This window comes from Glycine soja, chromosome 13, assembly GCF_004193775.1.
Source record: "Glycine soja cultivar W05 chromosome 13, ASM419377v2, whole genome shotgun sequence".
NCBI lineage: Eukaryota > Viridiplantae > Streptophyta > Magnoliopsida > Fabales > Fabaceae > Glycine > Glycine soja.
In genome coordinates, this window is record NC_041014.1 from 851917 (window position 1) to 924005 (window position 72089).

The 72089-nt window shown below is 35.9% G+C and overlaps 1 protein-coding gene and 1 long non-coding RNA gene across 2 annotated transcripts in view; one reads left to right on the forward strand and one right to left on the reverse strand.

Moving 5' to 3' along the window:
* LOC114380992 (triacylglycerol lipase 2-like) overlaps positions 1 to 733 on the reverse strand; it is a 9650-nt gene extending 8917 nt beyond the window's left edge. The window contains exons 1-3 of the mRNA XM_028340151.1: positions 521 to 733; positions 342 to 449; positions 49 to 189 (exon numbers count right to left, since the gene is read on the reverse strand). Of these exons, the coding sequence (XP_028195952.1) occupies positions 49 to 189; positions 342 to 449; positions 521 to 697 (426 nt within the window). The 5' untranslated portion in view covers positions 698 to 733. The remainder of the gene's footprint in view (positions 1 to 48; positions 190 to 341; positions 450 to 520) is intronic.
* A 29162-nt stretch (positions 734 to 29895) lies between these two features.
* LOC114382081 lies at positions 29896 to 46577 on the forward strand. Its single transcript, XR_003660170.1, has 3 exons — positions 29896 to 30402; positions 31404 to 32779; positions 45855 to 46577. It is a non-coding gene; the product is annotated as an uncharacterized LOC114382081 (long non-coding RNA).
* Positions 46578 to 72089: the final 25512 nt, after the last annotated feature.

Genomic DNA, 72089 nt, shown 5'->3' on the forward strand with positions numbered 1-72089 from the left:
TGGTTTATTCAGTTAAAATGCATGTATCTCAAAAGTAATTAAAAGAACCATGTCATTAGGATGAAGTGATATGTGCCCGCGGCTATATTTTGTGCCACGAACATTGGCAAGCCACACATCATATCCATTGTCTGCCAAGATAAATCCCAATGATTCATCTGGAGGATTGACCACCCATACTATGGCATCCTGAAACCACACAAACACAAATTAATTAATTATCTTGGTTCAATCAATACTCACACTTCTTCCACACAACATGTTTGCTTCTCCGATGTATCTCTGTCTTAACAAACACAAATTTTGTTTTGCTGATAAAAAAAAAAAAAAAAAAAACTTACACAAAAGAGACCATGTTGTAATAGCACCGGTGGCTTGTGGGCTTTCTTACCAGACTGTCCCGCGGGCAACCTCTGCAAACTCAGGATGTAGCCATCCTCTGTTGTAGCCTGGTCCCAACAAAAAAATAATTCCCTAAAATGCGTTCATAATCAATGGGAGGTAGATGAAACACGATTACCTTATGTTCTTCACATGTGTAACCTTGTGTCTCTGCCACTTTGCAGATACCATCAGTATCACGAATAACTGAAAAAGATTTTGGCCATTCACTGTTTGAGTGAAGCTGTTCTTTCCCTTGTGCTGCTGTAATGCAAAGCAAGACTACTGAAAACAACCTAATCAGTGCGTCGGCCATTGGCAATGTGATTATGATCCTTGTTTCAACATAAAATGTTAACATTTTATAGCCTTTTATTTTGCAGTGTAAGGACAAATTAAGAAAGATGAAGACGTTAGTGGATGTTAATCTTTGCGATGTAATCTTTTATATATATGGTAGTGTTTCAACTAATTTTCAACAAAAAAAAATATGGATAGGTTAACTACTACGTACACGTTATTCCATATATCCCTAATCGCATTAAATGTGTTTTTAGTTACTTTAGTATGGTACGAGGTAACTGACAGGTTCCCACGCTTAGCAATTTGCATAGTTTCATTTGATTGTGTAAATACTTTTTGAGTTTTGACGTTAACTAATACGTTAGTTGAAAATTCTACTGGATAAATATTTATTTTCATATAATTATTATAATTATAAATTATAATAAAATTATATTATAATTATAATTTAAATTAAATAAATACTTTTAAATATATAAATTATATTTTAATTTATAATAAACCATTCTAATTTTGATATAATGTTGGACAGATAACAAGAAACCCCTTAGAGTGTTATATCTAAAAGGCTCATTTCATGGTGTACTTTGTCACCATTAGATACACTCTAGTGTTCTTATTTGTCCCAAAGATGTATTTATTATAAGATTGAGAGAGGACACAACTTCTGTATAATTATTCCCACGATCGGTAAGATGACAATTACTCAAAATATTAACAATCATGTTTTCAGGAAAAAAAATTAAAGAAAACATCTATCTATTAATATATATATATATATATATATATATATATATATATATATATATCAATATTGACAATTTATTTCATAATTTACTAAAAAAGGAAATTGTGCAAACCGATTAATATTAATATGTTAATTATTTGAATTCAATATATACTATCAAATATATTTTATATAGGAAAAATCACATAATTAAAACATTTTTATTTATGAATGAAAATTCGATTTTATAATGCTAAAATTTAATATTAGCGTTAAAACATGATATCTTCTGTAAAAAAATAATAATTAATCATCTGTTTTAAACGCTATTTTCTTAATTAATAAATCATAGACAATAAAAGTTTTAAAAATGATAGACAAATTAAAAAATCACGAACAATATATTATTAAAATAATCAGACAATTGAATTAACACAAGAGAAACTGTGCAATAAAATTAGTACAACAGTCATTTCTATACCATATATATATATATATATAATCGATTTTTTCACCCCAATAATACAAAAAATAAATATTTAGCCAAATAATACTAACGCAAAAAATGGTGAGAAATCAGTCGCCTCAAAATCGATTTCTCACCTGCAGTTTTCTTTACCTGTCACCAAGAAAAAAAATGATTAGCGACCAAAATATTTAGTCGCAAATGGTTAACCTTGGTCGCTAAAAATAGTAAACAATTGAATTAGCGACCGAATTCAATGCATTGCAAAACCTCTAGTCTCTAAGTCCTTAGCCACCGAATATTGACTCGGCCGCAAAGACATAAATTTCGGTCGCTACGTTTTTCGTTGCTATTTTGTTTGGGACCAAATCAGCGACCGAATTATTCGGTCACCAAAAAATAATTAAATTTCAAATAAAATTAAATAATAGATAACTTTTTGTCGCTATTGGATGATTAATTATAAATAAAAATTAATAATAAATACATTCAGTTTCCAATTTAGTCGCTAATTTTATCATATAAAATAAATTAAAATAAAATTTGGTTGCTATTGAATAATTAATTTTTAAATGAAACTAAAAATAAATAGATGAAGTCACTATTTAAATTAAGGTTAATTACAAAATTTGTCTATCTATTTTGCCTATGTCACCAAATCAATCACCTTATTTTTAATTTACTTTTTTGAGTCCCTCTATATTCCAAAATTCATTATGAGTTTATATGATCCAACAAGGGTCCAATGACTTCAAATATCTTTTGCAATGGATGAAAGACCCAATGACTAAAGCAAGACCAAAAAAATTTAAGAAGTCTTTCCAAAGCTTAGTCATGCAAGTGCCCAAACCAAGAATTGTCTTAGTTGTACAACTTGAAGATAAATTCAATAAACTTAAAGACAACAATTATTTTGAAGAGAACAATGAGTCCAATAGTTTATGCTCAAGATGCAACTATGGGCTGAAGTTTATTTGGATGGATTACATAGCTTTCGGTTTAAAGAACTAATTGAGGCCTAGCTATTTTCTCATTTTCTTATTTTATTTTCATGTAATAAGTTTAGATGGTTGTTGACATCTTTTAGGTCAATTTTTATGTTTTTAGGCTTCCCAAATTATTATGGTCATTAGTGGGGTTTTGTTGTTAGTGGATATTTAATGTTAACGGGAATTTAATTCTAAGTGGAAATGATGTTTAGAAGGAAGCCTAGCCTATAAGTAGTAGGAACTTTGTAACATTGAGGCAGATTTGAGTCTGAATGAAAATTTGACTTTTCTTCCTTTTGTGAGAGCTTCCCTTAGTTCTTGGGTAAAGAATTGAATTTGATCTTATCCAGACAACTTGGGACGATCAAATCTATGACTTATCACTCACCTTCTCACCTATTTCTTGAGTGTGGCATCAATATCATTTTCTAAAAGAAAACCAAGTCAATTTCTAAGTTTAAAAACTTCAAGGCAATCTGTCCCATTTCCGTGTTCATATCATGAGTCCCCTTATTTTAATTGTTGACTAACTGTTAACTATTGAGGAAGGACTAGAATCATGGTCCTTGGAGTGAGAAGCAGACTCCTTTACCACTATACCCACATGTCCATTTGGATATTTGGTGTAAAATATAATATTAATATAAGTTTTATACGAAGATAGTTCAAAATTCAAACTTTATTCTTTTTTAATTAATTATATTTTTATAATGTATAAGATTAAATTCTATTTCACATAAATTAGAATATTTATACTTATCTAAGCTTTATTTTTATTATATATATTATATAGGGAGACTAATTAAAAAATAAGGGAACCAATTTCATAAAATAAGCAAAATAGGGGAATAGATTTTACAATTAAGCCTTAAATTAAAGTCAATTCGGGATTTTAGTAAATACATAAGTTACACATTGCATCTTATTGAGCCTTGCTTAGTGCACATGTTGTACTAAAGTAGTGCACATGTTTAACTAAAGTCAAAATGGATTTTCATCAATCCATAAATTCCACTTACACCATATTGAACTTCAATGAATCATTAGTGTTACACGTATGCCTTATATTTTAAAATACTTAATTTGATAAAATTTGACTATGACATATATTCATAATATAAATGGTATTTATTTATTATAATTTTTAAATAATTATATAAAATAAACAATTATTTTTACAAAACACAAATTAAAAGACTAATGATAAGCGTGATTTATTTATCTTAATCAAATAATGTAAATATTGGTTTATTAATTTAAAAATATTACTAATATATTAATTTCAATACTTTTCAATTATAAAATGTAATTGAGTATATTATATATTTATTAAGATTTATAATAAATTAAAATTTTAGTTTCTTAATTTTTTTTCAAGAAAAAACACATGTGGTCGCTAATCTCAAAATATTATTTAGTCTTACAACGACCGAAATAAGTTCGGTCACAATCATCATAACATAGTGACCAAATCTTATTTGGTCATTATCTTCAAGTCCATTTCGGTCACTATAATACTTTTACAATTAGATATATAGCGATCCAAGTAACAATCATTTTTTTTAGTGACACTTCATTTCAGTCGCAAGTTAGCCAGCATGATTAAATGCAGTCACAAAATCATTTACAATTAGTGACATAAACTTTTCACCGCTAAATTGTATTTTTCTAGGGAACCAATTTCATAAGGTATTTTTTTATAATAAAAAAACAGTTCAGAATTAGAACAAAGTTCTTTTTCTGTAGTTGCATTTTTTTCGAAAATTTTGTAACTATTTTTTAAAAAAGTTTAAACCTTTTTTTTTTTTTTAAAAAAATATTTAAATACTCAATATATATATATATATATATATATATATATATATATATATATATATATATATATATATATAATTTAGTTAAATATTTATAAAAAAATACATATATTTAAGTGATCTAATTCTTTTACCCAAACAAATTAAATAAATAAAACATGTTCAATTTTAATAGTATGCATTAATGTGAAACTATGAGTACTTAAATATAATTTATCTAAAATAGTATTTTAAAAAAATAATTAATCCTTAAATGAATCTAGACAATTTTACTGTTTTGTCATCGCTCTCAATTTTAATGTTGTGTCATTCCTCTCTATTTTTGACTTGAGTCGATTTAGAAAGGCTTTAAAATTGTGTTTGGAAATGGTAAAAATTAGACTTTGGACTTAGTAAACTCCTTTTATAATATAATTAGCTAATTATGAGTTAATATATCATATTAAATAATAAAACTTAATGTAAACTCAAATTGCTACTATTATTAAAAAGACATTGCAATTGAACCTAAATGATAATCCATAAAATAAAATAAGATTACACATAAAAAGAAGATTACACGTAAAATTCCTAAAACATACATAATCAGGACCATAAAAACAAACATAAACGATAAAGTCATTGATGAAACACACTTCATAACATGTTGCCCGCATGAAATACATACTTCTTAACAATAGGTCAGTTCTCTTTTGGAAACACTTGTGTCAAATATTAACAAGATATGGACATACAATGCAAATTTGTGAATACCAAAATTATTGGTAACCTAAAATGCAAAAACATTACCTTGACAACATTGTGCAGTGTAATATTCAAATAACATTAAAAGTGAGGAGGAAAGGGACAAAGCACAGTCGCCTACAGAGTATACCATTCAATTCAATAAAAAAAAAACTCTATACGACACAGAAAGTAAGAAATTAACAAGAGTAAGAAACTTACCTCTCGCATAACTAAGACAAAACCAATAACTATATATTGGCCAAAATCTTTATCTTGTATGATTGTCTGTTGCAAAGTGCCATCAATAGTCCCTGTAGGATCCTAAAATTAAAATTCTCATGAATCAATATCCCAAAAATAGCAATGTAATCGTTAGAGACTAAATTAAACTTGACTACCTTAAGTGTAACTCTCATGTCGCCAAAACCGTTGGGGGTACAAGTTTTGACAATGATGACTATTAAAGGTACACGATAAAAAATATGATCAATAGACCCTAACAGTGTCCTATGAGGTGTGCCATCAGCATTTACCAATCTTACAGTTATACAAATTCAACAATCAATTGAAGGTTTATGTGTAACAAATACAATAAATGTTTTATGGTAGCTAACCTTGTGATCGAACGAAATCTATAAAGAACATAACCATGGATTCCTATTAAATTCACGATGTGTTTCTTGGTGGGCACACATTATGAATTCTTGAGTTGGGAGTGACTCCCTAGATTATTGATTCATCATGACAACTTGTACGACCCCTGTGGGACTAGGAATAAGTGTTGTTAAACTAGAGGACTAGAAGGGCGAACAAAGGATGGGAGGTCTAAGTCATCAATGTCCAAAAACTCCCATGGATTATTGTTCACGATGAATGAAATTTGTGAAAAAAAATGCTTTGAAGATGATTAGATATTGAATTTTACATCCATATATTACCCATATTTATACAAATAAATGAGTTGAGCTTTGAATGAAAGAGATAGCATAGTTATGGGTCGTTGATTGTTGTCGGTGCTATCTCGGCCACTCCTTTTCCAGCACAAAGGACAAAGCTCTGCAGGATTCTTGACGGGTGAATAGTAACCTTATTTACATTAATGTGTTATGGGTTGTTGATTGTCATTGATGTTATCTCGACTACTCCTTTTTTGGTACAAAAGACAAAGCTCTATATGATTCCTAACGGGTGAAAAATAACCTTGTTTATGTCAATGCTTGGAGGTGTAGGGCATTATACATCCTTGCAAATGAGCAGTGGGAAATAAGAAAGCTCTATGAACCCCATACATGTTCAAATTCATCAATCTCACAAGATCATGCAAAGCTGTTGCATTTGCTTATCAGTAAAAGCATCCATAACTTGATTGAAAATGATCCATCAAATTCAATGCCAACCTTGATAGCACACATCAAAAGCACCAAAGGATACACCACCACGAACCACAAAGCATGGTTGGCAAAGTCAAAGGCTATTGAAAACATCTATGATAATTGAGAAAGATTGCACTATGATTTACCGAGATTGTTGCAAGATATGCAGTATTTTCTTCCTAATGTGATCGTGGAGAAGGAAACACTGCCAATACCACCACAGGGAGGTCAATCAGTAGAGGGTTTCGTGATGTTCCGTCATCCTTGTTGGAGTTTCAGATCATGTATCAATAGCTTTCAATATTTACATAAATAGTATACTAAACTCACATAGCAATTATCTAACTTTTCTCCATTTTTACTACTTATTTTGTGTAAAACAATAGGAACTTAGCTTCTTCTGGATTTCATTTAGAAGATGCTAAAATTAAGTAAATAACATTAATTTTGGTTGTAATTTTGTTGTAGAGAGTAACAAAGAAATGGAAGAGCTTCTAAAGAACTGACAACCTCACTTAGCGAGTTGGATTCGCTCAACGTGAAAGAAGCCGCTTAGCGTGTATCTGTGACATCCTGGAAATTTCTACCCGGGATTTTGTAAATGATGCATTTTGAATGATTATATATAAGTATTATTCAGTGTATATATATATATACTTCTGGTAGAAGTAGGTATATTAGGGGAAAGATACGTGGGTTAGGCTAATTAAGGAAGAGAAATCCATAACTGGATAGTTATAGATTAATTCTCAATTAATTAGTCTACAAAAATTATCGTTTTGCGTGCAACTTAAAATTTAACAAAACCAACCTCTGAACCACGCTCGGGGTTTCATTCTGAGCGTTTTGATATATATATATTACTTACTTTCGAAAACTGACCCCAACGGGTGCAAAAAAACGCGAGGGACTGGAACCAGAGAAACGACATGCAAACCGAGACAGGATTTTAGCATTTCAAAAAAAGTCATATTTTTCTCTTCTTGTGACTAAGTATGAGTCACATCAAGAGAAAAAGTGGACCCCTTTTTGCTCCACTCAAAAGGAGACATGTGGCATACCTTTAAAAAAAAAGAAAAAAGAAAAGAGGAAGCCTTTTTAAACTAAAAAGCCATGTTCTCTCTCCTCACTCAGCTAAAAGAATTCAGAAGCTTTTCTCCCTCATTCTCACATTTCTTTTCCCCCTTTCTCCTCCACCATTGAAGCTCCATCAAAGCTCTAACCTTAGCTCACCATTTCTGCTACAAATCGCAAAAGGAAGCCATTTTTGGAGTCGTGAAGCGCACCTCTACGTTGTGGGACTTCAAATTTCAGGTTTGGGTAGACTTCTTTCTCACATGATTTTGTGGGTATTGGGTGTTTGGGAGATATGATGGGTAGTTTGACTAGGTTTATGCCTTATGGTAGTTATTTGTGAAGAAATTTGTTGAAAGCATGCTAATTGTAACATCCCAATTTTTGTAATCTAGATTAAAAAAGATTGTTATTTATAAATAAATAGAGTTTTAAAAAAAATGATGAGATTTTACGAATAAATAAATAAGGAGATATAATTATAAATTAAAATAATGATTTGAGAGAAAATAAAAAGGGTATTTTATTTATTTGTTTGATAGAGAATAAAGTAAAGTTTATTTTTATTAAATAATAAATAAATAAATAGAGTACATAATAGGTCATAAATGCCCCTAGCTATAAATAGCAACCTGCTAGGTCAGTTTTCAGACTGACTCCTCAGCCTCCTCTGTCTCACAATTTCGTTTTTTTTTTCTCTTCTCCCAAAACCCTCTCTTTTTCCCGTAGGCCACCTAACCTGTCTCAGAAAAATGACGATCTCGGACTCATTCACCGTTGGATCGTTGTGAAATTTTATTACCGTGTTCGCAACCCAATTTCAAACATTATCACCGTTTGGAATTTCAAAATCATATCTGAGCTTAGAGGAAAACCCTTCGCATTGTAGCATTTTAATTTCCCGCAGAAACCCAAAACTGTCTTGGTAAAACTACGATCCCGGTTTCGTTAACCGTTGGATTTTCATGAAATTTGGATATGTTGTTCGAAATTAAATTGCACACACTTCCACTGTTGGGATTATTGAGATAATATTCGTGGAGGGAGAAAATGGAATCGCATGAAGATAGTACAAGTGGAGGTTTCAATCTCTTCTCCGTCTCTTTGACGTTTGGGAACTCTATCGGATTTTTAGTTCGAGAAAGTGATTGTGAACCTTTTATCCCTTTGAAAGGCTTGTATTTAAAAATGTTTTAAAAAATAATTTTAATTAATATTTGAATTTTTATTCCTTTGTTAGTATATAGGTGAGGGGTAGAGGGTGTCACATTTAGTGGTATCAGAGCAGGTCGAACCTTTCGGCGTGTGTTATGTGCTTATCATATTCTGGTGTGCACTATGTGTGGTTACTTATGACTACTTTTGTTGAATATGCTTGAATTATTATTTTTATTTTCTCCTACATGATTAAATGAGACTTAATAATAATGCTTGTATGTGTCTTGCATCCTTAATGTTTGCTATACCATAAATCCACTGTTGAGTCATGAGTTATGAGACTGGCCATCTCTATAATTTATGAAGTGTGGTTCGACATTATGACAAGCCGTTAGGTGATGCAAGAAGCCTTGATATTGATGGATAATGCCTTAATGAGCCCTTATCTTCCTGAGTGTATGTTGTTAATAAACTTATTTCTATCTTGATGTGTAAACGCATGACTACTTAACTCCCTTTATTTTGTGCGTAGTCGTGAATGTAGTAGTTGAAGTTTGTGATTCCTTAATACATCTTTATCAACTATTTAATTCTTACTTCTTATATGTATGTTGTATACTTATTATAAGAACCTTATAATTCTAGGTATGTTTGTAGTATGGTGTTTTGCCTTGATTGTATAGATAGAATGGTTGTTCGTGATTTCTTGTTCTTAGTAATGTTGATACTCTATAGTTCGAGAAATCGTATCGAGATATATTTCATATAGAATACTCTTTTGATCGTACCTTCTGATTCTAGTGCAAACTATTCTTTGTGTTGCGTGCTTAAGTCAAGTAATTTGATTTCACTTGCAAACTTGAGTATAATTCATTATGTGTTATGAGCCTACATCAAACAATTGGATTATTGATGTTTCTATCACAATCAAGCGATAGTTGATGTCTCCATATGTGCATACACTGTGGTTATGTTTTCATTTCTAGAATTCATTTGGAGTATCTACTGTTGATTCTGGATGAGTGATCCTTCTTGATTTAAAATTATTGTCTCCTAATCAATCCAGTGTTCATCTTGTTATTAGTTGTTCATCTTCCAATCATGTCTAGTTAAACTGCTTGATAATCTTTCTTGTTGTTACTTCTATTACGAATAAAGAGAGACTTCGCCCTTGACAATCACGTTAAGATGTTTTGAGAGGAAACACTTGAGTATGCATTATCCTTGTTATCCATAGATGAAAGTCAAACTTAGTAAGTCATGTATTTGTGTTCCTTGAGGATATGCTTAGTTACCACCTAAGTGCAAGATTGAGAATCTTATAAGTGCAGTACCTATAGAAACTTGTAACCGTAGTTCGTGAGAAATATCTAGTATAGAGTTGTTTGAGAACATAGTGTAGTTGGAAAAGTTATAAAGTATAGTTAAGAGATTTAATGTGGAACCTTAAGAAGAGTGTAAGGTAGTTAGTAAGACATTAATTGTTAAGCATAGAAGGATTCAAGAGTGAGTGTTCTTGCAAAGGGTAGGTGACCTAAAAGATTATTGATGATAGTCGTATGATTAGCGAGATAAATATTAGTTCTTTTTACCTTAATATGGAAAAAGTTTGTGGATGCTTTAAGAAATACCTTAGTACCTATTGTGACCTCTATGTGTACCTGGTCATGTCATAATATGATTGATGCCCATGTGTGTTCGTGGAATGCGTGACAGGATCTCTCACCCTGAGTTAGCTCTTGTTGTGGTTTTGATGATTAGTGTTTAGTATGTTTCCAGTTAAGTTGAATTATGATGTGTATTATAAGGTTGTTATAGACCCTTGGGCATCATGTTTCGAGCTAAGAGTTTTGTTATGCATTTTAGTTAGATGAAGATTACCCTTAGAGTATGCTACGTCTAGGTGAAAGATAACTACAAATCCTTCTTGGGCAGAAGTTGTTTTGAGATGAAAGGAAACCTAAGATTAAGATGAAATGCTCTTAACTAGTAGTCGAACTAAAATGTCATTTTAGGACTCATTAGATTAACCTTAATGCTTGTTGGAGATGACTCAAGTAAGTTTAAGTTTTTGAGTGAGATCCTTGTAAGGAGTAAGCCATAAGTTCACAGAGAATTCGACCACTGTAAACCGTTGAGTGCTATCTTAGCCGCGTAGGTCCTTATTGGAGTAGTAAAATATTTGAAATAATTTTTAAGTTTAGAAAAGTGCTTGTAGGAAGACAAATAGTGATCAATGTTTGCTTGACAACTTAAGACTTATGAAAAGATTTATCCTATGTGTGATTTAGAATAAGTAACCATGGTGTTCACCATAATGTTTTGAGAGACATTATCGTTAGTTTGATACAGCGTGAGGACCTTTGGAGTTGAATCCGAGATAAAAGAGACGGGTAAAATTCTCAAGAATCTTGTTGTGAGTTTAGTTTTAAACGTTAGAACTAGCTTAGTAGTTAGAGCTTGAATAGGAAACCGATGATATGACTAGTGTCCTAGTTATAGAGTTAGATATTGTAAACAACAATCGAAACCTCAAGTTCAAGTGCAAAGTTATAGGGTGACATGAGTATATATGTGTGAAGATTACCTTAAGGTGAACAAACTTACAAAAGTAGGGAGTAATCTGTATTGCTTATCTAATTAGCACCCAATTAGTATCAGGTAGGCAAACTTAGAGTTGAATCGTTACAATTCTTGGACCTAAGTGAGAGTTATGAGTCAAGTATACCTAAGTAAGGAAGATCGTGCTCAGGGAAGAGGGATAGATTTGAGGGTAGTTAAAAGAGTCGAAACTCATTATTTTTCTTGAAACGTCCGATGTTCGAAAAAGAGTCGACCATGTGATCAGTCGTGTCTTCTTGTGTTTGTTAGTTCATTTCAAATTGTCATTAGCGTCTCCTATGTTATTATTATACTCCAAATAGTATGTCATTCACATTCTATTATCGTTGAGATGTTACTCTTGCGACACAACTTAACTCATGAAAAACTATCATTGAGGGAACGAGGATCACCAGATTTATCGTCAAGTGTAGAAAAATCTTATGATCGAAGTCACAGATAAGTGTTTCAACATAGCACACAACTTGATATTGAAAACTATATGTGTAATATCTTTTTCTCGATCTTTTGGCAAAATTTCGAGGACGAAACTTCTTTTAAGAGGGGTGGAATTGTAGCATCCCAATTTTTGTAATCTAGATTAAAAAGGATTGTTATTTATAAATAAATAGAGTTTTAAAAAAATGATGAGATTTTACAAATAAATAAATAAGGAGATATAATTATTAATTAAAATAATGATTTGAGAGAAAATAAAAAGGGTATTTTATTTATTTGTTTGATAGAGAATAAAGTAAAGTTTATTTTTATTAAATAATAAATAAATAAATAGAGTAAATAATAGGTCGTAAATGCCCCTAGCTATAAATAGCAATCTGCTAGGTCAGTTTTCAGACTAACTCCTCAGTCTCCTCTACCTCACAATTTCGTTTTTTTTTCTCTTCTCCCAAAACCCTCTCTTTTTCCCGCAGGCTACCTAACCTGTCTCAGAAAAATAATGATCTCGGACTTATTCACCGTTGGAGCATCGTGAAATTTGAGTACCGCGTTCGCAACCTAATTCTAAACATTATCACCGTTCGGAATTTCAAAATCATATCTGAGCTTAGAGGAAAACTCTTCGCATTGTAGCATTTTAATTTCCCGCAGAAACCCAAAACTGTCTCGGTAAAACTACGATCCTGGTTTCGTTAACTGTTGGATTTTCATGAAATTTGGATATGTTGTTCAAATTTCAATTGCTCACACTTCCACCGTTGGGATTATCGAGATAATATTCGTGGAGGAAGAAAAAGGAATCGCATGAAGACAGTACAAGTGGAGGTTTCAATCTCTTCTCCGTCTCTCTGACGTTTGGGAACTCTATCGGAGCAGTCGGAGGAATAACTGAAGGAATCTCAGGGAATCGCTAGAAATGTTCCTATCGCTGGTTGAAGATACGTGAGCCCGCTCAGAGGTAAGGGATGAGTTTATCACAATTAGGGGTTAGAATGAACATGTGTAGGGATCCTTAGAGAACTAAATTTGGGTTTATTTTGGGCTGTTTATTGAATTATAATTTTTCTTTATGATTATGAATACAATATTATTGTGTTCTATGTACCAATTGATGTCTTGATGAGAATTGATTGATAAACTTGAGTGCTCTTGATGTCTTTGTGTTAACCCATGATTTTGATTAATTGATTTTGATACAATTGTGAGAAACTATTTCAGAGGTTTTACATTCCATGTTGTGATAAAATCTTTTGTATAAATTGTTATGTTGAGGTTATGAAATGATGATTCAAACTGTGAGTATGTGATAAATTGAACATGTGACGGATGATGAAATACATGTGTATTGAGATGAGACGTGTGTATTGAGTTGTGAACTATGAACTGTGCAATCACACAATTGTAAGACCCTTTAAGGGCGACGAGTATTGTGATGGGATCCACTGTGGGAACCCGACGAGTTAAAATGATTTTGAAAACAATTGAGTAGATGTGTGTATTGCATAGTTCATAGGTAAAGTGTATATGATTCATGAGGTGTGATAACATGTTAAATTGAGATTATACCATTGTGATTGGGATTAAGTGTATGTGATAAATTGAGTATGTATATGATTGAGATATATATGTGCATTGAGTTGTGAACTATGAATTGTACAATCACACGATCATAAGTCCCTTCAAGGGCGACGAGTTAATGTTAAGTCCCTTTAAGGGCGACGAGTTAATGATAAAACCCTTAAAGGGCGACGAGTTAAAATTATTTTGAGAACAATTGAGGAGTCGTGTGTTTTGTACAGTTCATAGATAGATTCTGCGTGCTAAAATATTTTTTGGGTTGGACCTGAATCAGGAGGGAGAGGCCCTGACGGACTCTTCGGAGTGTAGGCCTTGGGGGTCACACGATTTGAGTGCTCCTTTAAGCCTATGTTGATCCCATATGGTTGGAACATTCTTGCAAAACACTGTGACCCTGACTGGTCTCCCTATGATATTACCTAGTGAGAGTGACTTGACTTACTAGTGTGTGGTTTGTCTTGTCATGTACTCCTAGGCGCCCGACGAGGTTTTTCACTGACATGGTACCACATTGCATATAGGCTTGAGTCTTAGCATAACTGTTGCATACGCTTGCTAATTGTTTATTATGAAATTTATGTGTTATTATGTCTTGATCGAAGCGTGTGATTCCTATGTATTGTGATTGATGATTGAAAAGTGTGATTGATGAATGACAAAGTGATGAAATAGTGTGAGATGTGCTAAGTAAATTGTATTTGGCTACTATATGTTGTGTTGTTTCTCTCTAGTAGTTAGAAATGTGATAAGTCACTCTCGGTTTGCTGTTTGTGTTTGGATCATGTGATGATCTTGAACTTTGTGTTCGGGGGAGCAGATGAATAGGTGGATGACTATGAAGAACCTCATGCTAGAGGACACGGGAACACCACGCTCTGATAGGATGTGACATTAGGATATAAGTTCTATATTAATTGTATGAAACTTAGATGGCCTTCTTTGAGCCGAGATGACTTTATTATTTATTTGGACAAGTTTGAATATGATGTAGAAGAAAGTGAATGTGAGCCTTTTACCCATTTGAAAGGCTTGTATTTAAAAATGTTTTAAAAATACTTTTAATTAATATTTGAATTTTTATTCCTTTATTAATATATATGTGAGGGGTAGAGGGTGTCACACTAAACTTGTCATGTTTGGTGTGAGTCAAGCTTACACATTCTGTTTTAGGGTTTTATGATGATGCTTGTGATGTTTGTATGCTGAAATTGCTGATGGAAAATTGACAGAGATGAAGGGTAGAGTTAACCTAGGGTTAAAAAGTGAGAATGTAGTGATATGAGTGGAAAAGTGTGAGGCCTTGATGGTTTGAAAAGCTAAATATGGATTTAGTGGTAATTGGAGGTTAAAGTGAGTTAATCCTAGTTTGAAATGTCATTTAGGACTTGTGGGAAAGCTTGGGCTATGCAAAGGAGGAAAATGAGTGACCAAAGTGAAGGCGAGAGCCATTTCTAGGGTAAATTGGGTGTTGAGGAGTCAAATTTTGATTCGGTGGAGTTTTCATCGTAAAACCTGTTTGAGCGAGTTTAGATTAATGTTATAGACTTGTTTGAGATGAGAGTTTGCTCCAAAATTACCCCATTCTCATTTTCACTTCTCAAACCTTGAGAATCCACTAAATTGAGGGGTTTTAGATACCTAGATTTTGAGTTGCTTTGGTCTGAAGCTTGTCTTTGGTTTAGATATGATTTATACTTGATTTAGGACTTGTAGGATCCAATTTGGGCAAAATAGGATGAGGGCAAGAGTGATTTCGAAAATCTGCACTATTGTGCAGAATTTTGCTGTTAAAATGTGTAGCAGAATTTTGTGCTTGTGCAGAAAATGCTTATGCATGGCTGGTTGTGGAAAAGGTTGTACATATTGGGTTCTGGACGTTTTCTAGCAGATCCCAACGGTCAAAATGTAGAATTATGTACTAGGGACCTCCAGTAAAATTTTTGAGTCGATCCAATGGTGAACGAATTGGAACGAAGAGAATGTTGCTGGGGTATTTGAGTAAGGAAAGCTGTGGTATTGGTATGTGTTTTGGGCAGAGTTTTCTGCCTCTGCCCTGTTTTCTTGGTTTTGGATAGTTCATGATGTTTGGATGTTGAATTGCTTGGATGTTGTGGAAGCTTGGAGGGATTGATGGGGACCCAGTGTTGAGAGGAACGAGGATAAAGGCTACGTGGGAGTACGTGAGCTCAGTTGAAGGTGGGCAACTGGGGATGGTGGATTTATGTGTGATTTATGGATGTGGAGAGTCGACTTGCACCATCGCCCGATCGCCACCTAGTACCACATATGACGGGTACCCCATAATCCTACAAGCTTGAAGTGAGAAAGTGTGGAAGAGTCAATCTTCCTACTTTTATTCGTTGACCACAGAGTGGTACCTAGAGATATGTCGCGGGGGTCAGGAGACCTTAGGGACGTCAGGTGGGGTGCTATTTCCCAAAACCAAGCTTGACCAATCCCGACCCAATCCGGGCATAGTCAGTCAGTGAGAACCTGTGACGTACCTAAACAGACGAGCTCCTGGCAGTCAACCGATAAAAGAACAAAGACCACAAAGCAAGGAGGCTTGTGTGGTGGCTGGCCAGCTATGGATCTTGAGTGATATTTGGAATATGGCCTCTGGTAATCGATTACAAAGGGTGTGTAATCGATTACAAGGCTTAAAAATGGGGTCAGGAAGTTGAGATGGCCTCTGGTAATCGATTACCAAGGGGTGTAATTGATTACCAAGCTTAGAAATAGAGACAGTATGTTGAGGAGGTCTCTGGTAATCGATTACCAATACTGTGTAATCGATTACATAGAGTAACAGGTCACTGGTAATCGATTACCAGTTACGTGTAATCGATTACACAGTGCATATTGCAGGTTTCCATGTTCTGAAGTTGTGTAACTCGAGTTTGGCCTCTGGTAATCGATTACCAATGCTGTGTAATCGATTACCAGAGATGAAAAGCCTTGAGGCACACCTTTTAATTACATGTAGTGGTTATGGGACGCATTGTGTTGCTACTGTAGTTAGATCTCTCGTGAAAGAGTCTACCCCCCTTTCTTTTATTTCTTGTAGATCGTGATGGCAGCGCAATTAATCCATGACCGAGTGGAGATGGAGTGCCTAGAGGGAGTTTGGGAGACCCTCGAAGGCAATGCAAGGTGCCGATTCCGGGGCACGATTCGATTCACGGCTACTTCATTGGTACATCCAGAGGAATCAGCACGCACGCTTCAGCGCACTGTGGAGTGGATATCACCTACACCTACTCCATATCGACTAGTGGAGCCAGTCCAAGTGATAGAGGTGACGTTATCTGAGGAAGACCATGAGGAGGACCCAGAGGAGCTACCTCCTGAGCCTGCTGTGGATGCTCTTGACTTTCCAGAGGGTGATGAGGACCCACTCCCTGAGGTGGATTCTCCCGAGGACGTCATGTCGGCATCTGAGGCAGACTCTACGGAGGAGAGCAGTCCTGGAGGGATAGCGACTAGTGGAGGTTCTTCATCATAGCAGACGGCTCCTTAGACTCGGTTTATATACTTTTTGGGGGTGGGTGTATCTAGTACAGACAGTTAGGTTTACTCTTTTGGTTTTTGTATGGGTAGACCTATTGTATAGGAATTTGATGATTGTATACATGTGGCTGAAGCCACCACAGTGGATACCTTTGCTCTAGATGTCACTATGTATTTTGCAAAACTCCCATATTTTGGACAACTTTAAATGATGAATGTACTTATGTTTAATCTTGTTATTTGAAAAGAAAGTGTTAACAAACTTTATTTGAAAGAGAGTTCATCGACCGCATTTTATTTTATTATTTTACACGTGACGACCTAAAATGATGGCTGGTACACTTTTATTTTTGAAAGAGCAAAATATTTTAGAGGTTATGTGTGATCAGAAAGAAATGACTCCGAATAGAGTTGTGAACTGGCCATTCAGGACTCTATAGTGATGATTTTCCTTCTGAACTTAATTACTGTGAAAAAGAGAAAGAAACGAAAAAGAAAAAAAAATTTCCCATGGTTTTTGTTATTTAAATCATCACTACTAAACCAGTCATTATTTAGGGACGCCACAGTATCCACTTGCAATCTAGTTGGACATGCGTGCTCAACACGAGCATCGCGCTAAGAGCATAGACACACTCTGATTGGCTAACAAGGAGGCACATTCCCTATATAAGAAAGAAACTTTAGAAGTAAGAGAGAGGTCTTAACAACAAAGAATACTTAGAGAAGAAGCAAGCCATATATTTCCGGTGCAAGGAAATCCATTTCTAGAGCTTTGGCCGATCCATTTAACTTCATTTTTCTTCCATTAAATCCCTTATATCTTATCCATCTATCTATAAGCCTCTCATGATAATAAGAGGCTAAAAATCCACCATGTTGGGTGCGTTGTATTCCCAAACTCTTTATGATGTAATAATTCTAAACTATTTTTTAATATAATGTTATTATTATTCATCCTTGTGCTTATTCACATATTTATGGTTTGATCATCCATCTTTATGTACTATTTTAGTATATGAATATTGGGAAATGTTTGTATGTTAAGAACTTGGGAAGGGTATCTAAGGTGAGTCACATCTAGGAATAGAGTGGTCTTCTTAGCTTGTTCATGCATCTCTATTCTTAATGCAAGTCATTGAGTAATCAATCACCAAGGGATTGGGGGCGATATTAAGTGATTTAGGTTCTTTTAGCCAAGGAATCTTAGTTAGAATAAACTATTAGATGCAGGTGATAATCATATTCATTTTAAATGAGAAAAATCGATAAAAGATTACATCAAGTTATGAAAGCATACATGTCCACGCTTATCATCAACATCACCTTCCAAGCATTTGTCTCCTCTCTTTATATACTTTGCTATTAAGTCTCACATTTATTATGTTAAATACCAATTGCTTAATCATTATATATATATATATATATAACTTTGAGTACAAGCACAGTCTTTGTGTGGAATATGATACTCGGTCTTACTATTTTATACTACTTGTGCAACTTGGTATGCTTGCCAAGGAGTCAGTAAGTGTTTGGCGTTGTTGTTGGGGACTGTGTTCCTTGAACTTTGTAATTAAGTATATTCTGATTTTAAGCAATTATTCTTTATTCTTTGATTCTTTGTCCTAAAAAAAAAGAGAGAAGTATATTTTTCTTGTGAGTCTATGCTTGCAAGGTGGAACCTTTGGAGAACTTAATCCATGGAAGATATTTGGAATAGTATGCTTAGACAATGAAGGCTTCTTAGTAATCAATTTGAGATGTTGTTTTAGCATCTTGAAATCATGCAATTCGGGATTAGTCACCCATAACCTATCAATTGTGATTTTTGTGGAGGAAAGCATTTTAATGATAGTTGTCATCTTTGCTCCATGGGAAATTCTTGGTGGGAGAAAGAGTTACATCCATACAATTAATATGAAGAAGATACACTCTCTAATCTTGAGAATGTGTTGATGCAATTCATGGAAACTTTCCAAGCTAGATTCAAAGCCAATCAAAACTTAATTCAAAATCTAGAGATTCAGGTAGGTAAGCTAGTAAAAGCAGTGGTTGAAATACCTTTTTTGGTCACAAGGGAAAAAAACTTAGTAGAGGTTGAAGCACATGAGGAGAGTCTTGTAAAAAAGCAAGATTCAGGAGAAAAAGAGAAAAATGAGGAGAGAACACAACAACAATGGGAGAAGTGCTTGCAAGTAGAAATTCAACAAGAAAGCCTTCTCCAAGTCAAGATTTCGAACCCTTTCTATTTTTTTGTTTTAAATATACTATTTTAGATAATGCATAGTTTTTGTACAATAATTTTTTGTGATATTATGCTTGCTGTGTTATGCCTTGATGATTTGAACTTGCTGACTTATAACATGTTATTTTGATAATTTGATCAAGTGCAAAATCTAAGTGTAAGTATGTTGGTTGTTGTTGAAATAGGCTATGTTTCAATTCTGCTGTTGTGCACTAAGCGCGTCTTGTCACGTTAAGCGGGCACAGATCATTTTTGTCTATGCACTAAGTGTAGGAGGTACGTGCTAAGCCCAAATATCTCACTGTCAGAAGTTTTTGCTAATTGTGCTTAGCGTGAGATTACTTGCTAAGCACACCCCTCATGTCTTGTATACCTGCTAAGCGAGCACGTCTCGCTAAGCCCACAAAATTTTGTTTGAATTTCACTTGTATTGGGCTTAGCGCACATGTGCAAGCTTAGAGCATACACATTCACTTGCTAAGCATGAACAACTCGCTAAGCCACACTTCAACTCTAGAACTTCAGTAGATTAATCGGCTTAGCAAGCCACCATAGGCTAAGCGAGTACCAATTACTCGCTAAGCGCATCATGCACGCTTAATGGATCTTGTAGGACAAAATAACCTATAAATCATGCTAAGCCGGGTCAACTTGCGCTCATCCCAAAACTCTCTTAGGTTTGCACTTACCCAAATTGGGCTTAGTGCACATTTACGGGCTAAGCGCGAGTTAAAAATATTAAAATAAAAATAATGATGAGGGAGTCAAGAAGGCGAGAATACCAAAGGTCACCACCAATGCACACTAAGTGGGAAAAGCACCTACTAAGCGCAACAAATGGTTACTATCCAAACTTGCTAAGCAGACACTCTCGCTAAGCGCAATAAGAGTTGTGCGCTAAGCGCGTCACTCATAAATGTAAACTCTTTTTCTTTCCTCTTTCTCTTTTCTTCCCTCCCACGCTTCCATTTTTGCTCATTGACTCATCCACTCTCACTCTCACATTGCTTGCTGCATTTACTCGCATTCATCCAACATTTATCGCTCCCAAGTACATTCTTCAACCTTTATTTCTTTAAATTAAAATTTTGATTATATATTATTGTTAATTTTGAAATGTTAGATTTTTTTTCAATGCATGATAAGATAATTTGGCGGTGATACTTACGTATATGTGGTATTAGAATTCAAAAGAAAACGTATGTATTAGGTTAATTTTGGTATGATTGAATACATCGTAAGATTTTTTTTTTCTAGAAATCGACAAATTCACTAAGCTGGATTTCCGTGCTTAGCAAGTTCATATGGTTCTTCATGTATGAAACATGAACTCACTAAGTTGGCTTGTCACACTAAGCAAGTTCATGGTTCTAGTTTATGTATGACTTTCTGGAAATTTTTATGAACTCTCTAAGCCGATATGCTGCACTAAGCGAGTTCATGGGTTTGTTGAATTACATAGGCATTTATGGGATGATGTTCTTAAACCCTTATGAATGTTCTTCAACATTCATATAAATCTGGGAATTTTCCAAAATCTAGGCTTTCTATTTTGATGTTACCGATACTCGGGCTTAGCACTGGCTATGTGCTAAGCCCCAAACACCTTTTTTTTTTCATAAGTGGCTTAGCGTTGGCTACCCGCTAAGCCCAAGAGACCTTTTGAATTCTGAATGCAGGCTTAACGCGCATTCTCGTGCTAAGTGCAACTAATTTTTGGTGTCCTTTGACATTTGGCTTAGCGCTTATTGCCACGCACTAAGCCCAAGAGTCTTTTCATATTCAATACTAGGCTTAACACGCCCTACGCGCTAAGCCACCAAGACTCTTAGTGGATGGTGTATCCTGCTAAGCACACCCAATGCGTTAAGCTAGAGCATAATAAATGAATACACTAGGGCTTAGCACGCCCTACACTCTAAGCCCACCTTTTGATTCTGAAGTAAACCTTACGCTAAGTGCACACCCTCGCGCTAAGTAGGCTAGGCCATGGGATAATTCTTGCAATTGCCTGGGCTAAGTGCCTCTCTTGTGCTAAGCCCAAATATGTCACTACCTAAAGTCTGATATTAATTGGGGTAAGCGTGCCCTCCGCGCTATGCACAACCTTGATTTTTTTGGTGTGTTGGGCTAAGCACATCTTGTTGTGCTAAACCCAAATATCGCTTCGACTGCTTTATTTTCTTAATTAGACTTAGCACACAGACTTGCACTAAGCCCAACCTCATTTTTAGAGTGTTGTGTTATAGGTTGCACTAAGCGCCCATCTGTGGGCTTAGCACATAACCATTGCATGGTTAAATTATTTTGTTTACTTTACTATGTTTAAACTTTTAACTTATGTTCTTTTTATGATTTTTGCAAATTGCTTCTAAGAGAAGATGACCCTCCAAATCATAGGCTAGGCCACAGGAGCCCAAGCATGAATGGAAGTCCACTAGGTTCACATCTGAGGTGGCCTAGCACAGGTACACAGAGAACATTCATCTTTAGAACATCCTACTGGAGAGGAACGTTGAGCTTGCCTTTTCCCACTATGATGAATTCTTGGAAGAGCTCCAGAGACGCCATTGGGACCAGAAGCTCACCATACTCCCAAAAAAGTAGATTGATGTGGCTCTGGTGAAAGAGTTATACTCCAATATCTATGATCTTGAGGACGGCCCACCTAAGCAATGCAAGGTCCGAGGGAAGGTCATTAAGTTTGACGCTTACGCTGAACAGTTTCCTAGAGACACCTGTAGTCCTTCTTGAGGGAGAGAGCTACCCTAAATACTCCCAGTTTCTTCACACCTATCCTAACCACCAGGTCATAGAGGCTAAGCTCTGCCTACCAGGAGGCCACTTCATCCTGAACGTTGAGGGGGCTCCTTAGAAGATCCTCAAGAAGGACATTGGCTTAGGCGTGGAGTGTCTTGTCCTATTTAAACCTTGCTCTTGCCTCCCACACCTCTTATCTCAACATGGATCAGGCCCACCTCATTTATGGCATTATTATGAAGATGGACATGAACTTGGGCAACATGATATCCTCTCAGGTCACCTAGATAGCCCAGCCCAACACGTCCAGGCTCAACTTCCCAGTTCTCATCATGGCCCTCTACGATGCCAAGGGGGTCTAGTCAGATACCTTGACCTTTGAGTCCTTGAGTCCCGTCATCAACTTAGCATATATACGAAAGAATTGTTGGAACCCAACAGATACTTTTGTGGCATTCCCGAGGACCAAGAAGACTCGAGGGCGAGCCACACAGGAGGTACCACCAACACCTCAACTAGCCCCTACACACCTGTTGCTACTACTTTTACATCCACTCCTCCTCCACTGCTGCCACCATCTCAGGAGCTTTCACAGCCTAGGTTGCAGAGCATTCATCACGGCTAGTTCCTAATCATGCCGACATTGTAGTTAATCGGGATAGCACTCCACCTGCCCATTATGACACCAGAGGAATTTCTCCAGTAGGTGGCTTGGCCTGGAGATTGGCTCTCTTCAGCTGAGGGGGTGAGCCTATTGCTACTGCTACTATAGAGGAGGCAGAGACTGCCATTGCTGAGGAGTCTCCTAATGTTGCTACTATTGAGGGGCCCATTACTGCCATTGCTGAGATGGACCCTGTACCTGTCTTTGACCCTCTTATTGATGTTGTAGAGCCTGAAGTGGACCAGGATTATGTTGCAAATGTCTTCGCAGCTCAAAGAGCTTGGGATCCATGGCCTACATAGGACTGAGGCCATCTAAATTTTTGAACTCTTATAAATTATTTATTGCTTTGTATATTTTTGTGAACTGCAATACTAGTTTATTTATCATAGTACATTGCCAAAACACTTGTGCAAAGAGAGATGCATTAACCTTGTAAGGAATGAAGCATGGTTGATTTGTTTTTAATACCTGTCATACTTGCTAACTTGTTTAAATATTTTAATGCATTACTTGCATCAACTCATCGTGAAACTATGACAAGTGTAAACTTGAAAAAATTGGAAAACTAAACTTTTTGGAAAAAGTTGCAATTATTCCCCGTTGTTGTGATTGATGACATCTAAAAATATTGCCATAAAAATATTAGGATATATTTTTTTTGTTACTTTAGCTAGAGGACAAGCACAATGGTAAATTTGGGGGAGTTTGATAAGTGATATACATATGTAAATAGTATACTAAAATCGCATGACAATTATCTAACTTCTCTCTATTTTTACTACTTATTTTGTGAAAAACAATAGGAGCTTAGCCTCTTTTTGAATTTCATCCAGAAGATGCTAAAATTAAGTAAATAACACTAATTTTGGTTGTATTTTTGTTGTAGAAAGTAATGTAGAAATGAAAGAGCTTTTGAAGAACTGACAACCTCACTTAGCGCGACAACCTCACTCAACGAGTTGGAGTGGCTCAGCGCGAAAAAAGCCACTTAGCGCAAGGAAGCTTCATTGGAAGAAAACTATCATAGGCAAGCGTGCTAAGCACACAAACTTGTAGCTTAGCACGAATCCACTTGATCCACTTGCAATCCAGCAAGACATGCACGCTCAGTGTAAGCATCGTGCTAAGCATATAGGCATGCTCTGATTGGCTAGCAAGGAGGCACATATAAGAAAGAAACTTCAAAAGCAAGAGAGAGGTCTTGACAACAAAGAATACTTAGAGGAGAAGCAAGTTGTCCACTGCCGGTGCAAGGAAATCCATTTTCGGAGCTTTGGCTGATCCATTTTACTTCACGATTCTTCCATTAAATCCCATATATCTTATCCATCTATCTGTAGCATGAAAGGCTAAAACTCCACCATGTTGGGTGCTCTGTATTCCTAAACTCTCTATGATGTAATGATTCTAAACTATATTTTGATATAATGTTGTTATTATTATCCATCTCTGTACTTATTCACATATTTATGGTTTGATCATCCATCTTTATGTACCTTTTTAGTATATGAATATTGGGAAATGTTTGTATGCTAAGAACTTGGGAAAGGTATCTAAAGTGAGTCACATCTAGGAATAGAGTGGTCTTCTTAGTCTGTTTGTGCATCTCTATTCTTAATGCAAGTCATTTAGTAATCAATCGCCAAGGGATTGAGAGTGATATTAAGTGATTTAGGTTCTTTCAGTTGAGGGATCTTGGTTAGAATAAACTAGTAGATGCGGGTGATAATTATATTCATCTTAAATGAGAAAAATAAATAAAAGATTACATCAAGAGAAGTTATGGAAGCAAAGTCCTCAGCATGTCCACGCTCGTCATTAACCTCACCTTCTGAGTGTGTCTTCTCTCCTTATATACTTTTTTTTATTAAGTCTCGTATTTATTCTGTTAAATACTATTTCTTATGCACAAAATTCTTTTCCATTCATTGATTGCTTAATCATTACATATATATATATATATATATATATATATATATATATATATATATATATATATATATATATATATATAATAACTCTGAGTACAAGCACAATCTCTGTGAAATACGATACTCGGTCTTACCACTTTATACTACTTGTGCAACTTGGTACGCTTACCAATGAGTAGTTGCACAATATGAGTACAAAGGGACCCTCCTTAATGTAGTTGCACAAGATGACAACAATAAAATCCTTCCAATAGCCTTTGCTATCGTCAAGAGTGAATCAGCGAGAGCATGGCCCTTCTTCCTCCAAAATTTAAAAAGGCATGTCACCCCACAACATGGTCTGTGTTTGATTTTAGACAGACATGAGTCAATAAAAAGTGCCTACCTAAGACGTGATAGTGGGTGAACGACACAAAATTTTGTGCATGTGTTTTGCATATGACATATTGCACATAATTACATAAGGAAGTACAAGAACAATGCCATAAAAAACTAATTATCAATATGGATGAATGCCAAACTTCTTTCTTTTCATATTGAATATCACTTCATTTTGTATTGTTCACAATATTGAAATTGTATGTTTATAACTACTCAGCATATGCAATGACAAAGCCTACGTTCAATCACTACTACAACATTCTGAGGGAGGAAATAGATGTTGACCGAGCAATTAATTGGCTCAACAAAATTCTGGGAGAAAAATGAACTTTCACATGGGATGGTGGTTGATGATGGGGGCACATGACCACCAATCTTGCTGAGTTGATTAATTCAGTACTAAAGAAATCAAGAAATCTTCCAATAGATGCGCTAGTAAAATCAACATATCTAAGGTGTAATGCATTGTTCAATAAAAGAGTGAGAGAAGCCACAATAATACTTGCATCTGGCCAAGTTTATATGCAAGTACTAAACATGGTCATCGAAGACGCACGAAGAAAGGAAAACATTCATATTGTTCTTGAGTTCGATCAACTTGACACATGATTCTTGGTCCAAGAGACAATAATACCGAGATAGGTTTGGCCCGCTAAAGATTTCATGGTCAAGCTGGATGAAAGGTGGTGTGACTGTTGTAAATTCCAAAAATTGCATATGCCTTGTTCTCATGTTGTTTCTGCTTGTAAGCATGCTCACCATGAGTACAAGAACTACATACATCCTGTGTATACGTTGGAAAATGTCTTCAATATATATAGAGGATTGTTTGGAGAATTGCATAATGAAGTGTATTGGTCATCGTGTTACGAGCCAATGATCTACCCTGACCCAGATAAGAAAAGAAATTATAAGGGTCATCTTGTCTCCTCTCGTATCCATACCAAAATGGATATCTAAGAACCAAAGCGATGTTTTGTGTGTCGCATCCAAGGTCATTCAAAGAAAAATTGTTCCACCGTGTAGGCTCAAGCCAACAATGTTGAATTTATGTCATGTTCTTTGTATTTTAAAAATTTTGTTGTTTTGTTTCAAATTTAAATATTTTGTTTTTTTGTTGGTAATTTTAAAATATTTTAGTTCAATTTAACTTGTTGGTTATATATGGTTTTTTTTAATTTCAAATATGTATTTTAATAATCAAATAAAATAAAAATACGAAGGAATAAAAACATTCCCGTGGTTAGTGTGTTGTGTTGAGGGAGAAATTCATTTGTGATCCCTATTTGACTTGAAGTTGTAGTTGTAGGAGCTATTACTATATGCTTTAGGGGGGGGGGGGGGGGGGGAGGCCAAGCTACTATTACCAACCTTCAATTCCAATGAAACTAGTTAATGCTTATGGACTTATTAGAATAACAAAATCTAGAAGCACTGCACGTGTCTAATCCCATCCCACATGCTAGCATGTGTGAGCATACTTTCGTGTCCCTTGCATTGATTGAACACACCTCCCAGCCTTTCTAAAGCGAGGGCTTCCTGGGCAAACTAAGCCAAAAAAAAACTTTTAGAAAAATTCACTTCAACTTTTGTTGAAAAATGTTAGTTGTACTCTAATTAGTTAAATGAGGTTAATAGTAAAAGGAAAAATGCTGCTAACATTGTCAATACATGAACTATTTTCTTTTATTCAATACTAATAATGAGCAATTGAGCATGCTAGTTTAAATTTTTTATCTTCTTTAGCTCATTTGCTAGGTTCCTTTTTTCTTTTTATTATCATTTCTGGTTTTCTTCACTTATTTTTAATAAGCTAAATGTTTTTATTTAATTTAAAATGATAATAAATAAATATTTTAATAATTCATAGTAAACAAACATATATTTAAATAAATAAATTATATTTTGATTTTATAATGAATAATTAAAATTGTGATATAAATTTATTTTTAACTATAAATATCAAAATCTAATTTAAAGATGAAAATAAAAATAAACAAGTGATTTAAAAGAGAGAGATGTACAATAAAATTATGAATATGCAAGAAATTACTTTAAAAAGTTATATTATCTGTTATAGACTTTATTTTTAAGTTTCATTTAATCTATTTACAAGTTTAATTTGATCTATTAATCTATTTACATATCTATTTTATATTAAATTTTTTATATAAGTCTAATTTTTCTTTATATTGGACAATATACTCATAAATCATTGAAAAAAATATGTAAAATAAACTATAATCTATAAAAATCAAAATTATCATTACTCAACATGATAAAGTTGAAAATACATAAGAATACATAATAAAATAATATAGTAGAAGTATCATCTTAATTTTTTTAACAACACTTTCTTTTAAATCAACTTTATTTCATTTTCACTACAAATTAAAAAATAACAAAAATAATACAAAGTATTCTTAAATTACAAATTATTTTTCAATTTAAACATAAATATAGATAATTAAAGAGAAAAAAAATAAAAACAATAAATTAAAAAAGGAATAACAAAAAAAACCTACCTTATGAAATTGGTTATTGGGAATACGATTTCATAACGTATAACGCTTGTTGTAAAAAAAACTTTAGTTTAGAAGGGACGGGAATCGAATTCTAAACAAACACACAAAAAAAAGTTGTTCACCTTGAGAAATTAGTTCCTCGCTAACCGATCTACTTCCTGATCATACACTTTTTGCAGTTTTGTCTCAAAAAAATAAGTTGTGCTTTAAAAGTTTTTTTAATATTCTATATATATCAGGGATATTTTAATTTTTTTTTATTTTTACTTCTTCTTAGTAATTATTAAGCAGTTTTAGTGGCAGAATTAGAATTTTTTTTCTTTAGGGACAAAAATAGTCTAATAATTCCTCGAAGGAAAAATAATATAAACTTTTACATTAGAGAAATTAGAAATAGTAAAAATTAAAAAGATAAAGTGAGTAAAATTAATATTAATTTATTTTCTCTTTTATCTTAAAAAAATTGTCTTATAGGGATAATACTTATTTTTTATGAAATAAAAAAATATTTATTTAATATATCCAAGTAAAAATAATTATTTTGTAGGAGCAATTGTCTCATTATTCTACAAGTAGATCCGCTCGTGGGTATTTTATTTAATTTTATTTTTCTCATTCTTCTTTTTATTCTTTTTTATTAGGATGGCATTTGCTGAGATAAAAGATGGATACAAAATCCTCAATCACCAACATAAACTTAATAGTAGATATAGATTAAATAAATATTAAAATTTCATAATTTTTTCCCAGAAAAATTTCATAAATTCTTTCAGTTGTGTGTGTGTGTATATATATATATATATATATTGAAATTGAAACATAAAGAGTTGACACAATGATGGAAGGTCTAGTTGCCTTCACATGTGAAAAACAATTTATTTAGTAGGATAACCTGTATTTGATTCTTTTTGTTTATAAAATTCTCTTAAACTGACAGTAATCACGCGCGAAAAGTGAGAAGGATAATCTCTGTAGACTCATGAATTAAAAGACACTCGTGGTCTCATTGATAGTTATAAGGGAGTGTTCTTAACACTTATAACGAAAAAATATGATCTATTTTAACATTTCAAAATATACTACAACAATAATAGTTAAATGAATTTAGAATTATGTACCTGGATGTGCAGTCTCAAACCAATAAAAATTTTCTTCAATTCTATAAAGACTTTATCCATATTCACACAAGAATTGTCTCAATTATCAACTCTTTAATGAGTATAACTCTAAGGAGAACAAACTATCTCTACTCTTCTGGTTTAAGCACTATACACTTATTGAATTTTTCTAGTTTGTGTCTAGTGCTAGCAAAAAATATAATAATATTCTACTAAAATATTTATTTGATTAAATTAAATTCTTTAATTCAATTATCAAATAAATTATTTTCTTATAAAAAAATTAAAACACTTGTTTGTTTGAGATCTCATAGGTTTAATACTAAATTGATAATAAATTAATAATAATTAATTTATTAATTAAGGTAGCGTCTAGCAACACCCCTTAACGTGCGGATAATATGAAGTGACATCTTTTATGTTTAAGAAACAAAAGAAGAATAATGTAATATTTTTCCATCATTTATAGTTCTAAGTTAACTCTAGAGTGTGATGTTATTGTTAAATTCTAATAAGTTAACATATGACTTAAAAAACGATTTTGTTTCATTCAATTGTATTGACTAAGGTTTTACTAGAGCTTAAACTCCTTACCTAGAGTCGATAGATTCCTTCTTGATTAATAATTGATACTATAAGTATTTAATCATATTGAATGTCCATTCAACTAGTGCCCTATGATATTAGGTGTCTGAAATTAAAATACAATATGTATTACTTGATTTCGACAAGCCTCCGTACTTGGTGACCAACCGAGTAGGCTACTCGGATATAGAGAATCTGACAAACATAATTAAGGTAAGAGAGAAACTCTATCTTCTATAAAAAAAAGATAGAGATATTCCCTAAAATCAAATATTATTTATTATTAGAGGAAAGATAAGATAAAATGACTACCACAAAAACAACCTTTTATGATGCTAAAATAAAGCCGGTTCTATTGAAACTGTCTTTAAAAAAATATCGGTGGTATTTTCTTAAATATATGGTGTAAACACACTCAAATTTAAGACGGTTTTACTTAAAACCGTCGTTGTTGACATGTGAAATTTTTATATATCGAGTGAAGCACTCCAACTCTCACGTTTCTGAAACTCTTTCATCTCGTGCCAAAATCCCTAAATCCTTAAACCCTTTCTCCACCAGCCCTACATGGTTTTTGACCGCATGGTCGATGGTGCCATCTTGAAGTCATAGACCGCCTCCCTCATGAAGAGTATTCTGGAAGCCGTCGCACACTACAAACTCTCCCTCATTCTCTGGCCCACACACACCTCTCTTCCCTTTTCTCTTTCTCTCTCTCTCTCTTTCTCTCATTTTCAACAAACCATTTTTATTTCTTCTAAATCCTAATCACTTTGCGTAGTTGTGTTGTGTGTGCTCCCTTCAACTCACTCACTCAAATGGAGCGGAAGCAAGGGTTCTTCATTGTGCTCAAAGACGAGGTGGTTTGTGGCCTCTCGTTGGTGCGATCACGCGCCAAGAGCCCTGCCAGGAGTGCATCACCCATGTCCTTGCTACTCTGCTGTTGCAGGAAGCACCACGTGCCGCCGCCTGAGCTCTTCATTGCGAGATCGAGAAGCCTCAGGCTTGCACGTTATCAGTGACCCTTTTTTGTAATTATCTATGTGTTTTTAATTTTTAATTTTACCCTCTTTCTCTCTCTTGTTTTCACTTTCTCTTTCTTCCACTAATGTTTTTTATTTATTTTTATTTTTACCCTTATTATATTAGGTTTTTTTAGTGTAGATTTGAGATTAAGTGAATCAATCTATGCATGCTTTGGTTTGGTTTGGTTTGGATTTTGATGAGTTGTTATCCTGCGTGATTTTTTAGATCTAGTGGTGAATGAGTTTGTGTATAAGATATGGCATGCCAATGAATGTCAATGCCTCTTTCCTACAACATCTTTTCAATCAATGTGGAAAGTGAATGGAGTTGGAGTTTAGGGGCACCTGAATATGGCTTCTCTAAACAAACAAACAAACAAAAATTGGAAAAAGTAAAAGTGAAAGGGAAAAAAAATGAAAAGTGGCTTGTATTTATGGCTTGCTTCTTCTTGGTAGTTCGTAGCAATCTTTGGCTGATCTCTTTTTGTCTTTTCGTTTCATTTTCTTTCTCCCTCTGTATAAAGTATCCCAATTTTTACCTATATACTTGGATGGTGACGTAGCCTTGGCGTTTTTCTTGGTGCTTAGTGGGGTTGGAGCATGCCAATGTTTTACTCCTTTTTACCCCTCACCACTTCCAACATTGTTACCTTTTTGTTTCAAAATTAAATTATAAAATAGGAAAAAACATAATAATAATAAGGGTTTTCTTTACTTGTTATACTTTTAAAATGTTGTCATCTTCATGGATATATGACTGATTAGTGGCTATTGGCGCTTGAATGGTTGTGTATAGACGACTTAGTTTACCAATTGACTTCACCATTGACCCAATTTAGTGCATTAAGGGACTTGAACTTGATTGAATCAAATTTGGAGATTATTGCGCTTAATGGATGTAAATAGTTTTTAAAAGATGAAAATGATGTTACTTCAATATCTTAGGGGGCCAACATTTCTAGACTAAAGTTGAAAATTGATGTTTTTATGCAATTTTTTGTTTGCAGATATGACTACTCTGGATATGGGGCATCTACTGGCAAGGTAGGCCATTCTTTGGCAAATGCAACATTATGTGTTCTGTTATATTGAATGGACCACACACACCAACACACACATAAGCACAATTTTGTTTTGTTGAATTTAAAGGGTAATCCTTGAGCAGGGTACTTTTTATTCTTTGATCTGCAATGCACCTTGCAATTTCATTTTGTTTAATTGTTTTTATTATTATTATTATTATTATTATTATTATTTTGTCTTGTGTTTGAGGTAAATGTCAATAAGATGCTTGATAGTGGCTCTGGATAAATCCATGCACACTATACCTGTTGGGGGCATGCAACTTACATTTATAAGGTAATATATTGAAGGCTATTGACTAATGAGAAACATGCAGCTTACACTCGAGTACAAGGACAAAATACTAAATAATATATTAATATATAGGCAATATGATATAATCCACTTATAAAAATTGAAGCATGTCACGGATGTAGGAAAAATAATGACTATGCAATTTTTTAAATGTACAGTGGTTCTTTTTTATGTTGACCAAAATATGAAATCAACTAAAACAATAATGCTAAACTATTTAATCTACTTGAATTTAACCTCTTCATGGAATCTTTAGCAAGATTGAAGAATACTTACTTTTTAAGATGTCATTATTTGGATTAACTAATATTCTGTTCCATGTATTGTTTCATTTGGTCTAATTGTAATTTTTTATTTCAACTCAGCACATCAATAAAATAAAGGTCAAGTGCCTTGTACTTGTAATACATGTAAGTATATGATGTACCGAAATCATGTTGCTTCTTTTCTCTATATTTGTTTCTGTTAACACTTAAAGCAAGTATATGGACAAAGCAAATTACCCATCATACTAAAGTTCTTTCCCTTTATAGGTAGCTAATATGATAGTCCAGTATGTTATGGGAAAGAAAATAAAGAAGGTTTGGGAATCGGGGAAATTCTTCACTAGTGATACTATTCTCAAATTAACATAGTGTATGGTTGAAGTAAACTTGTAATGTGACTATTGTCTATTCTCGAAATGAAAATCATTTGAAATGCTTATGCCTCAAACATGAACAAGTAGAAACTTCATAGTGAGAGAGATTTTCTTAATGCTTAACCCAGATTCATGTTTGATTAAATTTTGCTTTAGTTCTACTTACTGCGAATTGAATGTTTTGTTAAACAAATTGTATCAAATTTCATCATAGGCTATCATCTTCTGCAATTAAACTGATTTGAAGATAATTTTCCCCTTTTGTTCTAGATTATATGTGCCTGGCTTTATTTAATTAGTTTGAACTTTATTTTTGCTTGTAATGAAAATAAGCATTCCAAAATTAGATGAAGAATGTCTATGTAGGTGTTAGCCCATATTTTTGATGAGCTAAAAATATGCTCTAAATTCGAATTTTTTCAGATTCTGTTCGAATCGAAAAGAAAGAAGAGTCTATTGAAAAGGATTCACAGGTTCAAGGAGGTATTTACAAAATATAAGGCTAAGACAAGAATGAGGGCTTCGAACCATTGGGCGAATCGAGCTGGCGTATGGTCGAATCGAAGTTAAGGCAACAAGATTTCTGGACTTAGCGCAATTTCTGACAAAACTTCACAAGATTAGTTCGACTTCGAGTGATATGGATAACCGTTCTAAGGAGCAGTTATGTGCATGCAAGGTGTACGTAGCAGGACACTTGGCATTAGGATAATGTTTCGACCGTTAGGGCAGTTTATTTTCGAATGTCTATATATAGCAGTTTTTTAGTCAGATTTCGGGGTCGCAAATCATTTCTACAAATCCTTATACACTCAAAGTACCCAGCGCAGAGAGAAACGAGTACGCAAGGAAAATGTATGATTGTGAACCATTTTTAAGTTTCTGTAAACTTTACATTTCAAGTGCAATGCAATTTACGTTTCACTTTATAATTCCTGTCTTTTAAAAGGTTCATTCGATCGAATGAACTCGCTGACCCCTTAAATTCTGCATTTTACTTTTCTCTTGTTAATTTACTTCCAGCATTTCGTTCCTTTCAAAGAATTCTACCTTTTACAAATTTCAAACCAATGAATGTTTGTTACAACGATGAACACTAAAGGCTTTACATCTAAAGCGAACACACAATTGGCATGCTCCTGAGATTCACTAGTCGATCTCGCAAGCAACTCGATTAGACTAGCGATTGTTTACCAAATTTCAGCGTAAACAAATTGGCACGCCCAGTGGGACCGGTCAATTGTGTGTTTCTGCTTTACATTATTGTTAAAGTTTTATTCAGTGCTGTTGGTTTATTGCACTCTTGATTGTTTTGATCTTGTATGCATTTAAGAAGTGGGAAATCTGTTCCACACTTAACAGAATTTAAAACTCGTACAAGGATGGCTAGACCACCCCCAAGTAATCGAAACAATGACCTTCCAAATATGGAGGGGCAACCAACGCAGACATCTGTCAGTAATGCCAATATAAATTCTGGCTTAGGAGCAATTCCTGAACAAACTGTTGGCACGATAAGTTCGACCGCTTCGACGGTTATGAATCAGACAGGGGTAACTTCTCCCATGACCAACATGACGTTGGCAAGTTCGACCACGTCAGCGTCTGCTTTTGCCCCATGGAATAACCCCAGTTTAGGGAATCCCAGTGGAAGTCCCTTTCGACCGCTTCAAAACCCTCTATATGGCATGCCTACATCTTTGATGGTAGGGCTGCAAAACTCTCAACCAAATGTAGAGAATCTTAATATGTCCTCTCCATCAGGGTCTGTAGCGGGCAATCAAGGTAGGGTAATTCCTCAACATTTAACCAATACGTCCGTTTTGTCACTCAGGCAACAAATGGATGAAAGTAACCATGATATGGTTAACATGTTAACACAACAAATAGGAACTGTCATTAACCCCTTAATTCAAAATACAAATGACAGTTACCAAATGTTAACGAATCAAATAAGTCGAATTGCTGACTTTTTTGGGGCACCACCCATACAGCAACCACCAATTCGACAGTTCCAAATACAGGCGCCTGTCCAAGAGATACAGATGCCTAACAATCCAGGGATGCAAATGGCTCAAGCACCACAACCAGTGGCACGCATAGAGCCACCAGCCCAACAGGTCGAACCAAACCCTGGTATAATATTGGTAAATAGAAACCAAAATGCTGATGAAGTAATAGGGAATATTCAACAAAACCGTTTCGATAGGCAGAATAACCTAGCCCAAATGGTCGAAACAATTTTAGTACAGAATGGTTTGAACTTGGGCTTACACAGGCCCAATTTTGTGTCTCCATTATCTGAGTATGTGTTACAGACAGAATTACCAAGGGGTGTGAAAATCCCTAAGTTTACTAAGTTTGCAGGAGAGACAAATGAGTCCACTGTCGAACACATTGCTAGATATTTGGTCGAGGCAGGGGACTTGGCTAATAATGAAAATTTGAGAATGAAATATTTCCCTAATTCCTTAACTAAAAACGCTTTTACATGGTTTACAACCCTTTCTCCTCATTCCATACATAATTGGAACCAATTGGAAAGGATTTTCCATGAGCAATTCTATATGGGACAGTCTAAGATAAGCCTTAAAGAGTTAGCCAGCGTTCGACGTAAGGCACCTGAATCAATTGATGATTATTTGAACAGATTCAGACTCTTAAAGGCAAGGTGTTTCACCCAAGTCCCTGAACATGAATTAGTCGAAATGGCTGCTGGTGGCCTAGACTATTCGATTAGAAAGAAATTAGATACCCAGTATTTAAGGGATATGGCTCAATTGGCTGAAAGAGTTCGACAACTCGAACGATTGAAGGCTGAAAAGGCTAGAAATTCTAAGTTCCACAAGAAGGAAAAGGTTGCATATGTTGAAACCAACGACAGTGACCAGGAGTTCGATATTATTTATGAAGATATCGAAGACAATGAGGTTGATTTAGCAGAATTAAAACCTGGACCTCCTTATGTTTGTAAACTCCTTAGACCTTCCAATGGAAAAAACCCTGTTGAACCTAAAAATGATAAATTTGTGTCTAAAACTTATACATTTGACATAACTAAATGTGATGAAATATTTGATTTATTAGTCACAGATGGCCAAATTGTTGTTCCTAAGGGCTTGAAAGTACCCCCAATCGAACAACAGAGGAAAAGGGGTTATTGTAAATTTCATAATTTCCTTGGCCATAAAACCTCACGTTGCATTCTTTTCAGGGATTTGGTTCAAAAGGCTCTTAACGAAGGGAGGCTCAAATTTGGTGAGAAACCAAAGGCTGCCCAGGCAAATGCTGAAATGTCCAAAGCTGCTGAAACTCTTTATGCAGAGCCCCAAGAAATAATGATGGTCGAAGCAATGGAGTTGTCTCAGGTGCAAGTTCATGACATATCTGAAGAGGATTACAACGAACAAATGAAGGTTGTGTATCCTCAGGCTGAGGAGGATTTAATTGATTTCTTGAACAGATGCAAACTCGAAAACAAGATTGTGATGCTCTGCCCTCGCTGCAGTGCAGTATGTGATAGGGAGGCTACTGAGGGCCTCAAAAAATACCAAGTTGTTAACAAGGGGGCAAAGCAGAACCAACGTTTCGATAAAGGCAAAAAGGTTATGGTGCAGTCGAATACTAATCAGAAGTCTGGTCGAAGGAATACTTTCGCTCCTCCTGGTTCAGTTCCGGTCGAAAAATGGATGCACCAGGGACTTATAAGGTTCAACAAAGGGGCCATGGAAGTAGGTGGTTCGAGTGGAACGAAGCAAATTGGCCCACAGGAGGCTAATAGGTACTCTTATAGGAACAATTACAAAGGAAAGAATCCTATGACGAGGACCCAATGGCGTAGGTTCCAGCGTCAGAAGAAATTGGCCCAACAGAATCTGCAAACGGGCCAGTATAAAGAAGTATCTAGGAGGCCAGTAAAAGAGAGACTCCTGCCTCCAGTGGATGAAGATAAGATGGAGGATGAGGATCTACTGGATTCTGAACCAGACTTTGATGTCATCTGTGTGGTATCTATCTTGCCATCTGAATATGATGTCCAGTCTGAAGTTACTGAGATCGAAAGTGAGTTCGATCATTTTGATATGGCTGACCCAAAGCCAGTATGTTACTATGTTATGAACAATGGCTGTGTGGAAGAACAATTAGCTTATTTCGAAAAGCCAGATTTTCAGATGAAAAGTCATCTCAAACCTCTTTTCATCAGGGCAAAAGTTGAGAATGTTGGAATCAACAAAGTGCTCATAGATGGAGGAGCGGCTGTCAACTTAATGCCTCGATCTATGCTCTACAAGATCGGGAAACATGACACTGATCTATCTTCCCACAACATTGTGCTTTCTAATTATGAGGGCAAAACTGGCTATTCTTTGGGAGCCATTCAAGTAGAAGTTGCTGTAGGCAGTATAGTTCGACCAACTCTATTCCTGGTGATACAGTCTAAGGCTAATTTTAACTTGCTATTAGGAAGGGAGTGGATCCATGGAGTTGGGGCTGTGCCATCTACTCTCCACCAGAAACTCATTATCTGGAGGGAAGATGGGATTGTTGAAAATATAGAGGCAGATCAAAGCTTCTATAAGTCAGAGGTTGATAGTGTTACTCCACAAACCTTTGACAAAAATTTGGCTAACATAGCACCTTGTGGTGACAAGGAGATTGCTTTCGAGTCAGGTAACAATGTTATCCACTCTGTCAAACTCCATCCTACCCATGGATTTATATGGGAGAGGGAAGAAATTAATGCTGTTTCCTCTGAAGATGGAGTCATTCCACCAACTGGGTGGAATATATATGAAGATTAATATGACTGAGGCCACTGCATGGGCCAGAATTACGGCTTATATGGCCGAGAATAGACTAAATACGGCCCTTGAGGCTGAATTCCAACAAAATATGGCAGTTGAAGCCAAGATCGAACATCATGAAAACAAAGAAACAAAGGATCGAAGACTGGACTGCATTTATGATGATGAGCCACTGGGTTTTGAGAAAAATCCTATAAGTGAGGTGCCAAGGATGCAGGCTCAAGATCCTTTGGAGGAGATCGACATTGGAGATGGCTCGATAAAAAGGCCAACCTATATCAGTGCCAATATCACCTCAAGTTTAAAAGAAAAGCTGGTGCCTCTTCTTAGAGAATTTAAAGACTGTTTTGCTTGGGATTACCACGAAATGCCTGGGTTAAGCAGAGAAATGGTCGAAATGAAATTACCTATTAAGGAAGGAAAAAGACCAGTAAAACAACTACCAAGAAGATTCGCACCAGAAATCATGTCCAAGATTAAGGAAGAGATCGAAAGGCTGCTGAGGTGTAAATTCATCAGGTCTGCCAGGTATGTCGAATGGTTAGCAAATATAGTCCCTGTCATTAAAAAGAATGGAACTCTTAGAGTATGCATAGATTTTAGGGATTTAAATAATGCTACACCTAAAGATGAATATGCGATGCCGGTAGCAGAAATGTTGGTAGATTCAGCAGCTGGCTTCGAATTTTTAAGCATGTTAGATGGTTATTCGGGTTATAACCAAATATTTATTGCTGAAAGTGATGTGTCAAAAACAGCATTTCGATGCCCTGGTGCTCTAGGCACTTATGAATGGGTGGTTATGCCCTTTGGGTTGAAAAATGCTGGGGCCACTTATCAAAGGGCCATGAATTCCATGTTTCATGATTTTATTGACACATTTATGCAAGTTTATATTGATGATATAATCATCAAATCCTCTTCAGAAGATAGCCATTTGGATTACCTTAGGCAATCTTTCGAACGAATGAGGAAACATGGATTAAAAATGAATCCATTAAAGTGTGCTTTTTGTGTGCGTGCAGGAGATTTCCTTGGTTTTGTGGTGCATAAAAAAGGCATTGAGATAAATCAAAACAAGACAAAGGCTATTCTTGAGACGAAGCCTCCTTCGACCAAAAAACAGCTTCAGTCTTTGCTAGGAAAAATCAACTTCTTGAGGTGATTCATTTCGAATCTAAGTGGCAAAGCTCAAATTTTTTCGCCATTACTTCGACTCAAGAAAGATGAACCGTTCAAATGGGGTGAAGAGCATCAAAAGGCTTTCGATGAAATTAAAGAATATCTTATCAAGCCTCCTGTGTTAATGCCTCCTAGTCGAAATAAGACTATGAAGTTGTATATTGCTGCGTCTGACAAGACCATTGGTAGCATGTTGGCTCAGGAAGATGATGATGGCATAGAACATGCAATTTATTATCTTAGTCGTGTACTAAATGATGCAGAAACTAGATATACTGCCATAGAAAAACTTTGTCTTTGTTTGTATTTCTCTTGTGCAAAACTTAAGCAATATATAAAGCCTGTTGATGTTTATGTGTATTCTCATTATGATATTATTAAGCACATGTTGTCAAAACCTATTCTACACAGTAGAATTGGAAAATGGGCTCTAGCATTAACAGAATATTCTTTAACGTACAAGCCTTTGAAATCTGTTAAGGGACAAATTGTGGCAGATTTCATTGTAGATCACTTAGTGATCGAAATGCCGCAAGACTATGTCGATACAGAGCCTTGGATTTTATATTTCGATGGTTCGAAACACAAACATGGAACTGGAATTGGAGTTTTAATAATATCCCCCAATAAAGTTCCAACTAAATTTAGATATAGAATCAAAGGGCTTTGTTCTAATAATGAGGCTGAGTATGAGGCTCTAATTGCAGGCCTTGAAATTTTAATTAGCTTGGGGGCAAGAAATGTTAACATAAGAGGTGATTCAGAATTAGTGTTGAGGCAATTAACACAAGAATACAAATGTGTTAATGAACACTTAGCAAAATATTTTGTTATAGCAAGTTCTCTTCTGAATCATTTCGATTACATTAACATTGAGCATATACCTCGACAAGAAAACCAAGAAGCAAATGATTTAGCCCAAATAGCTTCAGGGTACAAAATGTCGAAGGAAAAGTTAACTCAGTTGATCGAAATAAAAGATAAACTAGTGTTACCAGAGCCATTAAGCACTAAATTGCCAATGCCAAAACTTGTGGGGGCAAGTATACCACAAAATAATGAAGATGAAAGCATGGATGATCTCCAGGAAAAAATTCAAATTTTGGCCATTGACAATATGTTAGATAATGATTGGAGAAAGTCCATTGTCGAATATTTGGAAAATCCAATAGGCAATGTGGCTCGAAAGGTCAAATATAGGGCTTTAAATTACGTGGTTATGGGAAATGATTTGTTTAAAAAGACTACAGAAGGAGTGTTGCTAAAATGTCTAAGTGAATCAGAAGCATACTTGGCAGTTTCCCATGTTCACAGTGGGGCCTGTGGATCACATCAAGCAAGCCATAAAATGAAATGGCTTTTATTTCGACAAGGTTTGTATTGGCCTTCGATGTTAAAAGACTGCATAGAATTTGCTAAAGGTTGTCAGGAATGCCAAAAGCATGTAGGGATACAGCATGTACCTGCTAGTGAGTTACACTCCATAATCAAACCTTGGCCTTTCAGAGGATGGGCTTTGGACCTAATTGGTGAAATCAAGCCTGCCTCTTCTAAGAACCAGCATTATATTATAGTTGGTATCGATTACTTTACAAAATGGATCGAAGCAGTCCCTTTGCCAAATGTTGATCAGGAAGCAGTAATTAGTTTCATTCAAAATCATATTATTTATAGGTATGGTATTCCTGAAACAATTACCACTGATCAAGGTTCAGTTTTTACTGGACGAAAAATGCAAGAATTTGCCCAAAAAACTGGCTTTCGATTATTAACCTCAACACCATATTACGCGCAAGCAAATGGTCAGGTCGAAGCAGCTAATAAGATTGTAATTAACTTGATTAAAAAACACATTGCCCAAAAGCCAAGAAATTGGAATAAAACGTTAGATCAAGTTCTATGGGCATGTAGAAATTCTCCTAAGGAATCAACTAATACTACCCCATTTCGACTGACTTTTGGGCATGATGCTGTACTTCCGGTCGAAATACATTTGCAATCAGCCAGGGTACAAAAACAAATGGACATTCCAATCGACCATTATTGGAAAATGATGTCAGATGAGTTGGTTGATTTAGATGAGGAGAGATTAAGAGCATTAGAAGTTTTGACTAAACAAAAAGAAAGAGTTGCTAAAGCTTATAATAAGAAAGTGAAGTCAAAAACTTTTAATATTGGAGATTTAGTTTGGAAGGTTATCCTGCCCATGGATAGTAAGGATCGAGCCTTGGGCAAATGGTCACCAAATTGGGAAGGACCGTTTAGAATAATTCAGATTTATTCGAATGGTGCTTATGAAGTGGAGGAGCTAACCCCTCAGAAACGTACTTTGAGTATAAATGGTAAATATTTGAAAAAATATAAACCAACATTGCTCGAAGTTAAAATAAGCATAGAATAAGAGAAATACTGGAAACATAAAAATGGCGATAACAGTAAATTGCCACAAAAGGGCATGTGTCAATATTACATCGAAAAGTAGAATCGAAATACAGAATTCGAAATAAAGAAATCATAAGTTCTACTAATTCATGACCAAATCCTCATACAGCTTTTTCAAGGTGGCCATCTCTTTAGTTAAGACCTGGTCAGCACTCTCCATAACCCTTGCCTCATCTGCTACAGCCTGAGATGCGCTAAAGGCCTTCAGGCCTTCCCTCCCTTTTTCAGCAACCAGTTTCTGAATCGAGTCAGCGGCCTTCTCCTGGAGTTCCTTGCGTTTGGCCTGCTCTGTCACAATTTTCTGCCTTAGATCATCGACCTGAGACAGCAGATCCGTAATAGTTGCCTCCCAGGAGGAGATGTTATCATCACAGTCTTTGATCTCAGAAGATCCTTCTTTCGCCTCTTTGGTGAGACGTTCGACTTCATGTTGAGCAGCTCGGGCTTTCTCGAGCAGAAGGATATGTGCCTGTTTCTGGGCATCTAGTCTTGCGCCATTTTCGCGTTTTTTCTGCACAGTACTTGCAAATTGGTCAATGATGGCCTCGATTTGGATAACTTTGCCTAGAATCTCATCAGAGGTAAGGGGGTTGTGCAATTTCTTCAAAAAGTTCAGGTGCCCAAAGGCAGCAGAGGGGTTCTCTTCAATGGATTTAAGCACATCTTTCCGTGCGTATTCCATGGATAACTTCAAGAGCAGAGAATCTTGGCGTACTGAAGAGTTTATTTCAGCATCAGATGAGGACGAAGCACCAGGAATCTTTTCACTTGAGGTGTTGGCTTGACTTGTGTTCAGCAGGAGTCGAAGGGCTGCAGCAGGGTCTTCGTCTTGCATTTGAATGAATGTATCTTCTGCGATCCCTATGCTAGCGGAAAGCTTAGATGTTGAAGACACCGGGTAAATGTCCGAACCTCCAGCTTCAGCCTCTTTTATGGCGTCTTCATCAAAAAAGTTTTCTTCAGATGAACTTTTCTGACTCGATTCATGAGGAGTGGTATTATCTGACTGGTTCGGCTCATGATGGTCATCGACCTCTGCCCAACCATGAGGACGACTGGATCCAATGCCTTGACCTTCACCCCATTCCTCAACATTCACTGCATCCGCCTCAGGAGCGGGAGATGTTCGCGCACATGAGGGTTTTTCTTCTGCAGAAACACTTTGTTGCACCTGATTCGAATTGTCATGGAAAGAGTTAACAAATAGTTTCGTATAAGCCATGATTAAAATCACATTAAGAATGATACCTCGACGGTAGGTTGTTCTTGTGGTGGGTTCGGTTGCTCGACAGGGTTGCCCATCTCAGCAATAGAAGGAGCAGCTTCTACCTCTGTGCCGTCAATATCGGTCGAAGGTGGTGGGACGTTAACAGGTTGATGGTTACCTTGTTCTTTTGAAGACTTGCTCTTTTTCTTTTTCTTCTTGGGTGGCTCACTACCCTCGACAGCCACTAAAGGTTCAGGCTCGACCTGCTTCACTTTCTTTTTCTTCTTAGGCATTTGAGCCTGGGAATCGCCTGCCTCTGTTTGGTCAGCAGATTTGGTCGAAGTCGCAGGTAACTTTCTTTTTCTTATAAGAGGTCTTTCCTCTTCTTCCTGTGTTATGAGGGTAAAGAAATGTCAGAATATAGACTTGAAAGAGAGCTATAATATTGACATTAGAAATAAAACTTGCATCTTTCTCTTCGTCTAATTCGACGACCGCATGCTTCGAGCGTTTTGAAGTCGTGGTAGTCTCAGTGCTATCATCTTTCTTTTGACTCTGAAAAAATAAAGAAATATGAGATAAGACATTAAGATTAAAGGATAAGTTCGGAAGAGTTACCTTTTCTTCTTGTTTCTCTTCCTGGATTTTCACCCCAGTAGGTTTCTTGGGTCTCACGTCAGCTCGAGACGTTTCAGCACTTTTCTTCGTCATGATTGTTTTGCCTGAAAGTAATAATATTAGAAAAGGCAAAAATACATATCAATTTAGAAAGTCAAAAGTAAGTTAATACCTCGAGCTTGAAGGTTTGAGCGAATATTCTCGACCGTTGGTTGTGTAAAACCACTCTCAAGCCTGGAGATCATGATAGTAGTGTCTCCAACTGAACGGGTCGAATAATATTTTTCCCACCAGGTAACAAACCCCATGGTGCAGAAGTGGGAATGGTTGAACTCAAAAGGATGCAGGTAATAGTTTTCATCAAGAGAAATCTTCAAAAACTTCTTGAAAGTCTTTTCCGAAAGATTGGCCCCTCTTATGACGTCTTGAGGATCTTCGAACAAGCTTTTAGGACGAATTTGCGAGAGGCCAAATTGTCTTGAAACCAAATTAGGCTGGTATCCAACTAGGCCTAAATAGTTCGATTGAACACCTGTACGACAAGACAGGATCTGTGGATTCAAGTAAAATGACCATATTTCGTTCACTTCTTCTTCATTGTCCGGATCGACAGCAGGGAAATAGCCAGTGAACCAGGCTGGGCCAACCTCTCGACTAATGAATGGAGCATGTTGGGGAAGAAACTTGTCAAAGCTCAGGAAAATCCTCATATACTTTAGGAACAGCTTTTGTGAGCTTTGATCCAAGGTCTTGGGTGTTAGTCGAAGTGCTCTCTGGCCTTCGATCGAGCGATTTGCAACTTCTTCAGCATAATCTTGTGGGATTATTAATCCCATTTCTTGTTCGAAAGTGGCATTAAGCCACAACTGGAGAAGCCACATAGGCCCAGACACTAAGAAGGAAGACCCATCCTTCGATTTCTTCAGATCATCGCATGCCTCACCAAGCGATTCGTATAACACTGCTAACAAGAGGCGTCCAAATCCAAAGTTCTGACCTTCATGAATTTGTAATGCCATTGGAATAAATCTTTTGGCTACTTGCAAGGATTTCATGCAGAAAACATAGTGAGATAGCCACAGGGTTAAGAAGGCTACGTGCTCTTCATCAGAAACCTCCTCTTCGACGGGTCCTTTGTGTTCAGCTATATATTTGGAAAAGGTGTTCTCCTTATATACTAGTTTGATATTATCACTAGAATTAGTGGGGTCGTAAGTTTCTCCGCTAGGTCTAAGACCTGTAAGGGCGGCCACATCTAAGAGAGTGGGGGTCATCATCCCACACTTAAACTGAAAGGTGTTGGTAGAAGATTCGAAGAAGTGCATGGCTGCTATCAGCATTTCTGGTCGATATTCAGGACCAGATCGAGAGAATTGTATCAAATCAAAGATGCCATATGTCTTCCAGAAATCCTCATACGCTTGTTCGACTCGATCAAGCCAAGGCAGGTAATCCTTATGGGCTATTGACGGGGCGGATCGAAAGAGTTTGTTGGGTTTGCTTAAACAATTAAAGTTGTAAGGCTCACTATCAAAAATCCTAGGTTCGCAAGTTGGGTAGCAGGGAAATACCTTACTCATTTTACTCGAAAGTGATGCTTTGTCTGGCAGGGGTCCACCAAAAGCGTAAACCGTTTTTTCCACTGCAAAAGGGATCATCACCTCTGATTCCCAGGTTTCTGTCTGTTCGGCGTCACCATGTGGTTCTGGAACCACCTTTTCTCCATCATTCCTGACTGTAAAGCGTTGCCACTTCCCAGCAAACGGAACCGCTTGTCCTTGCGACATTGTAAGAAATCTGAAAAGGGGTGATTCTTGCGAAGGGTTTGGTAACTGGTGGAATCAGTGAGTAAGAGCTTGGATTCACGAAGAACAGTGGCAAAGTTCAGAGATACGGTGAGGTTGATGATGAAAGGAATAACAAGTATATGAAAATAAGAAGGTTTCGCCGGAGATAATGGATACGAATTAGAAGAGGAAGGGTTTCGGAAGCAAAGAAGAAGAAGGGTTTTGGAAGCAGAGAAGCTAAAGGGGCTTTTCTGGAGTTTCTGGCGCTATTTATGGAGTTTCACTTTTAAAAGGGAAAAACAATATAATAATAATCAATGGTCAAAAATCAATCAAATCAGGTTTCCCTTCTGACTCCCCAGCGTGACACGTGTCCCACTCTGCCTAGAAAGGTGGAATTAATGATGGGTAGTGGGAGATCGAGGCGACGGTTACCAGTAAACGTGCCATCATGACGCCGTTTCAGGAAAACTGGTAGAAGAAGAGAAAAAATGTCAACTTCTCATCTTCCTTCGATCTCGAATCGAAGCAGACATTTTTTGGGGGCAATTTGTTAGCCCATATTTTTGATGAGCTAAAAATATGCTCTAAATTCGAATTTTTTCAGATTCTGTTCGAATCGAAAAGAAAGAAGAGTCTATTGAAAAGGATTCACAGGTTCAAGGAGGTATTTACAAAATATAAGGCTAAGACAAGAAAGAGGGCTTCGAACCATTGGGCGAATCGAGCTGGCGTATGGTCGAATCGAAGTTAAGGCAACAAGATTTCTGGACTTAGCGTAATTTCTGACAAAACTTCACAAGATTAGTTCGACTTCGAGCGATATGGATAACCGTTCTAAGGAGCAGTTATGTGCATGCAAGGTGTACGTAGCAGGACACTTGGCATTAGGATAATGTTTCGACCGTTAGGGCAGTTTATTTTCGAATGTCTATATATAGCAGTTTTTTAGTCAGATTTCGGGGTCGCAAATCATTTCTACAAATCCTTATACACTCAAAGTACCCAGCGCAGAGAGAAACGAGTACGCAAGGAAAATGTATGATTGTGAACCATTTTTAAGTTTCTGTAAACTTTACATTTCAAGTGCAATGCAATTTACGTTTCACTTTATAATTCCTGTCTTTTAAAAGGTTCATTCGATCGAATGAACTCGCTGACCCCTTAAATTCTGCATTTTACTTTTCTCTTGTTAATTTACTTCCAGCATTTCGTTCCTTTCAAAGAATTCTACCTTTTACAAATTTCAAACCAATGAATGTTTGTTACAACGATGAACACTAAAGGCTTTACATCTAAAGCGAACACACAATTGGCATGCTCCTGAGATTCACTAGTCGATCTCGCAAGCAACTCGATTAGACTAGCGATTGTTTACCAAATTTCAGCGTAAACAGTAGGCCAATAATTTTTGTAATCCTACACAATTTGTAATCCCTTGTGGATCAAAGGAGGTGGTCGATCACTGCAACTTAGAGCTTTACCCCGATTACATCCGCCATCTTTGCAAATTTATCCAAGAAATGGAGAGCATGACAACCGAGAAGGTGAGATTGCAACTCACATTTTAAAAGTGTGAAAAATATATTTATTTTCTTTTAGTTGTTATTTTTTATTGTTGTCCACTTATTTTTATCTTAACGGAAAATATATTATATATATATATATAGTTAAATTTATTAGATTAGTCAGGTTGCATAATATTTATTTTGTAAGATAATAGGTTAAAACATTAATCATCACATAAAGATGTTTTGTTTTCATCATGTGACTGGTATTTATAAGGCTATGAGTGTTAGGGTTGGACCAACACAGAGAACTGTTCAAGGTATGTGTTATATGTTCTTGACTCTTTTACATTTGTTATGTTGTCTAATTGATGTTTTAATTTTGTCCTCTTCATGTTGCAGACATATATTGATGTTGATGGTCAAGATAGAAATGCAAAAGTTCTCTTTGATGAAGAAAAGGTGCAGTTTGTTTCTATTTTCTATGAAATCCAGTGCTTGCTTTATTGCTAATTGAATCCATCAATGTGTATCAATATAGTTGTTTATGTGTTTTACATTTTTTGATTCGTCTGTTGTTAAATAAATTGTGAATAATAGTGACTAGCCAGTGGAAACCCATTTTTAATTGTTTAATTTTTTAAAAACTTTTATTTTTTTTAAAATACATTCTAAGATAATTCTATAAATATAATACACTGATAAATAGCACAAGTGCCACCGCACACATTTAGTTCACAATTCTAGCTATACCACTGTCAAGCATTAACTAAAAACTCCAACAAACTTATTACACGCAAACAACCTCCACAAAACACTTACTCCTCTAGAATCTTACCTTATACACGTTCCTGTATAAACTAAGATGCTACAGATGAAGTGAGGCTCTCGAGTACATAAACAAGGACTGAATCCTACAACCTTCCAGCTATATCCACGATCCCCTACAGTTACAGCAGCAAGGCAAAAAATCTACATAACCAAGCTTAAAACCACCCTTGACCCAATATCAACCACACAAATTTGCAGCAAGGCAATATTATATATTATTGATCAATGCACGGTCCAGGATTTGTCTCCCATTGTACATAGGAATAATTGAAGTTTGGCTCATATGATTTCAGCCAAGACCAATAGTGAAAGAGAGCATCATGCCATAGTTTGTGAAAATTTAGTGCAGTACCTCTAAACACCGCATTGTTTCTCCAATTCCAAATGACCCAAGTGATAGAACACCACAAAATTCGCCATATTCTATTTGCTAATGCAGAACCCGACACCATGACACGCTGACAGAATATTTGCTGAGTAGACTCCAACCAAACTGACACAATACCGAACCAAGAATAGCATCTCATCCACACATCATAGACTGCAATACAGGAGAAAAAGATGTGGTCCTTTGTTTCCTCCTCTTGGCCACAAAATGAACATCTAAAATTGCAATTCGGTATAACTATACCCCTCTTCTTCAAGTCAACCCCTGTTTGCAGTGCATTCTTCATAACTCACCACAAGAACATCAAAATTTTTGGAGGGACTTTCAAGCTCCAAATGTCATTCAGGATCTGATGTTGTTGATAGCCGAAAGTCTCTTCATGTAGAATTGCATAGGCTTATTTGACACTATAGCTCCCAGTGTTGTCCACTTTCCAAATCCAGCAATCCAAATCTCCCGTGTGCAGTCTTATATTTTGGATTATATTGACAAACTCATTAACCATATCTACTTCCGGGTGAACCACTCCCTTCTCCAACAAAAATGCCACCTCCAACTCCACCTTCCCAACTATGCATGTTATTTATCATCTCATCTTTTTAATTTAAGTTTAGAAAAATTCTAGGATACTCATGAGCTAGAGCTTCATGTCCTTTCCAACAATCAAACCAAAACTCACTCTATTCCCAACGCTCACCCTCAAATCCACACAATTCTCAAACCACTTAATGTCGTTGTTTCCTCCACACACTATGCAAATCTTTCCACTAAAAGGAAGGAAGAATGTCTACCAACCTCTCCTCTAAGTAAACCCCTCCACCCTCCATACCTAAACAATAGAATCCTACACCGCAAACTACCTTTGTTCTCATTAAACAAATCCCACCTCCATTTGGCAAGGGGAGCCATGTTAAACAACTCAAAGTTTTTTACTCCTAATCCCGGCCCCCTTGACTTTTAGGCTTACAAATAATGTCTCAACGCACCCATGACACTCTCATTCTGCCTTTCTCACAACCCCATAAAAAACCCCTTTGGATCGGATGACCACTATTCTCTTCCTCACAAGGGTTGACAATTTGAAAAAGACAAGAAAACTAGGGTAAAGCAAAAATAATGGAATTTAAGAGACACACCCTCCCCCAAAGAAAGCAACCTATGTTTTCAAGTACACAATTTTTTGGAGTGTTTTTCAATGTTAGAATTCCAAATACACATCCTACTAGGATGAGTCCCAATAGATACCCCAAGGAACATTTTAGCAACTTATAATTTAAGAAATCTGCATACCTCATTACCACCACAGGATCCACTCTAAATGCTCCAAACCTACTTTTGAAAAAGTTTACTTTTAGTCTGAAAACCAATTCATAATATCTTAGAATATTCTTAATGGTCACTACTTCAAGAAGTCTCCCTAATGAAAATAGTGTCTAATCCATGAAGGGTAGAGATCCAATCGGTACTTTGTCAATCTAGAACGTTACCGTTACACCTCGAATTTGCAACAACACGGAACCCTAGGTTCAATTTCTGAATCATCAAGGAATTGCATTCGCCTCGTGGAAGCAAGAATTATTTTTCAAATTGGGACTCGCAATCGGGAATTTCTAATCGAATCACAGTAAGAAATACTGATAACATGTCTGTTGAAGCTTATCCCGTCACACAGGACACAATCAAGGTCCAATAGTCATCTTTCTTATGTTAGATCAACGTGAAAGCCCAAATACGAGAGCATCGAACCCCGAAATGCCTTTCGGTCATAACGAACACATAGATTTCGTATAAAAAAGGTACTGCGCCTGCAACTCTTCACCCCGCTAAATGCAATTGTCGTGCCATGTTTAGACGCATCAATTATATCGTCATAAAGTTATTACCATTCTAAAATCGGCGGATGCTAAGACTTAAAGGTACTACACCTTTTTTTTTTTTTTATGGCAATCTTTAGACCATACATGCTAAACTATTCACACCAAAGCTACACGCTATTTCTATTTGTGTCATGCCACAATATTTTATGAATCTTTAATTTGAATTCAATTGCCTCATAAGTAATATCGTTATGTGTGCTAAAATGCAAATGAGTATTTACTTGGAAAAAGTTAACGTGTGCATGGCATAAGGACACATGAAGCTTAATAAGTTACAGGTACTTATAGTAACATTATATTGCTAAAAGCATAAATTCTATAGTAAATAAATATACACATGCAAAAAAGCACAATCTAGACAAGAGTGCATGGGCTTTATATGTCATCTTGAACATAGATAAATATCATATCATGTCATATTACATGATCATGACACCATGTCATTCTACTCCATTATATAAATGTTGAAAGGTGCTGTGGTCTATCCGACGCACCTAAATTTGGAACTGATTTTATCATGTAAATATGTCATGAGCAGCATTATACCTTACACTTGGCATAGTTAACTCGTCATTTAGACACTCACATGATGAGTACTTGACTTTTCATATACAAAAGAAAATTATTACTATTACACGTATTGTGAAGAGAGATGCATATATAATTCAATTTGATGTGCATGTTATATGATGTCCCCCACATACACTGTGAACATGGTGTTGTTTTTCCTTTGGTATGGGAGACGCCCATGTCAAGCCTGTCTGTCATTCATATGCATGCGCATCATTGCAGGACGTGTTAAGAATTACATGCCTAATGTCGTTTGTTTTTACGATAAGTAGAACGACATGTTGATTGCCGGTATGTTGGATAGTCTCTTACATGATAACAAGTTTTAAAGCACACACGAATGGAAACTAAAAAATAGTCTCCATATATAGTTGCAAAATCGTATTGGAGCAAAGGCATCCAGCCCACTAACATTGGTGCTATATGAAGAATATACGAACTCCCTTCAGTGTTGTCAAAATCTCAACAGCCAAAGTTTCATACATCTTCAACACTAAGCCAAAGGGTCTCCAATGACCCAAGATGGATATGAGCCTAATAAGGCAGAGGTAAGGTTAGCAGAAAAGAAAGCAATCCACATAGCCCAATCTGACTCCATTACTATAATAATATCATATTATTAGCTTATCGGATCCGAGTAGACCAATCAGTTTCTCATACTAAATCATTACAAAACCCAACATGAGGCCCCATTAGATCGAAAAATGCATTTGGCTGAGCATAGACTGATAGACGCTTTCAGCTAATCATAGACTGGTAGATGCATTAAGCTAAGCATAGATACATAGACGCTTTCGGCTAAGCATAGATCGATAGACGCATTTGGATAATCATAGACCGATAGTGCATTCGGCTAATTATAGACTAATAGACGCTTTTGACTAATTATAGACCGATAGACTCATTCGGCTAAGCATAGATCGATAGACACATTAGACTAAGCATAGACCGATAGACACTTTCGGCTAAGCATAGATCGATAGACGCATTTGGCTAAGCATAGACCGATAGCGCATTCAACTAAAACTAGACCGAAGATAACTAAGTCATTTGGCTAAACATAGACCGAAGAGACGAAGTTATTCAACTAAACATAGACCGATACATGCATTCGGCTAATCATAAATTGATAGACACATTTGGCTAATCATAATCCGATAGGCGAACTCAGCTAAACACAGGCCGTAGAAACAAAGTCACTTGGCTAAACGCAAACCAAAGATGACTAAGTTATTTGGATAAAAAATAGACCAAAGAAACTAAGTTATTCGGCTAAAACAAGATTAGACTAAGTCGCTTAGCTAACTAAATAGATTGACAATTAATCAAATTATTCAATTAAAAATTAATAGACCAATAAAAATTGGCAAACATTAAAAAACAATTAATTCCTAATTGATAAGTTAGATAATGAAAGAGTAATTGAATACTTAGAATAAAAAGTGTTGATTAATCAAGACAAATGACCCTATTAGATGGGTTGGGTCCAAGCCTTGTAGAAAAAGGAAAATTAAAACTACTAATTTACAGGCTGAATAGGCTCTTCAATGGTGCCCTCTACTCCAGCTTCAAGAACCAACTTCCCTTCATGATTTACATCCTTGTCGGTGTCAAAGAGAGAGGTCAACTTCATGGAAGAAGTATTTTGCTTATCAAATATCCTTGAAGAAGCCAGCTTCATGAGTTTTGAGGATCTCGACCTTAACTTCACCAAGATCATTCTTCAGCCTTCTCCACATTCACCTTAAAGAGAGAAAACTCCTTGTTAAGGTGCTCAATCTCTCCTTGGAGTGCTTTAGCCAAAGACTCGACTGTAGCGAGCTTAGACTTTAAAGCCTCTTCTCGTGTCTCTACCTTTTTTAATTTAGTCCCTGTACTCTCAAGAGACTTCTGGGATTCCTTGACTGATTGCAGTAGCCTGACATTCACCCTAGTGGCCTCAACCAAAGCTTGCTCAGCCTTGGCGAGTTTGGTTTGAGCCTTCTTGGACTTGACATCGACCTTTTCAAACTCATTGACCCAAAAATCAGCAATCCCCCAATTCCTTGCATGGAAGCAGGTGATTGAATGCATGAAGGCGCAAGGACCAGCTTCGCTCAACATATCATGGTCAAATTGGCTGAGCATGGAGGATTGAAAGAGAGCATAGGGGTTGAAGTCCTTACCCTAAAGAGAGTTAACTCCATCCTTCACAGAAAGGAAGCCAAGATGACTCTCGATTAGGTAAGGAGCCACAACTGACACCAGCTCCACCCTAGGCTTTTTAATTGGAGCCTCGTGATGAGAAGGACCCACATTTGTCCTCTTAACAACATTAGGACTAATGGGAAGAGGGAGAGGTACCCCCTCTTCTTCCACCAAACATGTGTCTTACCTTTGTCAGCCTTAGCTTTCTCAGTTGATTCTTTCTCGACTCTAGCCTTCTTGGCTTATGCCATTTTGACAAATTAGAATCAAACTTGGCCATAATTCCTGAAAAGAGAAAGCCAGTGTCAAAACTAGGCAAAGAAATAAAACAAAAATAAGATATGAAATACTTACGATCCCAATCCACGGTCTTGCAATGAAGAGCCCTGGGAAACTTATGAAGTAGGCCATATCCTCCTGGTCGAAAGAAGACATCTACACCACAAGTTTTGTGGTATCATTATTGGGGGAAGAAGTCCAATAAAAAGGGAAATGTGTGTCATCCTCTACCCCAACATACATATAGTGAAAGGAAATAAAGAATAACGGGAGTAATTTAAAAATATTTATTTCACAATTCAAAATAAAACTTCTCAATGAAATAAAAGGTTCACATTCACAATTTAACCAAGTTCAAACTTATTGATAAGAATATAAAAACAAGTTCCAGTTCCAAACAAAGACCATATTGGTATTACAACTAAAATTCCAATGAGAAACATATAAGTAAATCATGTTCAACTACATATCTCAAAATAGCATATGATAAAAACAACATAAAACCTTATGCCCTAATGTCACATCGATCCTATCAGAGCATAATGTCCCAGCGTCCTCTAGCATAAGGTTCTCCATAGCCATCCACCTAACCATATGTTCCCACGAAAAACACACAGGGAGTGAGTTATCATATTCCTAACTAATAGAGAGAAATGAGACAACATGTAGATATACATATCATATAAATGAAATACAACTTACTTAAACATAACTAACATCATTCCACCACTTATTGCGTAACATCACATCTCAACACAACACGTCTTGTGACACCCTCTACCCCGACATATAAATAAATAAAAAATATCGGTAACCAAATTCACACGGGTAAAAGGTTCACATTCACTTCACTATTATCAATTAAAACTTATTAAAAATATGTTCGGCTCGAAATAAGGCCGTCAAAATTTACAAAAATATTTTGTTAAATTAGTGAGATAAAATAAAATAGACTAACATTATGCAATTAATATAAAACTTATGCCCCACTGTCACATCCTATCAGAGCATTGTGTCCCGACGTCCTTTAGCACAAGGTTCCTTTAAGCACTTCACCTAGCCATCTGCTCCCCCGAACACAAGGTTCAAGATCATCACAGGATCCAAACACAAACAGCAAACCGGGAGTGAGTTATCACATTCCTAACTACTAGAGAGAAACAAAACAACATATAGTATCCAAATACAATTTACTTAGCATATCTCACATTATTTCATCACTTTGTCATTCAAAATTCACTTTTCAATCATCAATCACACCTTTCAATCGTCAATCACAATACACAAGAATCACACACTCCGATCAAGACATAATAACACATCAATTTCATAATGAACAATTAGCAAGCACATGAGACAGTTATGCTAAGACTCAAACCTATATGCTATGTGGTACCATGTCAGTGAAAAACCACCCTGGGGCGCTTAGGAGTACATAACAAGACACACCACACAATGGGTTTGTCAAGTCACTCTCACTAAGTAAGATCATAGGGAGACCAGTCAGGGTCACGATGTTTTGCGAGAATGCTCCAACCATATGGGATCAGCATAGGCTTAAAGGAGCATTCAAACCCGGTGACCCCCAAGGCCTACACTCCGAAGAGTCCGTCAGGGTCTCTCCCTCCTGATTCAGGTCCAACCCCTAAAATCATTTTAGCACACAGACATTGCTCGTGAATTATACAATACCCACGACCTCACACTCGTGTTTTAAACATGTACAACATATTGCGCTACAATTTAACACTGGTTCCTGAATAGGAAACCTACACTTTCTCTTTAACACTGGTTCCTAAATAGGAAACCTACACTTTCTCTTTAACACTGCACATTTACACTTTTCTCAAGATAACACTGGTCGGGTTATTGTACAATTCACAGCTTATAACACAAATAATGTCACATCAAGAGTTAATCACACTTATTTACAACCAAAACTCATTCACAATTTCACATCTCATAATGTCACAATCCACCATCACATGTTTTCACGTATCTCACAATTCAACACTTGTTCTACTTTACACTTTTACTCAATCTCAATAACAATATTATAATCTCAAGGCAACATATTATTCCATAATTCATCACATATTTCATTTATAAGCACTGCTCATGAATTATACAATACCCCCGACCTCACACTCGTGTTTCAAACACGTTTAACACATTGCGCTACAATTTAACACTGGTTCCTGAATAGAAAACCTACATTTTCTCTTAAACACTGCGCATCAACGCTTTTCTCAAGATAACACTGGTCGGGTTATTGTATAATTCATAACTCACAATATAATTATTGTCACATCAAGTGTCAAACACACACACTTATTCACAATCAAATATCATGCCCACAATTTAACATCTCATAATATCACATCAATGATCTCATTTTTACATGTATATCACAAATTGACACATTCAACTTTGCCCTACTCAATCTTCACTATAATATTATAATACCATTATAATAACTTATTACACCTTATAACTCATACACATCACACAATAATAATATTTGCATGATACAAAACATATATATGTATATGTATATAGTAAATTAAACTACATTGTTTTTAATCAAAGAATTTCTATAACAATTAATTTAATATTACATCAAAAGAAATTACCACTAGACATTAACCTTACAATTTTCTTTAATTTATTATTCTAGTATTACAATAATTATATACACATAACATGTTGATCATCGTCGTAGAAAAATTAGAACAAGATAATAATTTATATTAAACAAGTCATTGAATAATATTATTTAAAATATAATTTACGTTAATAAAAAGAGCTTAATTTTTTCTAAGGGGTTCACACTCAACACAAAAACACATCAATTTCACAGCAATTTCTCATTGGGACATCAACTGATTCATCAAACATATATAATTCACTGTAATAATTATAAGGATAAAATGAAAATTGCGAAAACACCCAAAAACTCATTCTAATTGATATTTCTAAGGATCCCTACACATGTTCTCACTAATCCCCAACTGTGAATAACTCATCCCTTACCTCTAAGCGGGCTCACGTGTCTTCAGCCAGCGATAGCAGCATCTCTAGCGGTTCCCTGAGATTCCTCCAATTTTTTTCCTCTAACTGCTCCGATAGAGTTTCCAAACGTCAAAGAGACAGAGACGAGATTGAAGCCTCCACTTGTACTGTCATCATGCGATTTATGTTTCTCCCTCCACAAATATTATCTCAAAAATCCCAACGGTGAAACTGTGCTAAACTGAATTTCGAACAAAATATCCAAATTTCATTAAAATCCAACGGTTAACGAAACCGAGATCATAGTTTTTCCGAGACAGCTCTGGGTTTCTGCGGGAAAATAAAAGGCTACAATGCGAAGGGTTTGCCTCTAAGCTCAGACATGATTTTTCAATTTCCCACGGTGAGAATGCTTGAAATTGGGTTGCGAACGTGGTACTCAAATTTCGCGACGATCCAACGGTGAATGAGTCCGGGATCATCGTTTTTCTGAGATAGGTAGGAAAAAGAAAGGGTTTTGGAGAGGAGAAGAGAGAAAACGAAAATGAGGGAAAGAAAAGACATCGTCAGTCTAAAACTGACCTAACATCGCTATTTATACCTAGGGTACACACAACTTATTATTACTCTATTTATTTATTTATTATTTTATAAAAACAAACTTTATTTTATTCTCTATCAAACAAATAAATAAAATACCCTTTTTATTTTCTCTCAAATCATTATTTTAATTAATAATTATATCTTCTTATTTATTTATTTATAAAATATTATCATTATTTTTAAAATTCTATTTATTTATAAATAAGAATTCTTTTTAATCTAGTTTACGAAAATTGGGATGTTACACGTCTCACACATTTTCACATCATTCACGTACTTTAGGATCAAAACATAATATCACTCAACCAATCAATATCGATCAATATACAAGCATTATGCAACAAATATACTAAGACTCAATCCTATATGCAATGTGGTATCATATCAGTGGAAAACCTCGTCGGGCGCCTAGAAGTACATGAAAAGACAGACCATACATCAATAAGTCAAGTCACTTTTACTAGGTAAAGTCATAAGGAGACCATCCAATCAAGGTCATACTATTTTGCAAGAATGCTCCAACTATATGGAATCGGCACAGGCTTGAAAGAGCACTCAAATCGAGTTTATTTACACCTAAGGCCCAGACTTTGAAGAGTCTGTCAAGGCCTCTCCCTCCTACTTCAGGTTCAACCCATAAAACATTTTAACATGCAGACTCTATCTATGAACTGTACAAAACACACAACTCCTCAATTGTTCTCAAAATAATTTTAACTAGTAACGTCTCAAAGTGATTCAACTTGACAGGTTCCCACAATGGATCCCATCATAATACTCATTGAGCAAAAACTCGTTGTCCTAAAAGTACCCACAGTCGTGCGATTGTACTGTTCATAGCTCACAACTCAATGCACAAACCATCTCAATACATGTGTGATCTTACAATTTAACACATACTCAACTTGTTACTTACTCACAGTTCATCACACTTTCATAATCCCAAGACAACACGTTATCACGCCTCATGCATCATATACATATCACACATTAATAATATTAATATGTTATGTTCGTATGATTAATCATGTCATTAAAGCAAGCATTTAAAATCATATATGTTCCACTGGAGTTTGAACTATGCAATACATGCAACTACTCAATTGTTTGCAAAATCATTTAAACTCGTTGCACCTCAAAGTGATTAGGCTCATCGGGTTCCCATAGTGGAGCCCATCATAAAACTCATTGCACATTAACTCGTCGCCCTTAATGGGTCTTACAGTTGTGTGATTGTACAGTTCATAACTTACAACTCAATGCGTACAAGATCTCAATACACATGTATCTTACAATTCAACACACTCAATTTATCACATACACCCAATCTCAATCACAATGTTATAATCCCAAAGACTCATGAGAACCCTAGGGCCTTCTCTTGCATCTCTGGCCCAATCTTCTTGGAGTCTTCTATCCAATGCCCTTGCGGGATAGGATTGCATCATAGAACACATCAATTTCACAACAATTTCGCATCAGGACATCAATTGGTCCATTAAGCACAGTTAGTTCGTGATTAAAAACATGAGAACAAAATTGAATTGCATAAAACATCCCAAAATTAACCTTCTAGGAATCCTTACATATGTTCATTCTAATCCCTAAGTGTGAGTAACTCATCCCTTACCTTTAAGCGAGCTAATGTATATAGTCTAGCAGCGATAGCTGCGTCTCTAGAAGTTCCCTAAGATTCCTCAAGCTTGATGCAATCCTACCCCGCAAGGGCATTGGATAGAAGACTCCAAGAACATTGGACCAAAGATGCAAGAGAAGGCCCTAGGGTTCTCATGAGTCTTAGGGTAGATTTCGGGCCCATGGGCTAAGTACGAGCCCACTTATCTTTGTAAATATTAGATTAAGGTTTCATTATTTTTGGGCCTTGTAGTTAGGGCTCCATAATGTAGGTAGGGTACCTTAGAAATATAGGATTTTTCAGCCCTTGTATTTTAGGGCACCTAGACTAGTTTTTGTATTAGGGGTAGTTTTGTAATTTCATATGCACTAAGTGAATATTTGATTGTGTGGTTGGAAATAAATTTAATTGAATTGGTAGAAGCCCAATCCAATTAAATTTTAGAGGGGGAGGTGAGCATTTGCTTACTACACCCCATTGCCACATCATATAGTCACACTTTGTGCATGTCCTTCATGCTTTACATGCCTCATGACACCTAAGCACACTTAGTGGAGAATCTTGGAATTGATCTTGGATTAGTGGGCTGAACCATAACTAAAATTAACTAATCATAATTAGTGAAATTTTGGCTCCACAAATTCAATTTCAAATTCAAGTGAAATTTGAATTGAAATTCAAATTTCCCTCCAATTTTTGTGACACTTATGCTATAAATAGAGGTCATGTGTGTGCATTTTTTTCAACTTTGATCATTTGAATATTAAACTTCAGATTTCAAAGCTCATTTAGAGTACAAAATTTCATGCTTTTCTCTTCCTCTCCCTTCATTCATCTCCTTCTTCCTCCAAGCTCTTATCCATGGCCTCTTATGGTGGTGAGCTTCTTCTAGACTCATCTTCTCCTTGAAGTGGTGTCTCCTCTCTCTCTTCCTTTCTTCATTCCGCTGCCATTCATCTTCTAAGAAGCAAAGGAATCCATTGATGAAGAAGATCCTAGGCCTACAAGCTCCAATGGAGCTTACATCAAAGCTTTTCCTCTAGTTGCTCTGTTAGGGTTTCCAAGCATTAGAGAGAAAGAGAATGGATTGGAGCCTCAATTTTATTGTCTCTGTGCGAGGGGCATTTTTTTCTCTACAAACATTATTTTGCAAATCCCAACGGTGGGAATATGCGGAAATGAGTTCCGAAGGTGGTGTCCAAATTTTAGGATGCTCCAATGGTTAATGAATATGGGATCATAGTTTTACTTAGACAAGTTTGGGTGTATGCAGGTTTTGGGAGAGGAAGAAGCGATAACGAATTTGAAAGGAAGAAAGAGCGCAGAGACGTATCGTAAGTGTAAAAACTGACCTAATATGTCCATTTATAACTAGGAGTCCAAGTCTACTATATATTCTATTTTTTTCTTTATTTTATTATTTCATAAAAAGAGAGCTCTATTTTACTCTCTATCAAATAAATAAATAAAACATCCTTTTATTTTCTAAAAACACATTTATTTTATTTATCTTTAAATCATTATTTTAATTAACACAACTATTTCTCCTTATTTATTTTATTACAAAAACCTCATTATTTTTCTAAAACTCTATTTATTTTTAAATAAAACCATTTTTAGTTTATTTTATGAAAAACAGGGTGTTACAAAGTGAGTTTCACATTACGAAGTAAAGTAATTTGGCATAGACTTGACCCCAAAACAAAGTCAGATGAAGTGACCCTTGAATTTTTTGTAGGAAGTGGTTTAGGGACCAATGACAACCCTACCAGGAATGCCAGTAAGGGAGACCTAACCACTCTTATTATTTTCCTTCACATTGTAGTGATGAAGGGATTTCGAGGTAGTCAAAGTAATAAAAGGAATTCTAACTGAGTAGGGCAACGTTCAACTCTTGGAGCATATCTATCTCAAACTTGTCGAAGGGGACAATGAGGTAGAGGTTTGAAAAAAGAGTGGAATACATATACATGAAGTGTGTCTTCACCAGGTAGGCATTCATGAAGATTCGTTCACTCGCAAGACAAGAATTGATGATCATCACATTCCTCTAAGAAGTCATTATTGACTCATAAGTCAAAAGCTAGTCAAGTAGCTTCTGACTTCATTATAAACCCAAGAGTAACCAAGAAGTGTTATAGGAGGGTGCTCCTTTTTGGCTTCTTTAGGTTTTTTTGGAGGAAACAAAGAAGGACGAATAATAGGATGAAAGGCTATGTCATCCATAGTAGTATCCTTTGAGTCCAAGTTAATGACATTTGTAGAGGCAATTGGCAAAGGTGACTTGGCCTCGTCCACCCCTATGTTGGGACGGACGTTGTTAGCGACGTTAGCAATAGTGGCGGTGCCACCAACCGCAATGTTAGACCCTTGGTCATTGGCAGCATCAAAGCCACCATGATAGTGAGAGGGTCATCAATGTGAACTTCAGGTGACAACATCCTACCCCACGCACACATAACCCTCCCCAGAGTAAGACATTATGAAAAAGGGATAAGGGTCAAAAAGGCATACCTGGAAAAAGACGGCGAAAGGTAGAAGACAAAGAGATGCCTGGAGAAGAAAGCACATAAGCAAAATCGTGAAAGAAGAAGAGTTCTCTCACCTTTTTATAGTCTTCTGGAAGCTTCTAGTCGATGAGAGAACGTGTCCATTTAGACTGTTAGATCTTTCCCTAAAGGTCACAAATCAATAGTTGGGGAAAGGCATAACCTTTGGCTATCCCAACAACGTTTCAAAATTAAAAGGACATAATCATTATGCCTTTTTTCAAAAACACGCAAAAGCATTAAATGCATCTAAACAAACCTAACATTTGATAAGATGTTGCTTTGAATTTTTAACATTCGGACTCGACACTAACTATTTAATTCTCTTGGAGACTAAAAAAAATTAGCTAAAGAGGACACCCTCTCGGACTCAACTACAACCATACCAGTGAGTATCACTCGAACTCGGCTGGTAGATAGCAAAGTTAGAGTTGAGAGCTTCAGATTAATTTTTATGTAAAGCTCCTACTACCAACTTCAGAGCTTGGGGGTCTTATGTACTACTCGGTGGTCAATCGAGTAGGCTACCCAACTACAAAGAATCTGACAAACATAATTAAGGTAAGATGAAAACTCTATCTTCTACCAAAAAGATAAAGATATCCCCTAAAACTAGATATTATTTATTATTAGAGGAAAGATAAGATAAAATCATATTTTCCTTATTTACATTATCTTAGAAGGGAAATTGAGATTTATTATTCAATTACACATCTATAAAAGGGAATTATCAAGGTTCTGGTAAACCAACTTTATTCTGACCTACTTTAAGATACATGCTCTTACCTCTGCACCACTAACTTGAGCATCGAAGTGTCTTGGTAGGTACACCCCACCACCGTACAACAAAGGAGCACACAGAGGAACACCATCGTGAGTATATTATACCAAATCTGGTAATAACACAATAAAAAATTAATTATTATGATAATCTCATGTAAAAAAAACTATTATATCCCTTCTGCAAGGTGATCACAAAGGTAGTACTCAGGCCTGCAATGAATAATGTTAAGGGATGTAAATAGGATTCATCCCTCCTACATAGTAGTTGTAGGAGTTATCTCTATGGGCCTCTCAATAGAGTGGGATATTGGATCTGTTTGTGCTTACGCATCCACTCGGGTATTGAGAAATCGATGATTGTACTTAACGAGGATAACACTTTTATGCATCATGTTTGATCAAGACATTTGGACGAAGGGACAAAAGCTACCCAGTGGAAATGACTGCGCTAAGGTTGAAATCAAATCATCGATTTTTCTCATGGGCTGGGTGGTAGTGATACATTGCTAGATTTCAATCACTCTTTATATTGTTATAAGATAATATTATTTCCAGTCTAGTAGGAACCTATAGGGTCACACACATAGTGCAATCAAATGGAGCATATGAATAAATTAAATGTGATTTAATTTAGTTCATAATTAATTAATAAAATAAGATTTAATTAATTAATAATATATTTAATTTAATTAAATAATACACAATCTGATGAGATAACAAATTAGATATGATTTATATATATATATATATATATATATATATATATATATATATCTTATAAGATAATTATCTATAGATTTAAATCATATAAGATTTAATAGGGATTTGGATAAATTAACTCTCCTATATATATGAGAGAGGTGAAACTGACCTATTACATGAAATTTCTTATTTACTATTATTAAGAAAAGTGTGTCACACTAAATCCCTACGCGTTTACCGTCGACTAGCATCAAGACCCTGTTTCGATTGTTGCTCACATGGATTGAGTAGAGGCATCATACTTTTGACATTTGGTGATCTAAGAACAACCTCTTGTTTTTGAAAGTGCATTATAAAGGTAACATTCAAACCCTTAGTGACTCTGATGTAATGCCTGATCCATAGGATGGGGTTCTTTCCGCTCATGGCTTAATAAAATATTTTAAAATTGTAGACCATGAAACCCCAACAAGACCATTACATGTATATTGAACTATTCGGATTATTGATGTTGTCGCAACCTACCCTTTTGCGGGCGAGCGAGGCGAGGCTCACGGGTGCGTCTTCCAAAGGAGGAAAATGCGTGGAGTCGCCACCAACGTTTATTGAAAGGAAAACGTTAGCAAAACCAAAGGAAACCGGTCATAAAGAATATTCCAGATTCGGGAGTTGTATTTACGTTTGAGGAAGGTATTAGCACCTCTCACGTTTGTCCCAGAGGACAACAACCTTAAATTAGAATTGTGTGAAATTATGGATCTAGACTTTTTATTTCTTTTTTATTTTTGAGGTCCACAAAAGCGGGGCTCTTGCTCCTACGTACCCTCCATCGAAGAGGAAATCAGACCTACATAGTTCTTTCTAAAGGGTGAATCAAACGATTCTTTTCACTTGGAAGGTGGTCCTTTTAAGGCGTTGGACCTTAAAGTGATTCATTTTTACTTGGTGAGAAAAACTGAGGTATCGAACCTTAAAATCTTTTTTAGTGATTTTTTGTGGACGAGCTTGACTTTGCGAGTTGATTTTAGCCTTAGTTTCACTTTAGTTATTAGTCAATTCAATTATGAAAGAGAAATCCAAAAGAGAAACGTCCGATTGATTTTTTTGGTTTATTTTACTAAAAGATATTTTTTGATTATTATATTATTATTTTTACCTATTTTTGGTTTCCAACGTAGTTACGGCATGACCGAATAGGACGGTAGAGGATACACGAACAGCGCTAGGCAATCAATTCGTGGGGCTCCAGACTTGATGGTGGAGCAAACACAAACAACGCTAGGCAATCAATTCGTGAGGCTCCAGACTCGATGGTGGAGGATGCATGAATGACAATCAATTCATGGGGCTCCGGATTAGATTAGAGGGTGGAGGATAGACGAACAGCGCTAGGCAATCAATTCGTGGGGCTCCAGACTCGATGGTGGAGGATGCATGAATGACAATCAATTCATGGGGCTCTAGATAAGATTTGAGGGTGGAGGATAGACGAACAACGCTAGGCAATCAATTCGTGGGGCTCCAGACTCGATGGTGGAGGATGCATGAATGACAATCAATTTATGGGGCTCCGGATAAGATTTGAGGGTGGAGGATAGACGAACAGCGCTAGGCAATCAATTCGTGGGGCTCCAGACTCGATGATGGAGGATGCATGAATGACAATCAATTCATGGGGCTCCGGATAAGATTTGTTGGCGGGACCGAATGGTCCACCGGGTTCTTTCACCTAAAAGGCGAACATGCTTTAGCAAGGAAAAATAAATCATTCACGAGAGCACCATATTTTAGAGAAACAATATACTCATGCCAAAAGTAATTTTCCTTGTAACTGAAAATGAGGGGCAGGATGTTAACATTTAGCTTTTAAATGAACATTCAGGGGAAACGTCGGGTCAAACTAACACTGGGAATAAAATCACTCATAGTGTATAAAAACTCAAACAGGCAAGTGTTTTACCCTAATCCCAAACCATAGCTGCACCATGACTTTATTTTGCACATGATTTCCTATCGAACCAAAAGATCACACGCATGATCACGGATCAATAGGATTTTCTTGAGGGTAGTGTTTTTGGAGAGGAAGCTGGGTGTTTCGGTCTTTTCCTCTTTGTTTATGTGGGGCGGGATATCGCCAGCCAAGAGCGACTTTGAATGGCAATCCCAAAGGAAGAACTACTTCAAAAATGGGTTTTCCTTTGCCGGCAGTCATTTACTCTGCCGAAAATTTATCTGGTCAGAAGATCTTCTGTTCTCTTTCCTGGTTTCCTGTATTGATCGGGAATTATTCTATTTTTCCTTCGATCTTTTTCTTTTTACTTTCTTTCGATCTTCGATCGGGAATCCTTCTTTTCCTTTTCTTTTCTTTCTTTTCATTTCTTCCTTTCCGATCTTTGATTGGGAATTCAGGTTTTAGCATTCGTTATTCGCTCTCCCTTGAGGAGATTCTGCTGTCCTTTTCTTCGGGGGAAAGGGAAGGATTCTTTTCATGGGCCAAGGTTCAAAGTAGCTTAAGGTTGTGTCTCAACATGGTCTTTTCATTGTGCAAGCCCAATTTTGATATCTGGGGCAAAACAAATTTGTGTGTCAAGGTGTTGGTCTCGGGTTGAATTTCCATATTATTTCCACGAGGCACGCGTAACAATGATGATTTGGGGACAACGTGCAAAATTAGTCATGGCTACAGCTAGGTGGGTACTCAAGCATCCAGTTTATGGCATTGTGATACTAAGGCTTGGGATTTACACAAGTAGACCCAATATTTCCAAATTATGTTCTTTCATCGGTTCAACGAATCCATCCATTCTTATCTCGGTTATTCTGGAAAATAAACTCATAGCGTCAGTCTCTTGTTTCCAAAAGATATGTTTGCTCTCTGCGAATGATTTATGCTTCCTATGACCATAACATGCCGACCTTCGAGGTCTTTCTTTCTTTTTCTTTTTTGTTTCATTTTTTTATGTTTGCAAAAACTATACATCCATCACCAACTATGAGAAAAGCTTTTCTTTGTACACCTACATTCCTATACACGACAAACTTTTTCTGTATACACACGCATTAAAAACTCTTTCTCTTTATATCAACACAGTCTATATAAAAACTCTATTCCTGTTCAAATATTTCTTTTTCATTTTTCAACATACACTCGTGGTTTATACAAAAATTTCTTTATATACACTCATTACTCACACACAAGAATTTCTTTTCACACCTTATTTACACACACACAAAATCTTTCCATACATTTTTTTACATATAAAAAACTCTTTTCACGACATTTGTTCATAACGCCTCTTTCTTTTTTCATTCTTGGTGTTATCATGATTTTTGTTCGTTTTATTTTTAGGACGGCATTCCTAAAGGAAAACTCTACAAGGTTTCGGAATTTCAACAAAATTATCGACAATAACGAAGTAAGCACTAATGCAACAGTCGAAACAAAATGTATGCACAAAACAAAAGACGATCGAAAAAAACAAAACAAACGTTAGTCCCTCAAGTCATAGAAACAAGATAACGTACAAATGATAAATGATGGAACATACGAATTTGGGGATCCCACGGTCATGTGGCTCCGCATGCCACCGGACTCTTGGGTCACAGTAACAAAAGGTGGGGTGGTCGACAAAAGCAGGGCTTTTGCTCCTACATATCCTCAATTTGTGATGAGGAACTCAGACCTACGTAGTTCTTGATAACTGTGAGACTAAAAAATAGTCTCGGTGTTTTCTTCACTAAAAATGCGGACATGCTTTAGTAAAGAAACAAAACCTCCAACTGATCAGAGCAACATATGATTTTTTGATGAAAAACAATGTGTCTATTGGGGAAGGAGAGTATGCTGATGAAATTTTCTCATAACCATAAATGAGATTTTGGATGTTAGCATTTCGTTTCTAAATGACCATTTAGAGGAAGCACTGGGTTCAACAAAAATAGAAGAAAATCACTCAAAGTGTATCAATCTCACACAGGTAAGTGTTTTATCCTAATTCTGAACCATAGATATGTCATGATTTGATTTTGCAAATCATTTCCTATCAAATCAAAGATTAATGCGTGATCATGGGTCAATAGGACTTTTTCTTGGGAATGGTTTTTTTGGTGGGGAATTTGTCTTTGAGTGTTTTTTCCTTTTCCTTTTTTGTTTTTGTTTAGTGCGAGGCGAGAAAGACGCTAGAGCACAGGATTTTGGTTGGCAATCAAAGGGAGAGGAACACTTTAGGTCGTGGTTTCCTTTCTTTTTCTTTTTTACTTGGTGACAATTCTGTATTGTTCAGATATTGCCTGGTCCAAAGACCTTTCTGCATATTGTTGGACAAGTGGCCTCAAATATCTTAAGAATGGGGGGTTGAATTAAGATATTACAAGTTATTTCCCCAATTAAAAATTCTATTTAACTTTCTATTCAAGTTATAAATTCCCTTAATAATGAATTTCTTAAATATTGATTCAAATAGAACAATTTGAATATGAATATAAAACAATAATAAATAAAGGAGTTTAAGGGAAGAGAAAGTGCAAACTCAGATTTATACTGGTTCAGCCACACCCTTGTGCCTACGTCCAGTCCCCAAGCAACCCGCTTGAGAGTTCCACTATCTTGTAAATTCCTTTTACAAGTTCTAAACACACAAGGACAATCCTTCCTTTGTGTTTCGAATTCTTTCACAACAAGAGACCCTCGGTCTCTCAATCCCTTTTCAGAATAAAGAAGAAGAGAAGAAAAAATCTCTCTTGAAAGAGATAGATTGAACAATTTGAGCACTCAAATAATTCCTTATTGAATCACAAGTGTATTGGCCAAGGAATTTGTAAGAGGATAAAACGATTTTTCTTTTTAAGAGGATAAGACCTTTTTGTTCTTCAAAACTCTTGTTAAATTCGTGTCTCAAGTCACATATATATAAGCCTTTGATGGCCATTTAAGAAACATATAAAAAGATGTGACTGTTGAGAATGTTTTCTGAAAAACTCCTCTGGTAATCGATTACAGTATGTGTGTAATCGATTATAAGCTTTAAAATTTGAATTAAAACGTTCAGAAACGGCTGGTAATCGATTACCATATATGTGTAATCGATTACACAGTGCAAATTTTGAATTCAAATTTTAATAGCTGTTGTAAATCATCTTTGGCCACTAGTAATCGATTACATCCTCTGGTAATCGATTACCAAAGAGTAAATCTCTTGAATAAAGCTTTTTAACTTAAATTTCTTGGCCAAACCTTTTGCTACTTCAAATAGGAATTCCCTTCCTATTTAATATACCCTTCCTAAGACTCTAGAAATTGTCTTGATCATCCATCTTGAATATCTTTAATTTCTTTGTCTTGAATAAAGCTTTGAGAAACAAGTGATCATCCATTGGCATCATCAAAATATTCAGCTTGATCCTTTGTCTACAATCTCCCCCTTTTTGATGATGACAATCCCTGAAATCAAGACAAGCTATATACAAGATGATAGCACGTTCACACAACCCTTACTCCTCCTATCTTTTGGCATGTATGCCTAACTTTACTTAATGATTAAATTTCTAATTGATTTCTAACCCAAGTTCTCTCCCCCTTTGGCAACATCAAAAAGAACTAAGTACATGGGCATCAATATCAAAGTAAAAAGCTTAACCAATCAATCTCACAAATAAGACTCAATAAAACCAGAAGCCAAACAATTTAAAACCAAAACCACAAAGTATCAAAACACAAAATCTGAAATCCAAATACTACAAGATAAATAAAGTACTGATTATAATGATCTAAGTTGCATAGCCAAAATAAACGGCATAAAAGAGACATATAATTAGAAACTAAAATCTAAGAAGGTGGAGGTGGCGGTGGAAGATCGAAACTCTGGCAAATGTAACCGACATCCTCTTCAAGTTGTGTGAGGCGAATATCCATGCCGGCAAAGCGTGTATCCAATGAGTCGAAACGTTCACCAACATAAGAACGAAGACCTCGTAATTCGGTAAGGACTTCATTCATGAGTGCTGAATCTTCTCGCTGAGGAGGAGGTGAAGGAGTACGCTCATCTTGAGGAGGAAGTGCGTCTTTCTTCAGTCATTGACCATTTCGATCCTTACGGTAACCAAAGGAAGTCACAGCACCAGCACCAATTGCAAAGGAACGCTTGACTTGAACAAATGGCTCATCATCAAGCGGAATTTGAAAATGACGCAGAAACAAAGTTATCAACTGTGGGTAAGGTAGAGGTGCATTAGCCCATAATGCCTTATGCATTCGGTACCGAACCAAATGGGTCCAGTCGATCTGACGACTGGTGAGAAAAGCCCACATCAGAATCAAATCCTCCTCAGAGGCTTGTGCTAAATTTGAAGACCGGGGAAACAAAATTCTAACAATTATATAGTGCATGATGCGATTATCAAAAGTTAATGATCCGGCCAGCAATCTACCGGTCATTTCAGCCTGGTCATTGCAGACCATTCGGCGAGCATCATGACTTGAATAATCAAATTTCCAGTCATCAACAATGGTGCCCTCAAAAGGTGCACCTTGACTGGGTAAATGAGTTAAAGAAAAGAATAAAGACTGATCAATGATCATAGGAATTCCATGCACCTCAGAAGAAATAATGCGATCCTGAATTTTCAAATTGCAGTAGAAGACCTTTACAAGTTCAAGATAATGTGGCAGTTTTAATGACATGAAATCAACAAGGCCAGAATTTTGAAACACTTGGTAGCAATCAAACGTTTCATCATTAAAGAACTCTACATCTAGGTACTTAGGGTCTAAGATGATCCTAGAAGAAAATTGAGAGAGGTACCGTAGACGCTGATCATCGAAAGAAAACAATGTGGATGATCTTGGAGATGATAAAGATGGATGAATAGGTGTTGTGGATGTTTCAGATGGTCCGTGGCGGCGATGGGCAGCAGTAGCGGCGGTAGAGGATGATCCCTTTCTCTTCTTCGATGGCTCTGCCATTTGATGAAGTTTTAGTGGATTTTAATCGGTGAAAGTGAAAGAGGAGTGAAAAAGAGGAAGATTGGGCTTTACGGGACGTGATTTGGTGAAGATTTGAGTGAGATATGAAGATTTGAAGTTCTAGGTATGGAGGAGGCGTGAGGGGAGGCCGTGGCTGCGCAACAACTCTGATTTCGTGAGTATTTATAGATGAGGATGAGTTGTAATCGATTACAAGGCTTGGTAATCGATTACAGGAGTAATGAGCCTTCTGGTAATCAATTACAGGCTGCTTGTTCTTGTGTAATCGATTACAATGGATGGTAATCGATTACCAGAGCATAACCTAGACTAGTTTCTTAAAAAAAACCTATGTCTATGCTAAACATATCTAATATGATTAATCATCACTACTAATGCACTTAATTCAATCATTCAACTATAAACACACAGGAATACATAAATTCTATCATAATAACAAGAATTTAAACAAAATTAATCAAAGTAACATATAACAATCAATCATAAGAGTAAATAAATCAATCAATCCTTATTTTTCTAAATCACTAATATCTAAGAGGCCTAATTCCCTTCTTATAGAGAAGAATGCTTCTTTGGGGAGAGGTTTTGTGAAAATATCAGCAAGTTGATTCTTAGTATCAACAAACTCTAATACACAATCTCCCTTTAGGACATGATCTCTAAGAAAATGGTGCCTAATTTCTATATGTTTGGTCCTAGAGTGTTGAACAGGTTTTTTGGATAGATTTATGGCACTAGTATTATCACATCTAATAGGTATGCGATCAAGAAGGATACCATAGTCAGATAATTGTTGCTTCATCCATAAAATCTGTGCACAACAACTGCCGGTAGAAATATATTCCGCTTCAGCAGTGGATAAAGCAACACTGTTTTGTTTCTTACTATACCATGAGACAAGAGCAGATCCAATGAATTAACAAGTTCCACTTGTGCTCTTTCTATCAGTTTTAGATCCGGCAAAGTCAGAATCAGAATATCCTATTAAGTTACATGTTGAGTTCTTAGGATACCATAATCCTAAATTGATTGTACCTAATAGATATCTCATGATTCTCTTTACTGCACTCAAATGTGATTGTTTGGGGTTGGATTGAAACCTAGCACACATGCATACACTAAACATAATATCAGGTCTACTAGCAGATAAATAGAGAAGAGATCCGATCATACCTCGATACTGTTTCATGTCTATAGATTGACCAGATTCATCTTTATCTAAGTAACAGCTAGTGCTCATCGGTGTAGCCATGTGTTTTGCACTTTCCATCCCAAATCTTTTGATCAATTCCTTGCAGTACTTGGCTTGATTGATGAATATACCTTCTTGAGTTTGCTTGATTTGTAATCCCAGGAAGTACTTTAGTTCTCCCATCATTGACATTTCAAATTCACTTTGCATATCAAGGGAAAACTCCTTGCACAATGAATCATTAGTAGATCCAAAAATTATATCATCAACATATATTTGAACCAACAAAATATCATTATGCTTTCTCTTTATGAACAATGTGGTATCCACTTTTCCTCTAGAAAATTCTTTTTCTATGAGAAAATTACTTAAACGTTCATACCACGCCCTAGGGGCTTGTTTCAAACCATAAAGAGCCTTTTGCAATTTATAAACATGATTTGGTTTATCCGGGATTTCGAAGCCTGGGGGTTGTTCAACATATACTTCTTCTTGAATTAAACCATTTAGAAAAGCACTTTTAACATCCATTTGATAGAGCTTAAAATTCATTATGGATGCATATGCTAAGAGCATTCTAATGGCTTCTAATCTTGCAACTGGAGCATATGTTTCTTCATAGTCTATTCCCTCTTCTTGATTATACCCTTTTGCTACTAACCTAGCCTTATTTCTAATAATTATGCCATGTTCATCTAATTTATTTCTAAAAACCCATTTTGTTCCTATGACAGGATAATTTTCAGGTTTTTCTACTAGTTTCCACACATTGTTTCTTTCAAATTGATTCAGTTCTTCTTGCATGGCAATGATCCAGTTATCATCTACTATGGCTTCTTTTATATTTTTAGGTTCAATCATAGATACAAAAGCCATATTATTGCATAAATCTTTAAGAGAATGTCTAGTTGTTACCCCTTTTGATATATCACCAATAATGTTGTCGAGGGGGTGATCTCTTGAGGCTTTCCATTCTCTTGGAAGTTCATTATTTCCTCTAACTCCATTATCTTGAGAATCCTCATTGCTTCCTTCATCTTTTTCTTTAGAGTCATTTCCAAGAATATGTGTATCTTCTAAGGAATCTGAAATATCATCTAAAAAATCCTTCCTTGGAAGAATGGCATTAGACTCATCAAAGGAAACATGTATAGACTCTTCAATTGTCATTGTTCTTTTATTATATATTCTATAAGCTTTACTATGAAGAGAATATCCAAGGAAAATACCTTCATCTGACTTAGCATCAAATTTTCCTAAGTTATCTTTTCCATTATTGAATACAAAACATTTACAAACAAAGATATGAAGATGTGAGATGTTTGCTTTTCTGCCAGTGAACAATTAATATGGAGTTTTCTTTAAAATGGGTCTTATTAAAGCCCTATTTAAAATGTAGCATGCAGTGTTAACGGCTTCAGCCCAAAAGTATTTTGGAAGAGGAGTATCATTTAATAAAGTTCTAGCAATCTCTTCCAATGATCTATTTTTCCTTTCAACAACACCATTTTGTTGAGGGGTTCTTGGTGCAGAAAAGTTATGCTTAATCCCATGCTTATCACAAAATAATTCAAATTCTTTATTTTCAAACTCACCCCCATGATCACTCCTAATAGATATAATCTTGAGATTTTTCTTATTTTGAATGATTTTTGCAAGTTTTCTAAATGCTTGAAATGCATCATTCTTATGAGTGATAAAAAGAGTCCATGTGTATCTAGAATAATCATCAACTATAACAAGAGCATAGTAACTTCCTCCAAAACTCATGATTCTGGAAGGACCAAACAAATCCATATGTAGTAATTGTAAGGGTTGAGTAGTTGAAACAATGTTTTTAGATTTGAAAGAAACTCTAGTTTGTTTTCCCTTTTGACATGCATCACATAGCCTATCTTTTTCAAATCTTAGTTTTGGCAAACCAACAACTAAATCTTTTGATATTAATCTATTTAAGTGTTCCATGTTTATATGTGCAATCCGTTTATGCCATAACCATGGATCATCATCTTTACTAAGAAAACATTTATTATTATCTAGTTTTTGACTTAAGTCTATCATGTAAACATTGTTGACTCTAAACCCTATATGCTTTATATTTGTATCATGTTTATGTTCAATGACACACTTTTGAGAATCAAATGATACCAGATAGCCTTTGTCACATAATTGACTCACACTAAGCAGACTATGTTTAAGACCTTCAACAAGTAGAACATTTTCAATGGAGGTTGAAGAATTTGTACCTATTTTTCCAACTCCAAGAATTCTACCTTTGTTATTGTCACCATAAGTTACATGTCCGCTTTTCTTGGGAGAGATATGTGTGAATTTTGATTCGTCTCCCGTCATATGTTTTGAGCATCCGCTATCTATGTACCACTTTTTCCTCAAGGGTTCCTACAAAATCAAGGTTGCAACTTCGGTACCCAAACTTTATTGGGTCCTTGTGTGTTAGTATGAATAACATATCCTTTTGGGACCCAAATCATTTTAATATTGTTACAATTTCTTCTAAAATAGCATGTAGATGTGC